The sequence below is a fragment of the Martes martes genome (genome assembly GCF_963455335.1).
Source record: "Martes martes genome assembly, chromosome: 10".
Classification (NCBI taxonomy): Eukaryota; Metazoa; Chordata; class Mammalia; order Carnivora; family Mustelidae; genus Martes; species Martes martes.
The window spans coordinates 110804096-110876184 of record NC_137898.1 but is presented as its reverse complement, the minus strand read 5'-3'; the positions used below and the strand labels follow the sequence as shown (position 1 = coordinate 110876184).

General features: G+C 46.5%; 1 protein-coding gene across 1 annotated transcript; it reads right to left on the bottom strand.

Annotated features, from left to right (window-relative positions):
* Positions 1–21575: 21575 nt before the first annotated feature.
* SLC35F2 (solute carrier family 35 member F2) lies at positions 21576–71435 on the bottom strand. Its single transcript, XM_080816805.1, has 8 exons — positions 71316–71435; positions 37819–37994; positions 34675–34802; positions 30201–30360; positions 28979–29135; positions 28395–28447; positions 26986–27140; positions 21576–22627 (listed from the first exon to the last, which is right to left on the bottom strand). The coding sequence occupies exons 1-8, from the start codon at positions 71414–71416 to the stop codon at positions 22442–22444; spliced, it is 1116 nt and encodes a 371-aa protein (XP_080672931.1). The 5' UTR covers positions 71417–71435; the 3' UTR covers positions 21576–22441.
* Between the last annotated feature and the right edge of the window lie 654 nt (positions 71436–72089).

The window sequence follows — 72089 nt, the reverse complement described above, 5'->3', positions numbered from 1 at the left end:
TGTTACAAGGGAAGGAAACTGTGGAACATTTTTTTAATTATGAAAGCCTCTTCTTTTCTCAGTAGCCTCACCCCAGAGGCATTCCCCACTCAGTGTCTTATCTATTTATATTCTAGGAACCCTGTCTAAATGAAGCTTCCACACCAGGTTTAAATGGTGATGGGGTCTGGAAGTTCTGGATTGTTTCTCTCCAGCCCCCCACCCCCACCCCTAGCCAAATGCCTTGACATGAAACTCCATTATTACTAATTCTTGTATAGAACACTAAGCTTAAAGTCTTGGTGACCATATATTGAACCCGGAAGTAGAACTTGTGATCTGACACAGGTTTGATGATGGGACAGAATATTTGCCATCAGGAGGATCCCAGCAAGTCTCCAGTCCTGTGGGAGACAAAAGGAATCAGGGAGCAGGTTTGATAGGAAGACTGGCAGAACCAAGGATTTTATACCCATTTATACCCAGTCAAGCTATCCTCTGGGTACGCAGAAACACTTCTGGAGAAACGTACTGGGGATAAGTTTCATCCAACCAAGAGAGAACTAAGAAAACTTCAGCAAGAGGTCTGCTGATGAGCGTTTGGTGTATTTTACTGCAGAACTAAGAATAAAACAGGCTTGGGAAACAGGTGGAAGACTGGCGTGTGAACAAAACAAAAACAATGCCGTTAACATAGCAAGAGGAGAAGAGATAAAAGAGAAAGGAGAAAAAAGGTGACTGACTCTGGGGGGAAAAAAAAAAGGTGCCCCTTTAAACTGAAAGGGTATAAAACAGGAACGAGGGGTACCAGAAAAGATTTTAGAACAAAGATAACTATTATACGCACCCACGTTCTTTGCAGCACTGTTTACAGTAACCAAGACATGGAAACCAGCAAAGCGTCCATCAGTGGGTGAACGCGTACGGAAAATGTGGGGTGCATGTACATACATTCCACAGATTGTTACCCAGCCGTAAAACAGAAGGAAATCTTGCTAGCTGCAACAACGGGCATGGACGCTGAGAGCCTTAGGCTAAGCAAAATAATAAGTCAGACATTGAGAGGCAAACACCATGTGAGTTCACTCATACGCGGAACCTGAAACAAACGCACAAATAAACAATTCGAACTCCTAGGTCCCGAGAACAGACTGGTGGTGGCCAGAGACAGGGGGTAGGGGGATGGCAAATGGATGAAGGGGATCAAAAGGGATAAACTCCCAACTGTAAAATAAATAAGTCATGGCACTGTAATATACAGCATGGTGACCGTGGATAAATTCTTATACCAAAGAAAAAAAATTGTAACCGTGTGTGGGGATGCATGTTAACAAGACTTACTGTGATCATTTCTCAATATGTAGGAATATTGAATCATTATTTGTACACCTGAAACTAACATCATGTTACATGTCAATTACTTCTCAATTTAAAAAACAAAGATAACTGTTACAACGAATAATACAAACTTTCCAACTGCCAAAAGAAATGTTTTAAATAGTAAAGAAGCATAGTAAATATAATTTATACGATAGTTTAATAGTTGTAGCATTAAATAAAGGGCAGAGTTGAGGAGTGATTTCCAGGATACCTTCTTAAGTGAAACAAGCATTAAAGAGTATGGAGTAGCGCGCTAGCCTTTGTGTTAAAAGAGGGAGACAAGAGCTGTGCCTGTGGCTCAGTTGGTTGAGCTTCTGACTCTTGATTTCAGCTCAGGGTCCTGAGTTCGAGTCTCAAGTCACTCTCAGAGCTCAGCACAGAGTCTGCCTATCCCTCTCCCTGGGCTCCTCCTCCCACTCTCCCTCAAATAAATAAAATGTTTAAAAAAAAAAAAAAAAGAGGAGACATACATGTACCTATTTATTTTTGCAAAAAGAAACACAAGAAGGATAACCAAAAGAATAATAAAATTGATTCCCTACAGGGAGTGGGGAGAAATGAGGAAATGAGGAGGGTGGGTCGGAAGGGAGCAGTAGTCCTCTGAGTATACTTTTGACTTTGGAAAGCATGTTAATACACTACATATTCAAACAATGAAATTAAATCAGCAAGAATGGGGATACCTAAAGCTGAGTATAAATGGAAACAAATGAATTCAATTGTACTTCCAATGAATGAATGAGAGAGGGAGGGAACAGGACAAACAAATCCTGAACTCCTCTTTCGGTAGATTTGTTTTTCATAATGGTATGGATGGAACTATTCTGAATCCATCCTCTCTCTATTGTAGGATTGAGTAAAGGTGATTATGTTTGAGGAAGCCAGCATTCTCAGTATGAAGAAAGGAGGTACAACTATGCAACGGGCAGAAGAAAGGAAGATTCTTGCAGTCTTGAATTGGCATTAGAAGTATAAACATGAACTCACGATTTCTGAAACACGCCAGCAGCAATGAGCATCCCCAGGGCCCAGATCTTGGTTTACAGTAGAAGTGACCTCATGAAAGATGAGGCAAAGATGATGTTGAAAAGAGGGGTTCATGACATGGGGGAAAAAACAAGAATGTGGATCCACACTTCACACCAAAAATCGAGGTAAATCCCAGATGTGTTAAATAACTACACGTGAAAGGTAAATCCACAAGACAAATAAGAAAAGAAAAAAAAAAGTCAGAAAAAATCTTATCCACTTAGAGAAGGATTTCTTGAACAAGGACCCAGGAACCAACACCAGAAGGAGAGAAGTTGATGAGATCTGACTGCATCAAAATTAAGGATTTCTGTTCAACAAAGCACGCCACACCAAGGGGTAACATGACAGGTTAGAAAATGTTTGCCATGTATAAATCCAACAAGGAATTAACTTCAAGGTTGTCCCCGGAACACCTGAAGACATTTAAGAAAAAGAAAGGACATCCAATTTTCCAAAAGGTAAAAAATATGAATACATAAATAGGATTCCCAAAATAGAAAAAAAAAAAAGTGAGTAGGAAACACCTGCCCTCCTCAAGTCAAGATCTTCCTCTTCTTCCAGCACTGGGTATTATTTCTCTGGTCAGCAAATCTCTACACCGGTTACCGCCTCAGTCTGGAGCGCATTTCCCTGAAATTTCCTTTGAAGGACTCTGTTGGTCAGATCTCCGTTTACGTGCCATGTCATCAGGGAGGTCCTTCCAGCCCAGTTCCCCTAACAGAGCCGCCCCTCATCATTACGTCTTTATTACATCATGTACACGGATTATTTGGTGACATACTCTCCTTTATCTGTGCACTGATTCCCCTCTCTAACCAGATGGCAAGATCTATGGAGGAGGGAGTGTGTCTTGTTCAAACTTGCATGCCTGGTGCTTGGCACAGAGTTGGTATTCACTACATTTTGTGAATAAAGATATTACTGTATGAAAAGAGTCATACCATCGATATTGCTGGCTTAATGAGCTTTCCAGATAAGGGTGTTCAATCCTAATTAAATGACTAATTAATGGAATTTTGCTAAGCGGTGTTAAGCATCACATGAAGAACTGGATGGGACAACCATTTCATAGGCCCCTTCTAAAAATATTCTATGAGTCAAAGGAACACAGTTTCCTTGGATACTTTTGTTTTGACCACACTGCCTCGAGCTCATTCTTTTAGCCAACTGGATTAAGCCAATTGAAACTCAATCCTCTTTAAGACCGTGCACTTTCTAAACACCACCACCCAGAGGGGCCCTGATGTGAATTCCATCAACAGGAGGTGATATTTATGCAGAATATTCCATGAGGCAGAAATATTCTAACCATGAATCTTTGTGCCCCAGGGTCACTGACAGTGGCTTCCTGCTTTAAAGGCCGTGGTGCAACAATGGCCACCTCACAGCGGAAACCCCTACACTCTGCTAAGTAGGTTTTGTGGGAGAAAAGTCAGTGAGGTTTTTTTTTAAAAACAGGTCTCAGAAGGATGCAAAATGGCCCCGTGCCACACCTGCCATTTTAGTTAAGACACAGAGACCTTGATTTAACAAGTTGTTGAATTTATTTCAACAAAATACTTACATGCTTGGAAAATCTGTCATACAGCTTCTCAACATGCCATGCGATTTCTAATGATCCATTTCTGTAACCTTCGCTTGCCCAGCGTAACCCGAGCCTCGTCCCTGAGGATTTGCCGGGATGTCTATTTATGAGGCCTGATTTTGTTTGTTTTGCTTTACCTCGGAAGAAAAGTTATGCAGAATCCTAATACTTAACACAGCGTCATCATCAGTCCAGGTCAAATACCACTCTTCTTATCTCCTGATTCTTTCATTTTATTTCTTTTTATATTTTACTTAATCCCTTTGTTCTTTTCCTACATTCCCAACCCCCAGACTCACTAACTAGAATGCATTTTATAGAATGTTCTTGATCAGGGGGCGCCTGGGTGGCTCAGTGGATTAAAGCCTCTGCCTTCGGCTCGGGTCATGATCTCAGGGTCCTGGGATCGAGTCCCACATCGGGCTCTCTGCTCGGCGGGGAGCCTGCTTCCTCCTCTCTGCTTGCCTCTCTGCCTACTTGTGATCTCTCTGTTAAATAAATAAATAAAATCTTTAAAAAAAAAAAAAAAGAATGTTCTCGATCAGGCATATAGTCTCATGAAACTTATTCTTTTAAAATAATTTTAATCTTTTTCTTACTGTCGCATCAACACCATTTTTAAAGGATTTTGTTTATTTATCATATTTATTTATTTATTCTATAAAGAGCTAGAGTGGGGGTAGGGAGAGAGGGAGAAGCGGACTCCCCACTGAGCAGGGAGCCCGACTCGGGGTTTGATCCCTGGACTCCAGGATCAGGACCTGAGCCGAAGGCAGATGCTTAACTGACTGAGCCACCCAGGCGCCCCAACGCTATTTTTTGTTTTAAGTTTTTATTCATTCATTTGTCAGAGAGACAGAACAAGCAGGGGGAGCAGCAGGCAGAAGGAGAAGCAGATTCCCCGTGGACCCAGGGATTATGACCTGAGCCAAAGGCAGATGCTCAACCAACTGAGCCACCCAGGTCCCCCTCTTCAACACCATTTTTAAGAACTATCTGTTCCTGTATGACTACCTAGTTCAAAACTTCTGTTTCAGCCTGTATCCACTATATTTTAATGATCTATCCTCTTGTGCAAGTTTTATTGCTATTTGTCAAAAGATGCTTTCTCTATCACGTTCAACTTTGTTATTTCTGGCCTAGAGGAAGAGTGTTGATTTTTTTTATTTGACCTTGTATCCAACAGTTTCATCAAATATTCGTATTAGTTCTAATATACTTGCACATTGAATAGGTCGGTTTTAACTCTTCTGTTGAGGAGCAACAATATCTTATTGCCTTCAAGGTCCTTGGACTAAGAACCAGAGTGACATGAGACAGATTAACAGGAGAAAATCAAATTTCATTCTATACATACAAGGAATCCACACACAGACATGGAAAGTCCAAAGTCAGTCAGGCAAAATGAGGTATATGTGTCATTCTGAACCAAGGAAGGGGGTAGGGGTCTGGGACTTCAAGGGAAAGACTGCAATTCACAAGAATATGAAAAAGAGTAAATGTTTGGTAAATGAATAGTTTCTGGGACATCTGGAAACAATGGGACTCAGAGGACTTGGCTCCAACAGGCCTTGCTAGGTTCCTCTCTGTCCACCATATCCAGATCCTAGTACAATGTGCTTCTCAGTGGGAACAGCTCTCTTCCCGGAGCAGGTCCTCTGTCTAAACTCTTTTTAGATAGTTGTGGGGGAAGCAAAGATCTTTTCCTGAATCTGCTGGGTTTTGATTGCTTTTAACTCAAAGTAACCTTCGTGTCAAAGGGACCAAGGCTGGGGTGGCCTGCCCTTGGCCTCTACATGTTCCTTTCAGTCCTTACACTTCTTGTCTCTTTTGTTTGTCTCAGCAGTAGCCAGGACTTCCTTCACCATGGTAAAATGGAGTAGTGAACAGGGGCGCCTGGGTGGCTCAGCTGGCTAAGCACGTGACCCTTGATTTCGGCTCAGGTCATGATCTCAGGGTTGGGAGGTCGAACCCTGCAATGGGGTCCATGCTGGGGAAGGAGCCTGATTAAGTTCCTCTCTGCCTCTCCTCCCTGCTTGCGCGCACATCAAAAAAAGTAATTGTGAACTGTTGGCTCCCAAACTGGCCTTGTACTCAGAGGGCAAGAAGAGACCTCAGAAAGAGACAGGTCCCTCCAAATTGGTAGGTGACCATTTTAATAGGCAAGGATACTTAAAAGACATGCCGACTTGCACATCTGCCTGCCATATCTTACAACTTTATGTAGAAGCCTTAACTGGCTTTGGTCTCCGATACCGTCCAGATGGTCTCCACAACACATCACTCTCTTAAGGCTGTGTCCTTGAACATGGCCCCCACTGTGGGAACGGTGGGCAGAAGCTGCATTCCAAGGACAGGAGAGCCAGGGAGGGGCTCCCAATTTCCCAGGCCTCGCTCTTGGGTCGGCCAGGGGTCACCTTCTCTGCGTTACCTCCTCCAACACGAACAAGGTTACCCATCGCAGTAAAGACTGGAAAGCGTCCAAATGTCCATCAGTAAGGAACTGTTTGGATAAACTGTACAATTCTGCAGAGCGCTCCACAACCATAAAAGTAAATAAGGGAGATCTTTTCTTTTGCTATGGAATAATCTCTGGGATTGCATGAAAAAGCAAGATTCCAAACAGAGTATATAGTGCATTCCCTTTACTTAAGGAAGAGACTAAGATACAGATGACAGAGAGAAAGGGGGAGAATTTTCCCCTAATACTGTTAAATATGACTTAAGAAGACAATTTAGGTGATCCAAACAGACTTCAGATTTTATGAAGTGGGCAATTTCTATCCCCCAAAGGTCTGGCAACCTGCAAAACAGGGCAGAAGACACGATGCTTTCATAGGATAAAAAATGAGTAACAAAGAAGTAACCTGGAGCCCAGAGTTGGCTTGGCCGTTGGGGATTGGTTGGGCTGTGTTTCTGGTCAAGCAGAACATTAGCAAGGACAGGAAAATTCTCCAAGTTTTGTTTTGTTTTTTAAGATTTTATTTATTTATTTGACAGGCAGAAATCACAAATGGGCAGAGAGGCAGGCAGAGAGAAAGGGGGAAGCAGGTTCCCTGCTGAACAGAGAGCCCGATGTGGGGCTCGATCCCAGGACCCTGGGATCATAACCTGAGCCGAAGGCAGAGGCTTTAACCCACTGAGCCACCTAGGCGCCCCTCTCCAAGTTTTTTGTTAGCTGGTGTGGTACCCTCAGACAGAAGCTCTCCATCACAGGCCCAGAAACTTATTTCTGCAGAACTCTCCAGGGCATGGTACAAACGTGGGTACAGTCAGGGCCTCCACTCTTCATCCTTGCAGGAGACGCTCTTGACCTGACATCGCAGCGCAGTCCTTCATTCTGTGTTCCTTCTGCTTGATGGGGTGAGCTGTTGAATCCGGCTTCAATGACTGCATTCTTATACTCAGGACATTTACACGGCTCTTCTTGGCGGCTTTCTGTCCCTACTTCTTATGACCAATATCATCTCCTATGTCTCTGAGGGGTTCTGTTAAGCTTATTTTATTTTAAAGTCTTAGTCCATGTTTCCCACTAATTGTTTTCCTCAATACAGGTCACTTGGTCAGTGTTCTTCCTCTCAAACACACCGGACTCCCGCTACCGTGAGACTGCTGCCTGTGAGCTCATTTTCACCCGTGGTGTGGACCTAGAGTGAGGAGTTGAGGTCCAGACCCTTGCTGGTACCATTCCTGGAGAGTTGGGGGGGGGTTCCCATTTTTTGCATCTTCACCTGTTGACTCTGATTCGATCTCCAAGTTACAGGAGAAGCTACGTAAACTTCTCAGACATCACCCCTGAAAGATCTTTTTTTCTCTCTGCACTGTAACTGTCCACCCCAGATGTGTGGGGGTGTGATACTGGGATCCATAATAAGGAATACGTATCTGGTCCTTGTCCTCCTCCTAGGCACCAAGGTCTTAAGATCTTTGGAATGTCCTAAGCAATAAAGGTGATCGAGAAGCGTCTGTGATGCATACAAGCCTGTCTTAACCACACGGTGTTCATGCTAATGAGATCACTCTTGGCGGTTGGGGGTGGGGAGGGTGGGCAGTGGTGGCAAGGACCAACCTTGTGGTGAGAAGGTTGGAGCTTCAAGTCCCACCCTGATCTCTCGGGAGGGGAGAGGGGCTGGAGGTGGAGTTCAATCACCATTGGTCAATGATTTAATCCCTTGTGCCTACATAATGAAGCCTCCATTTGAAACAAAAGGTGGGGGAGGGAGAGCTGAAAGGGTTCAGAGAACTTTCAGATGCTGGGAGGGTGGTCTTCCTTGAGAGGGTGGGGAGCTCCTCACCCCGTCCCACAAACATTGCCTTATGTACGTCTTCCATCTTGGCTGGTCCTGAGTTACTGCCTTTTATGATAAACCAGTCATCTAGTAAGTACATGGCTTTCTGGACTTCTCTGAGCCCTTACAGCAAATTATGAAACCCGAGGAGGTTGTCCTAGGAACCACTGATTTCCATCTGGACGGTCAGAAGTACGGTGACCACCTAGGGCTTGGGGCTGGATGTCGGAAAGCGAGTGGGGCAGTCTGTGAGACGGAGCTCTTGAACCTGGGGCATGTGATGCTGGTGCAGGTAGATGGTGTCAGAAGGGAAGTGTGAGTGTAGCAGGAGAGAAAAACACTGCATTTTTTTCTTTAGGAAGAAGAGGGAGGCTCGATGATCGGACCATATCCTTGCTATGCTGTTTCCCCACTGGTTCCCTCGCCCCGCACGGGAGCTGCCGTAGCTCTGTTCTACGCTCCAGGACAGCCCTCAGTGACCCACGTGGGCAGCAGACAAGAGCATCACCAAGTTTCCCCCTCGATCCGACCGGAGCCTGGACTTCCTCACCCTTCCCTGAGCTTCCCTTTCCACACCAGACCCTAATCACTTTGCACCTCCCCAGGGCTGACTGGTGGAGTTCTCACGCCTTCTGCTTCAGTACTTCAAATCCAGTGCTTTTCTCTCTGTTCTGCGGGGTGTCTGTGGTTGGATGAGGGGGGCCGGCAGCCTGCTAGTTCATCAGCTCATCTAGAACCAGAAGCAGCCTCTGTTCCTTAGCAGCATTAGAGCAAAGTCAGCTTGCTTGCTTGCTTGCTTCCTTTTTTCATGAAAAGAGCAGAGAGCCCGACACGGGGATCGATCCCAGGACCCTGAGATCACGACCTGAGCTGAAGTCAGACGCTTAACTCCCTGAGCCACCCAGGCTCCCCATCATGTGCTGTTCTTAACACTGAAGTCAGGTTGGCAGGACCATTCATAAATTTGAGTTTGCTTGTTCCAAGGGGGAAAAAATGATCCCAGGCACTTAATTACACCTTCATTACCCTGCCTGGGAGCTCCAGGGGCGCCTGCGTGGCTCAGGACATGGACAGACTATACATTTTATACATTTTAATCCTGTTTTTTTCCCATCACTTAGTGATTTGATCTTGGGTAACTAAACTTCCTACAATCTCTGCCTTTTTTTTTTAATCCCATCTCATGTAGTGACTATGAACTACACACAAAATCATGTATGAAACGTCAGAATAGCGTCAGAAGCAGCATCCTGTCGCCCCGGGCAAATCAGCCTTCATTGCTTCACAAGCTACCCCGAGTTTAGGGGCTTAAAACAACCACAGTTTATCTGGGCCCCGATTTCATGGATCGGGAATTTGGGCTAGGATCAGCTGGGACGTTGTGGGAACAGGCTGTTGTCAGATGGAGCAAAGGCGGTCACAGGGCCGTGTCTGTGTCCCCAACCTGCACTTAAAGCGTTCCTCCTGGAACAAGAGATCAGTCCCTCTCCCCGTCCCTGCTGCCTTCAAAATGCTTCCCATCCCTCCGGGCTCTGCTCAAACACCCCCTTCCCCCAGACTCCCTCGTTCCCTTTAAATGTGTTCCAACACCACCCTTCATCTCTGCGATGGCACCTGTCACACGGCGCCCTGTGTGGATTACACAGTCACTCACCCAGACACAAGGATGAGCTCCTCCGTGCTCCAGGCAGAGGATAAAGGGCTGATGAACGGGACACACAAAACCCCCGGGTTTACTGGACTGCGCTAGAGAAGACAGTTGTGTGCACGCCTGTGTCTGCCAGATTACACCTCCTGGAGGCAGGGATGACATCACACCCGCCTCATCCTTCACAATCCCCAGCCGTAGGAGGCACACAAAAAGCTGTTAATGGGATTGGAATATCTTTCACTGAATTCGATTGAACGTAATGTCATCAAACAAGCGATGCTTCATTTGGGTGAGCTTGCCTTTACATTTTTGGTTAATTTCCTTTCCCAAACCATCTCCTCAAGCTTTCCCTCTCCAGCCTCTGCAATGGAGACAGGTATTTTCTCCGGCTGAAGGCAGCAGGGTCGGCTACCAGGGCAAGTGGGACTGGTAGCTTTTCGTGGGTCCGTGTGAACAAAGTCACCTCTCTTCCCCTCGTGCCACTTCCCGAAATTCATGTCAGTGACTCAGTGCTATAATAGACACATGGGGTTACTGTCAGTGAATGTGGCAGGACTGAGCTCTGACTCTGGAAATACCTTCATGTCTTGAATCACCGAGAATTTTCGTGGGACTAAGCTTGTGAGAGTCTCTGCTATGGAGTGGTTTGAGATGTCGGTGCAGTGCCAAATAAAAGGGTATTAAATGGTAAGACAAATGTAAAGAAATTCATAAAGTACTGATTTTCCCATGACCCCTGTTCTTAAAAATACAAATGATCAAATTCAGAATATTTTTTCTAATGAATGGGTGTGGCTGGCAGGGTCCTAAGCGTATGTATTGTCTACCTATTTAATGCCCCAGAATGGGGCCGGCTGTTACTATTCATGTTAACAAACAAATCCCACTGAGTCCATTTTAAGATCTAACTGGCGTTGGGAAGCTGTTCAGGAAAGTTTCGTGAGCTGTCAGCTGGATAGTTCCCCACCTAGCAAGCAGGGCGGAACTCCCCATTCCAAGGAAGGAGGGTGGGGCAAGGACCTTATTAGCAAAACAAAAGAAAGGATTTTTCCAGGCAAGGTCACCTTCCCTTAGAGGGAAGGGCAGGGGGTCTTATTAGGTGGGTGACCTCATCTTCCTCTGCGGGGATGGAGAGGGACCATGTGAAAGTCCCATCATTGGTGCTGACCAAAAAATTCCTGACTGACAAGGTAAGATTACATTTCTGGAGCACCTGGCTGGCTTGGTCAGTGGGGCTTGCTTGAGACTCAATTTTGGCTTTTTTAAAGATTTTATTTACTTATTTGACAGACAAAGACCACAAGTAGGCAGAGAGGCAGGCAGAGAGACAGGAGGAAGCAGGATCCCTGCTGAGCAGAGAGCCCAATGCAGGGCTCGATCCCTGCACCCTGAGATCATGACCGGAGCTGAAGGCAGAGGCTTTAACCCACTGAGCCACCCAGGCACCCCATTGCTTGAGACTCTTAATCTGAGGGTCATGGGTTTGAGACACACGTTGGGTGTAAATTACTTAAAAAAAAAATCTTAATAACAAAAAACACTACATTTCTGGGGGAGGTTGGAATTGCAATCAGGTTAGGTAGTAAGCCCCATACTCATGATCTGGGCTGGCCTAAGTGACTCCATCTTGGACTTGTGGTTTTCTAATACTTTTTTTTTTTTTTTTTTTTTTGAGAGAGAGAGAGAGAGACGGTGCATACATGCGAATTGGTGGCAGTGGGGGGGGGGGGGACCTTAAGCTGGGCAGCTGGATGTGGAGCCCGAGGCGTGGCTTGATCTCATGATCCTGAGATCATGACCTAAGCCCAAATCAAGAGTCAGATGCTTAACTGGCTGAGCCACCCAGGCGCCCCAGTAACACTCCTATTTAACAAAACCAAGAAGGAGAAATAGGGTAAGGGATTTAACCAAGGTCATAAGGTTGGTTAGCAGCTGAGTTAAAACTCCTGACTTGCACATTGCTTTCTTCCCAATAGAGCACACTGCCCGGATATTGGAGGGTGTGTGCGTGTGTGTTTGTGTTGGGACCAGAAGCAGAAATTATCTAAAAAAAACAAGGAGACTCAAAGAAGACTAGGATTCTGAAGGTCTGGGCGGACACGGTTGATGGGGAGGGCAGGGCTCCAGGGCTCTGGGACTTGGCATCTCAGAGGGAGGCAGCACCCAGGGGGCCCCAGACCAGGCAGGGACCCTGTTCCCAGTTTACTGCCGCCGAAAGATAGATACAAAGATCAGGCTGGCTTTTCAGGGTGGGAAGGCAGCGAGAGTGTCAGTCCATCTGCTGTGTCTGGTATGGGGGCTGGGAAGAGAGTGTGAAAAAAGACGGCAAGTCGTTTCTTCCTTCCACAGGGGGCACATTTTCACTTTCCCAGATGGATGATAAAACAGATCTGAAGGCAGTCTTAGAAAAATCTTGGAGTCATAGGAGCTTCTGCTCCCAGTCCAAGCTGGGGGAATATGGAGCCTCCAAAGTAATACAGTCTTAATCAGATAAACGTCCTCTTACCAGTTATTAATTATCAGAATGTCAATAACAAGATTTGGGGGAACGAAGTCCCAGGGGCCTCCCGTTCTTGGGTGACTCTGGTGTTTCTTCCAAATTTTTCATTGTTTCAACACTGCCACCTAGTGTCTACTTCTGGACTTACCAAGCCTGCCGTGACCTGCTCGAGTATTCAACTCTGAAGAGAGGAAGGTCCATTTTCTCTGGCTTGGAAAGGTATCTGTGACAACTTGTTGAGTGAGGGGGGGAGGTTGTCACAAAGTGGTACGCACTATTGTAGTTCAATGCACGTAGATGTGTGTGTGTGCGTGTGTGCAAACTTGAATCATGCGAGCACATGTATAAAAATCTGGAAAGACATTCTCCAAATTATTGATGCTGATTATCTCTGGTTGGTAGGATTTGGGGGGATTTTTGCTACCTTCTTATTCTTACCTGTATTTCTTTAGTTTTTCATAACAATAATCGACCATTTGTGTAAATAGGGGGAAACAGTTTTTGAAAGGACTAAATGAGCCCCCAAGATGAGAATCACCCTCAAAATACTATTTTCTGAAATTAGATCTATCCAGGAGAAACTTATGAAGCATATACTGTGTACAGTGTGTTCTTCTGATTGTAAGGTACACCAGGAAAGTAAGGTGATGTCCTTCTACCAAACTACTAGCCACCTTTTAAGGAGCATTTACTGTGTGCCAAGCACTGGGCCAAGCTCTTCCCACTGGAGATGCTGAATCAGTCCTGTAGGCACTGCTCCTGGGGTGGGAATACTGAGGCTCAGAGAGGCTAAGTAACTTACCCCAAGTCACAAAGTTATAGGCTGTAACTCCCTTGACTGGATAGAAGATAAGCCAGACTGCAGCCCTGGGGATTCTCCAACCCGCATTTCCTAAGCTACACCAGAGGTGATGTTAAGCAGGGAGTTGGGCAATGTATGGGCTAGAACATCAGGCTGGGACAAATCTCTCTCTCAGGCTAGGAAGACATGAAAGATCTTGTCTCATACCACTGATCTAGCATTGGGATTTTGCTGGGCAGGATGTGAGTGCAAGGAAATGAAGAGTGTAGGTGAGAAGGGAAGAAATCCAAAGGAACCAATCACAGACTCTAGGCAGAATAGGGAGAATATTCCAGAAGGGGGTGAATGAAAGGAACCAAAGAGCAAGAGTTCAGAAGGGCTTGAAAAACTGGTATGCTGGGTGTAGGGATGTAAATTGTGCTCAGAATATAGAATATGGGACTATATCAAGCACTTCCGATAACAATACATAGATTTATCATGAGAGTAACAGAGACAAGTTAAGGCGATAGATTGGCATGAAGGACACGAATACATGTTGAGGTCCAGGTGTGGGCAGTTCATCCACATGGGCATCGATCAAACAAATGATGGAGACATTTGAGTAGGAAGATGGCAGCCAGGGTCAGAGTCCCCAGTGAGAGCCAGTGAGTGACTGGGAGGCAGGAGTTGGCTGACCGTACCAAGAGATAGAGAGATCGAAACTAAATGTGAAACTGGAAGATAATAAAATAAAATGTACAGTTGGAAATAAATTTTATCGCTCTGAGAAAATCACAGACTAATCATTCCATTGGGCCAAAAACTGGAATAATACTGTTGGCAACAAATTTTACTGCTTCTGGCAATATTGCAAATACTTTTTAATTCCCATCAGAGAAATGATTCCTAGTAGATGTTATGCTTCTAAAGAAAAATCATTAGATTTTTTTAAACTTGATAGTTTATTCTTAAATGTAAGTCATCCTAAGTTTAATATAGTAGAACAACTTTGTCCAGGTAACAACTTTGTGGGAGTTTCTTTTTTCTCTTTTTCAGCCAGGAAGGCACCAGAAAACTGCTCTATCCTCAATGACAGCAGCTTCCCTTCAAAAGGGGATAGGATAGCTTAGGTTCATTGAAAATAGTTACTTCCCCAGAATTTAGTGTGGACACATGCGAATCCCTTGGAAAATCTCCTCTAAGAGGGTGAGTTACCTTCATGGCTTTCAAAGGAGTTAAGATTGCCTCCCTCAGGAAGTCTGATGGTCTATAGGTTTTCAGGTAATTCAGGGGAGTGGGAGAGCCCCTCAAGAGAGAATTTCTTACTAATAAGGACCATGAGTTCTAGACTAATTCATTAGTAAAATAAACATGATGTAACTGTGCCCCATTTTATGGAGCAGTTTCTGTGACATTAATAATGACGAGTCACTTTGTGCTTTCTTGACTTTTGGATCTTTGTCCTTCGCAGTCCACAGCAGAAACAGCTGTCTCAAGATGACAAGGGAAGTCGTGAGATGGCAAAACTCAAAAGAGTTGAAGTGTAGTGTGGGGTGGGGGGTGACTGCAGCCGTGGGAGGCAGAGCCAGCACCCCCAGAGGATGATGGGCCCCAACATGGCCGGAAGGGTGGTGTTGCACAGTGCTCAGCGCTAGAGGGCGACCCAGCGGCTCTGTGATCGCAAGACTGGTGGTTTCCTCCAGAAGACATCTCTGCTCAGGCCCAAAGATGCCTTGTGTCCTCCAATTCACCCAAGGGTTTTTCAGGTTGGTTGTTTCTTCTTTGATTTTTTTTTTCAAGTCATAGACAAAGAACTCCATCTCTTACAGGGTTTAACGTCATAATATTAATTATTCTAGCTGGCGTTTCTAATAATTCCCCAGGTAGCAGGCCTATGTCTGGAAAGCAACCAAAACTTGAACTTATTCTCAAGTTCCCAGGGCCTGAAAGGACTCTCTGACAGGCGTGAGTTCCGCTAAGTTCTAGATCAAATGATTGCACCTGAGTGCCACTAATCAGGACGAGACAAAGCATCCATGCTTAAAGCCCACAGTTCTCCTGGTTCTAACAAGACTTCCATGCGTCTAAATGACTATGATTTTATTATGAAAATTAGAACAATGTTTTGCAATTTGATTACCCTTTTTTATTTCCTTCACACATTACTGGTGTTGCTATTTCAACAGTGATAGATAATGAAGGCGTTACTACTTTACCGTAGCGTCACAGTGTGATGGTTAAGAGTCCAGACTCTGGAGTCAGACAGATGCGAGTCTAAATTTCATAAAGTTGCTTAACTTCTTTAGGTATTCCGACAGATAGAGATGCACATAAACACCCCCAAGGCTTCTCCCTGTCCAAGCACATAGTAGAACTGCATTTCCTTTGAATTTGGACAAGGTCAGGTGACTTGCTTTGGCCGATGAAATGTAAGAGAAAGTGCTACCTGCCCCTTCCAGGCAGCCTTTAAGAACCAGGGAGGAATTTTCTGTGATTCCCTCTTTCTGGTAAAGCTGTTCCATTAGCCAGAGCCCCAGAGTGAGGACAACTTGAACCAGATACACAGTGGACTGGAGCATGGCCAAAAATGAAATCTTTGTTGTTTTAAGCCAATAATATATTTGCTGTTGTTTGTTACAGCAGCATAACCTAACTCATCCTGACTAATAAAGCCCAATTTCCTCACTTGTTAAATAGGGGCATGAATAGAATCTGCATCCTTAGAGGCACCAGGTGGCACAGTCGGTTAAGCGTCCGACTCTTGATTTTAGCTCAGTCTTAATCTCAGGGTCATGAACTCAGGCCCCGTGTAGGGCTCCACACCCTACTTAAAAAAAAAAAAAAAAAATAGAATCTACCTCCTTAGAATGTTGTGAAGTTTAAATAAATAATGCAGGTTTTATGAAAACCCACCATGCTGCCAGACACGTACTACGTACTACGTCTAGATCAGTAAGAGGTACAAATAGAAAGGGGCAAAGGATTGCTCAAGATCATCCAGATTTTTAATCATCTTTTCCTCCTAAGCAGTCACTTGGAGAGTCTATCAAAGTGCTAGTTCTCTACTCAGACCTGCAAATTCTGGCTTCCAAACACAGTCACTCTCCCCAGTGTCCAAGTGAATACTGGGGTAATCATAATTTCCTCTTATTCCCTTCTATTTAATTTGCTTGGCATTTCTCAGCAACACTTGTCTAACTACAGGAAATACAACCTACTACTACTGATCTAGGTGCTTCTTTCACCCAACTAGTGCAGCATTTCCTCACCAAATATCTTCTAGAATTCTTTGTCTGGCCCTATTTGCACTGATGCCAAGAATGAGATGACCTGGGAGGAAGACTCATAAGCAGTTCACAGATACCATCCAGCTTCATCCCACACAGTAAATCATCTTTGGGTTTCTTCTATCACAGAATTATTACCTACTTTCCAAAACCAAAAATAATGCTTCTCAACTCCAAGATTGACCAGAACATAGAAATACATGGTCAGCAACGGAAATGCAGTTCTACTGAGTCCCTGTTATTTTTAAGGCTTGATGTTTGGTGCTGTGTTAAATGTTTCAAAGTGTATGTTCATGACCTTTCTCATTCCAGCAATGTTTCAGTTTGCTACAAGTAGGGCAAGATCTGCCCATCTAGATTTTACACTTTCATGAGAAGGGTAAAATTTTCACATGGGTTGGCAATTAGGTAAATTAGCAATATAAGGCAGAAAGTAGACCTCAAATTCAGGGTTTTCGTAGACTCCCCATTTTCTTACATTAGATATTGATTCTACAAACCAACTTTTGAAAGCCCTTCAGTGCCATTCATAGTACCAGAGGCCCCAGGCTCTGACTTTCCCTAGTTTCTTCTTGTCCCATGCATCGCTGTCTTGGGGATCTACTAGAGTATCCTTCCATAACCTAGCCAACCTTCTTCCTAGGAGATAAGCATGCCCTGACTGAACCCCAGGCAATTAGAAAGTGCCCTGCTGGGTATTTACCCTAAAGATACAGATGTAGTGAAAAGAAGGGCCATCTGTATCCCAAGGTTTATAGCAGCAATGGCCACAGTCGCCAAACTGTGGAAAGAGCCAAGATGCCCTTCAATGGACGAATGGATAAAGAAGATATGGTCCATATATACAATGGAATATTACGCCTTCATCAGAAAGGATGAATACCCAACTTTTGTATCAACATGGACGGGACTGGAGGAGACTATGCTGAGTGAAATAAGTCAAGCGGAAAGAGTCAATTATCATATGGTTTCACTTACTTATGGAGCATAAGGAATAACACGGAGGACATGGGGAGATGGAGAGGAGAAGGGAGTTGGGGGAAATCGGAGGGGGAGATGAACCATGAGAGACTGTGGACTCAGAAACAAACTGAGGGTTTTGGAGGGGCGGGGGCTGGGGGCTTGGGTAAGCCTGGTGAAGGGTATTATGGAGGGCACATATTGCATGGAGCACTGGGTGTGGTGCATAAACAATGGATCTTGGAACACTGCATCAAAAACTAATGATGTATTTTATGGTGACTAACATAACACAATAAAAATACACATATATACATATATACATATATAAAATAAATAAATAAATTTCTATCTGGAAAAAAAAAGAAAAGAAAGTGCCCTGCTCTCTGCAAATAAGTCTCCCAGAGTCTCCTGGCCTGACCTGGAGTCTTCCTGCTCTGCTCCGCACAATGAGACAGGGGCATGAACGATGTTCGTGCATCAGGACCTAACAGTCCTGGGGGATGGACACTTCGCTCCCCAGTCGAGCCACATACCCCTGCTCTAGCATGGCTCACACTTTAGTGAGCAGATCAGGAATCAGGCCTTGGCTCTTCCCCTCCTGTCTAATCCTCCGAATGGATAGTAGGGATCAAATAAATGTGTACCAGTTCTGGGCGAGTAAAGGTACCACTTACACTCAACCAACAGATTGGACTAGGGAACCGAGGCTTTACAGGAATGCCTCTAGGTGCGTGTCAAGGGTGGGGGCAGATTCCCCAAAGCAGCTGCAAGCAATCTTACCAACAAAGCAATTTCTGGAGAAAAGAGATGCCGGAGGCAAGGTGGGGACGGGGTTGGTGTTACTGGTGAGGGCGGTGTCGGTGGTGTGTCTGTGCGTGTCCTCACGTGTAAAGTGTGCATACGCACTGAACTAGCAGTCTTTTCACAAAGACCAAGCTGGATGAGGTCTCACATGGGCTCACAAGACCAAAGTCTGAAAAGAAATTTGAAAGAATGAAAAAATGGGAAATACTCGGGCACGAGTGAACAGCATGGTCACCCAGCAGGAAGAGACATCTGTGGTCAAGGAAGGTGGGACTCTGCACGGAGACTCCAGGTGCGTCATATCAGCCTCCCCACTGGGTAAGCCATGGCTAGTAACAGCTGGTCACGGGATGACTATTTGGCACCATCTGAATACTTGATGCGATCAGGTGGAGCCAACAATTGTTCAAATGACTTTTGTATTTTTCCTTGGTATCACTTCTCTTTCCCTTCCAACCTAAATTTTCTCCTCCTCCAAAAGTATCTGCACCTGGAGATTGCTCAAGGGGCCTCTGGGTGGCTCAGTGGGTTGAGCATTGGACTCCTGATTACAGCTTGGGTCGTCATCGGGGGTGGTGGGATGGAGCCCTGCGTTGGGCCCCAGGCTCAGCTCGGACCTGCTTGTCCCTCTCCCTCTGCTTCTTCCCAGCCCCTCTCTCAAATAAATAAAATAAATCTTTAAAAAAATAAATAAAAGATTGTTCTAAGAAGATAATACTGAGACCAAGGAATAAAGTGCATGACAAAAGCATTAAGAGAAGACATTTGAGGACATCAAATCCTACAAGTAAAATTTTGCTGGTCTGAAGCGCCTTTACTCCCCTTGAGATACCATCTCTAGATTGCTGGACGTCTCAAAACGCCTTTCTAAGGCTACTGGAGAACTGCATGTTCAGCATTACCTAATTTCCTCATAAATCTCTTGCCTTTTCATCAGCTAAGTGGCTATCTGCTGAATTTCCCTGATTTATGGATCTCTTTTGAGGGCTGAGGATATGTCCAGATACTAAGTGATTAAATGTGGATGGAAATGGCACGTCCCCATAATAATGATGGAGGAGAGAACCGTGACTAGGCATACAGAGGACCACAGACACACAGGCGGACAGACGCTTAAAAGGGCAGGCTCCGGGGCTGCGGGGAAAACTGCACTAACAAGCTGGGCTCCACACGAGAATCTTCCATCTCCTGTCCCAGGATGCGTGTGCTGACTCAGCAGCCAGGGGATTGTGGGGGGAGGGTGCCTACTGCAGGCTGCTGGCGATGCCAAACGGAATCCTGGCTTCTGTTTTCACCAGGGGCTCCCAACTGTGTGCCCTCCTGGAGATGGTTCAACTTGCCTGAGAACTCCATCCTTCGGCGGCTCCTCGAAGACAATCCCTGCTGAGGGTAGTCATCCTAACACCCTCTTTTAGGGGCGCCTGGGGGGCTCGGCTAGTTAAGCATCTGTTTTCAGCTCAGGTCATGACGTTAGGGTCCTAGGCTCGAGCCTCGTGTGGGGCTCCCTGCTCAGCGGGGAGTCTGCTTCCCCCCCCCCCCGCCTCCTTCTTTCCCTCCTCCCTGCTTGTGCGCTCTCTCTCTCTCAAATGCATAAATAAAATCTTTTTAAAAGGACATGGAGAAGTTATAAAATGCAAGACGGTTTAGGTCACAGGTCTTTGTCATACTTGCTAAAGCGCCACCTGCTGGACACGCCATGGATAACACACACACATTCTCCGCAAGCTGCTGGTCCCAAAAAAGGGGGGAAACGTTCACTGTCAACCAGAGAACATAGTTTCCAAGTCCAAACAGTGAGAATGACTCCAGCCAAGCCCTCCCTTCTTCCAGCATCACCACAGTCCAAATGCGCAATTTATTACCTCAATACAACACGAGGGAACAATCCAGCAGCCCTATTTTACTATTCAGCAGGGTTTTGTTAATGGCATAAATATCTACAAGAAAATACTGAAAAATCAATATTCTTCTAATAGGGTGGGAAAGAATTTACGGGAGGTTATCAACTTAAGAATGTGTTACGTTTCAAAAGCTTGTATGTGAGCCAGATGTTTGAAAATACATTTTCCACGGAAGTGGTGGTACCGAGACGGGGGAACTCTCGGTCTTTACGGACTTGTATAAACCAGGTGCAGGGTTTGTGGTCCGATTATTTAAGTGCTGACTGTCACTCACAGCACGGCTTCTCTGGAACACTGAATTCTAAGTTTTGATTTAGGATGCTCAGGGTTGAACTCCTTTGCCCCTCTCCAGAGGGAGCAGGTGAGGAGAAAAAACACTGGGTTTAGGGAGACGGGTGGAAAGAGCCAAGCAGGGTGAGATTAACACTGCGCACATATAACTGCATAAAACGCCTTACTTTAGGTCAGTCTCCCCTTAAATATTCTGAACTGCAGCCAAAGACAAAGTTCATTTAATAAATGTCCAAGGGGGCACCTGGGTGGCTCAGTCTGCCTTCGGCTCAGGTAGTGATCTCGGGGTGCTGGGGTTGAGCCTTGCATCGAGCTCCCTGTTCGGCTGGGGAGTCTGCTTCTCCCTCTCCCTTCGCCCCTCCCCGCTGCTCCTGCTTGCTCTTTCTCCAGTAAATTGACAAAATCTTTCTAAAAAGTAACTACATGCCCAAGAAGTGAGACAAAAAGAGGTCTAGAAAGATGAATAGAGACCACGGTTGACTTCGAAGAGCTCAGCCGGTGGCGAGGAACGGCAGGTAAACAGCAAGCACTCCATAAGTGCAACAAGGAACATATGAACAAGGGCCCTGGGAACCTAGAGGAGAGGGGGCCCGACAGTCTGAGAAAGGCTTCAGAGCAAGAGATGACGGTTGAGCTCAGACTTGACACGCACGTGGGGTGCCGTCACCTCAGGCTCTTCACGTCACCCCGCGCACACAGGTTTGTTCCTAGGCAGGGTGTGTAAGAAATAACGTGTTCATCCAAATGGAAGTCTTGCCTCAACGGCGAAACACAGCAATCTAACCTTTTCCCATTCATTGGCAGCTGTGAATGGTACACAGCAAAAATCAAACATCAGTTTTAACGGGCTGCAGACAATAAAAACTTATTTCACTCAAAAAACTTAGAGAAAAAAAGGAAAAGAAAAAAATTAAGGTAATTCAGAATTTTAAAAAGTTTCTTCCAGTAAATGATCTGTGGGCTCCCTCTGACTTCCCCTCCATCCCAGCATAACCCCAGGTAGGTCTGCCGCAGCTCACCGAAGACATGATCCTGAGAAGTTGGACAGAAGAAATGTTGACTACATTAAGTCACTGAAAAATCCAGAAGGGGAACTGATTCATCAAAGAAACCACACAACGAATGTATTGCCATGAAATCAAAATCTTTTAATCACATGAACAGTTACCCTCCGTATCTTTATTACATTAAAAAAAAGTTTACATATAGTTTACAGTTTTTGCAAAGGGGCAGCATGGTCGTGGACGATCATAATGATGCTACATATTCACACTTTGAGTTGAAGAAGTATCGTAAAAATTTCACGGCACTTTACAAATCCTCGGTGAGAAGCCGTGCACTGTCCTCTTCAAACAACGGACAGAGGTCCCCAGGTCTACCGCACCACCCCCTTTCCTGCCTGGATGGTACTCACACTGGTATCCCAGTCTCTCTCTAGGGCTACCCCACCCACGTTGCTGCCATATGCAATCAATCACCAGACCCCATGGTGGGCCACAGGGCTTGCGGACAAGGACGACCTCAGCAAGACAACACACCCAGAGGCCTCCAACTGTGGAAGGCTTCTCCCCTCCCGCCCCGGCCTGGACTGAACCCACTCCTGCCAGGACAGCCCGCTTGCAGGCCGCGCCCTGAGGCTGGATCACGCCTGGGTATCGGCCCCACCAGGCTTTCCCACGGGTGCCTCCGAGACCCCAGCGTGGCGCGCACCCTGTCTCCCCGGCACGAACGGGTATCGGTCCTCAAACCTGCAGACACACGATCCTAGCCACCTCAGCTTCTGCTCCATTTTCGGATTTCTAGTTTTGATGCATATTTTCTATTCCTTTGCAAAATCTAACCACTGGCTCCAATCCAATGTCGCAGGGCTCGCCCCCCCAACCAGTAATTTTCCAAGAGTCCCCTCTGCCCCCAGCAGGCTCTGCGGCCTCCCAGCGACGGCCCCCGGTTTCCCGGGAAGCCTCGGATGCCCACACTCAGGGCCTTCCTCTCCAGCTACAAGGCGGCGGAGTGGGTCTCCGGCAGGTTCTCCTCCAACTTCAGCCCCAAGTTGTCGATGCCGATGCTGGTGACGGGCGGCACGTCGCTGTCGGCCGGCTCAGCCGTGCGTGTCGGGGTGGAGCAGTACAGGACGAAGCCCACCATGATGACGGTGAAGGACAGGATGTAGAGCCCGGAGAACTAGGAGGAGAACAGGCGGGGGGCTGTGGTCTCTGGCAAACGCAGGCCGGCTGCTGCCCTGGGCCAACCACGCGTTCTCGTGACCTTTGTTTCTGGAAGCTGCCTAAGGAGACGCCGACACCCCCAAACCCTCGGGTGCACGCACGCGTGAAGACACGGTCTCCGGCATCACCTGCCCCACCAGCCGATCCCTGCATCTCTAGGAAATGGAATTTCTGCCTTTCTCTGTGCTACGCCCAGCTGGACCTCCACCCTGCAACCAGCCCCACTCAGTGCAGACAATCAGAGGTCAGCCTGGACACCAGGAGAGAGCCAGTTTCAGACCCTAAGCCCCGCTTGTAGTGTGGCTATGAAACAGAGAAACACAGGACCCAGGATAAAATGTGGGCGAACAGAGAAAACAAGTTCTCCACAACCCTTCGTGCATGCGAATGCAATAAAATCCAGTTTGTTAAAATTAAATAAATTATCTTCTTTTGGTAGACAAGGGTAACACCATCAGATTTATGGTGGACTGAGCAGGTAAGATTTTTAGAGCTCGAAGGACATCATCTTTTGGAAAAGCCTCAAACCCCAAGAGGTCACTGGTGTGAAGTGCAGTCGGACAAGCCCAGGGCGCAGAGCCTTGTGGGTGAGCCTCCCACCGTCTGGGCTTCCGGAAGGACCAACTGCAGCGAGAGCCCATTCTGACAAACACACCCCAAGGATGGACAGGGTTTCTGGTGACCTTCTCCAACCCGCCCCCCTCTGTTAGGAAAACAAACACCCAGAATAAAATGCAGTGAAGACAAAAACACTAATTCACGGTTTATTATTACTGAAAAATGGCCTTCTGACATACCCCCAAAGTTTGAATAAATAATATTCTGCACTCTGCATATTTGCTCTTATTTGAGTAGAGGATCCACACAAAAGTTCAAGTATTAAGGAAATTAATAACTGTTTTTAACAGCATGAAAGATCAAAGAAGAAGACTGACCAAGGATGATGTAGTAAAAATTAAGGAAACTATGTAGCATAATTAATGTGCAATTAAACGCCTAGGATCATTTTTTTCCCTTGGTACAAGCAAACTCAAATTTATGAGTGGTCCTGCTAACCTGATTTCTTTTTTTTTTTTTTAAGATTTTATTTATTTATTTGACAGAGAGAGAACACAAGTAGGCAGAGAGGCAGGCAGAGAGAGAGAGGAGGAAGCAGGCTCCCTGCCTAGCAGAGAGCCCGACGTGGGACTCGATCCCAGGACCCTGAGATCGTGACCTGAGCTGAAGGCAGAGGCTTAACCCACTGAGCCACCCAGGCGCCCTAACCTGATTTCAAAGTTAAGGACAGAGGATGCTGGGGGTGCTTGGTGGCTCAGTCGGTTAAGCGTCTGACTTCTGCTCAGGTCATGATCTCGGGGTTATGGGATCGAGCTCTGCTTTAGGCTCCCCATTCAGTAGGGAGTCTCCCTCTCCCTCTGCCCTCCCCACCACTTATGTTCTCTCAGATAAATAAATAAAATCTTAAAAAAAAAAAAAAAAAGAATGGAGCATGCGATTTTGTTCAAGCCAACAAATGTTTAATTCACTTAAGATTTCAAAGTATGCCCCCAAAGAGTTCTAACGCCTAAAAAGAGTTCTAATAAGAAGGTGATAAAGAAAAACGATAAGAAAACATAACAGATTGGGAAAGGAGAGAAGAGGGGAGAGAGGAGAAAGAGCCAGATACACTCCAAAAAGTAGCAGGAGGAACTAAATAGGGTTTTGAAATGAGCATTAGGTACAGTCCTGGTCATCTCCAGGCTTCTCTGAGTCACCACTGGCTTCTGCACGTTTATTTTCTAAAGATGCTCAATCACTTCTTAACCTCAAGCCTTTAGGTATCTTTAAGGAATGGAAGAGCCACAGCCCTCCCCAAAGCAGGAAAGTCTCCACCAGATTCAGTGCAAAGAGTCAATGGTAATGACACAAGTCAAGCTTGGCTTGACACCCAAACCTGGCTTTAGTTCTTGGATCCAAACCAAGCGTGGTCCTCACAAGCATGGCCAAACACAGCTGGCATTTAATAAATATTTGTTGGGGAAAAAGAAGATTCAGAGACTATTAGGGAAAATTAAACCTATTTAGATTACCCTTAACTTTCAAAGTCAGTATTATAAAGTCAGTATCTACGCCCTCCTATAAAATGTTTACTGTTACCTATAGGGAAACCTACATAACTTGTTCAAAACATGTCCCGTTTGGTTTGGTGGTTTTAACTGGTTGGATCCTCCTAAGAACCAGGTGATCACATGACGTCGTTTCCCTTAGAAGGGAGAGACTCTGAGGGAATAGGGAAATCTCCTGAATTAGAGGCTCTAACCTTTATCTTCCTTCTTCTCATTCTTTTTTTTCTTTGTTTTTAATTCTACTGTTTGTGTCAGGATCTATACTGGAAGTTCCTTGTGGCCACTCTGGTCAGCAAGTGTTTACTCCAGATCAATTCCAGAAGAGGCAGAATCTGCACCGACGAGTGCAGAAATTTTTAAAACTTTCCAACTGTCGATTTTAAAAATCAGAGCCAAGGTTATTGTAGAAACCACAATTTTAAGAATTGGTTTTATACGGGGCTTATAACTGCCTTTAAAAACTGCTTCTAAAATGCTAGGTATTGCGCACCCGGGTGGCTCAGTAGGTTAAGCATTTGCCTTCAGTTCAGGTCACGATCTCTCGGGGTCCTGCGATCGAATCCCATGTCGGGCTCCCTGCTCCATGGGGAGTTGGCTTCTCCCTCTGTCTCTCTCTACCTCTCATGAATAAATAAATAAAATCTTTAAATAACTTTTTTTAAGTGCTAGGTATCTTCTTTAAGCTCCGAATGGTTTCCCTCCTCTATAATTTACTCTCAAGATCACAGCAGACCCACTCTTTGCCCTACAAGTCTTGAAATGACCTTTCAACAAAAACAATTAAATCTGATCTGGGTTAAGAGACATGCAGGGACAAAGAAACATAAAGCAAAAGAACGGAAAAGGAATTTAACGTTCACGTGCTCTAATTTTGAGAATAATGGTTTAAAGTTATATGGTCAAAAAAATGAAATACCAAAAGCTTTTTCATGTTCAAGTTAAGAGCAGTTAAAGAGCAATATCTACATGAAAGGAGCTTATAAAAGGTAGCGGCAGGTATATTTTAAAAGCTTTTCCTTCTTTAACCTTACTTCCTCCTTCCCACTAGGATAGTATTTTACTTAGAAGAAATTAAACTACTAAAGCTAAATCAATCTATTTGGTTTAAAAAGAAAAACGCACAGGTGAGTGGGGTCCTACTTTACATAGATAATCTATAACCACTAAGCTTAACTGTAGAATAGAAACAACATCACCTCCTGGTGGCAGCCATGTGAAATGCAAGCACAGCACCACAGCTCACTTTTAAGGCTCAATTTTGTAGCCCTTGGCAACTGTTCTCATTAAAAAAATAATAATAGGGGCACCTGGATGGCTTAGTGGGTTAAAGCCTCTGCCTTTGGCTCAGGACATGATCTCAGGGTCCTGTGATGGAGCCCCATGTCTGGCTCTCTGCTCAGTGGGGAGCCTGCTTCCTCCTCTCTCTTTCTCTGCCTGCCTGCCTACCTGTGATCTCTGTTTGTCAAATAAATAAATAAAATATTTAAAATAATAATAATAATAATAATAATAATAAATTTTTCTAAAAAATCTAGGCCTGTCAGGTCACTTCTCTGATTCACTCTGACATTTGTTACTTTTTAATGATGCAACCAAAAAGTTACAAATACTCTTTTGGTCTAAGTTCAGGAATATCTTAACCACCAAGTTTGTAAAGATAACACCGAGTTCCTTTCATATGTAAGACAAATGGTTTATGTTTCTTAAGCAGAAATTTCTGAGAACCCACTGAACGAGGTGCTGTGAGTTCAAGGCCAATTCCTGGGAATAGTGTAAATCAGTGCCAAGCAATTTCTGCCTGGGTATAAAACTCTACAAGGACAAAGAAATGTATTTGCTGTCCCCAAATGAAACTAAAAGTATCAAGCAACAGCCAACATTCTCGGTATTTGTTCAAATAACAGGGATAGCAAGCTCATCGAGAAGCATTTACTGAAGGTATACTCAAGAAAGACAGATTTCCAACGTAGCAGTTCTCAAAGTGCACTCCCAAGACCTTAAAGGTACCCGAGACCCTTTCAGAAGTCTGTAACATCAAAACTCTTATTATGTTATGAACATGATTCTATTTGCGTAGAGTGCAGATCATCCAATGAGATTGTTGCCCCAAAAGATGAGATTTTATTTGTGGATCTAAAACAGTAAAGACACCCACAGCTTCTCTGAAGCCAAGCAAGTGTTTCTATTTGAACACGATCTATTTGCTTACCTTATAGCCAAACAGAAAGAGTCCAAAGAAAAGACTGTAGAGGTCGGCTGTCAGGATGCCCAAGTTCACAGAGGTGGCACTGGTGACTTTAATCACGAGTGGCATGAAGCTGTACAGGCAAAACATAGAGAGGGCAAACGCCACAAACAGCAGGGCTGCGGAAAAAGCAAAGTGCGATAGCTAACATTACAGGAAGAAATCGGAAGGCAAAGACCCTTTTAAGGCTTGGCTGCCATCTACAGTTCCCTGACCCTTCCACAAACTCTCTACAGAGCCACTTGCTAACACTCAGCATCGCAAAGGAGACACAGAAAGCCCTCAGGGGAAAAAAAAAATCATACTAATAACAAGATACGACACCAAGGAAGGACTTCAAAATCGCAACACGGTGTTCGATGGTGAAGTCCGTGGGGACTTGCTCATGGTGTGAATGGTTCAGCAGCTCTCATCACTGGCCCCAACCGCCCACCCCAGAGAGCGTGATGCTATGATAAAAGGTCAATAAAAGCAGAATCACTATCAAGAAAAATCACCATTGTCTTTCGTTTGCTTTTATCTGGTTCATTGGCTGGACATGATTTGTGTCACTGGATTCAGAATAAAGCATTTTTAGTCACCAAAGGCAGCTAGCTGTTAGGCCCATTATCTTGTGCTCATGTCACTAAATTCAGCGCTCTCCGAAAGCACAGTATAACCATCCTCTTCAGGGCACAGCTAGTGACTGTTCGGCTTTGCAACCACTCCTTCAATCCCACCCCCAAACTCAACACACACCCACTCACACTCACTCACATTCACGCACACTCGCTCACACTCTCACAAGCCAAGTTCTTTAACTGAATCAAATTATGTAAGCACAGCCTATGAACTTCATGACATTTCACGGACTATTTCTAACTTCCTTCCACCCATCATTAAATGAGGTTGGAGGAGTCCTTCCTAACCGTTCTGTCACTGTTTGCTACATTATTTGTTTGTGCAGATGCCCAGGATCATCAGCTGAGAGTCGAAATGGAAGGCGCTGGGTGATTACACGCCGTCAGAGTATTGGGGTTAATGTTTCACGAATTACACGGAGCAGACAACCTTCAAACGAGGTTTGAGGACTCGCGATGCAGACCTAATGGAAAGTGAGTGTGACCAAAGGTCGGTCTTGTTCAGAATTCCTGGTAAAGAAAAGCTCTTCCTGGGGGTAAAGATTAAGAATTAACTCCTGTGAAGGCTCATTTACGAGTTCTCCGGGAAAACTTGATGTAAAACCCCGGAGACCTCTGGGGACCACATTACTCGGTGATTTTACAGAAATGGTTCAATATTACTTAAATGAAGTATTTATTTCTCGACGCGTATTTTTGTCACTCAAGAGGAAAGGCTACTGACTCAAAGAGGAAGACCATTTATGTACATACCGATCTTCCAGTCCCACTGAATGCCGGCAATATCCTTATACTCCACAATCAACCTAAGATTAAAACCAGAGGTCAGAGAGAACCAGAGGTCAGAGAGAACCACATAGTCCTTCTCACTAGCTCATAAGCATTTTAGTTACTATACTCCAGCTAAGGCGAGGAATTATGTTGATTTTTTAAATTTTTCTTAGTGTATAAAAATAAGTATCTTTAAGATAAATGGCAACGAATAAAACCAAAGCAGCCCACAAACATGCTCAAGGCCCTTCGAGGCACTTTTCAAATAGCACCCGGCATGAGATTATGTTTTCCATTTGAACAGGGAGTTAGTATTTTCTGTTAATAACTGAAAAATACCCTCTGGACTGGGAATGCCTGTACCACACCATAAACAGAAATCCTAAGCCTCACGCGCACGTAAGAAAACAAGGTGCGATTCTCAATATTTCAAGAATCTTCTAATCGTTAGCTGCTGATTTCACGAGGGAATCTGGGCCAAACCACAATGAATGTCGATAGCTGGAAAGGAATCGTGTACCACAGATGGGCTTGTTTTGTTGTTAAGGGAGACTTTAGACTCTTACAGCTGTACGCCGCTGATCACTGTTCCGAATAAGCCCACCATCCCTAAAAACTCCTGTCTGCTCAGCTTCTTCACAACGTACTCTTCACACACGTTAGAAACAGCATAGAGGGAAGCGCCTAGAAGGACCAAGATGTCACCAATCAGGACGTTACTGCCTACAGGAAGACAAGACACAAAAAGGTACACAGCGTCAAGACAGGGGACCCTTCTCGCCTGGTTCTAGGAGTTGATCTGGTTCCCATCCATTTGAATAAGATTTTACAGAAGGAGAGACCCTGGTTTCTAGAAGTTTAAGGACTCTTACTCCTCTCACTTTCTGGCATAATTCTGCCGTGGTTTTTCATATTCTGACCCCTCGGGAGATGACGCTACCGGAAGATGGATAATGTAAGGCCTTAGGACATGATTCTATGACAAAGAAATTAATGGAATTTAGGGAAGGGAATTAACTAAAAACTACAGGGAAGGAAGCTAGGTAGTCAAGGTCATCTTCTCTCAATCCAAGGACACAGTGAAGTCACTTGTAGACTAGGTAAATTCAGACACCATATTTAGATTTTATAGCATCGTCTGAACTTCGACCCGAAGAAAGTCCAAGCGTTCTCGTTCACGGAGCAACTGGAAAAGAGGTCGGTCACCCAGTGGACAGGAAGCTTCCTTCTGATAAAGAGCCAAGAATCTATAGTCAGATTTCTTTTTCTTTCTTTCTTTTTATTTTATTTTATTTTATTTATTTATTTGACAGAGAAATCACAAGCAGGCAGAGAGGGGAGGGGGGAAGCAGGCTCCCCGACGAGCAGAGAGCCCGATGCGGGACTCGATCCCAGGACCCTGAGATCATGACCTGAGCCAAAGGCAGAGGCTTAACCCACTGAACCACCCAGGCGCCCCTACAGTAGGCTTTCCAGTAACTAATCCAAAGGGATGGGCCAAAAGAGGATTATTGCAAATATTTAAAAAAAAATTTCTCTCTCATGAGACAAAACAAAACGATTTAGTGTGACAAAAAGGAGCAAGGACCATGGGTGGGCAGGAATGCAAAGCATGCTTGGCGGACCGTGTCCCGACAGCAGAAGCCAGTAAATGTGAAAATAAAACTGAAAAGACAGTTTAAGCAAGACATGTCTTCCGTCTTTTCCCGTAGAGCTTTGCAATACGGAAGCGAAAACACAAGCAACACTTTGTTTTCTGTGACCGAAGCAGACGGACCGCAGCCTCACCTGAATTGTCCTCCCTCCCCGCCAGGATGTCTGCACCGACCATCGTCCCCACGCCCAACAGACACACAGCCACAGCGATGAAGTGGGTTGCTCTGTATCTTGCGTAAAGAATAAACCACGAGAGAGCCATCAACACAGGGATCCCGAAGCAGTCCAAGAGCTGCAAGGAAGGACACAAACAGCGTGAGCCTTCTGTCCTCAGCTAAAACATGGGTAACTCATGCTCAGAGCCTTTATTCCTGCCCGTCCGGTATGTCTCGACGGCGATCTACCGGGATTACCCGGGTTTACCTTCCCCTGGATGGACTCATTGTGTCTTCACAGCCCTGTGGACTGAAGCCACGGTCCCCATTTTATACATGAGGAAAACCAAGGCACATCGGGTTAAATGAGGTGCCCCGAATCCCACAGCCGGAAGCGGGAGAACCAGTGGCTGACCCCAGGGATTCTGCCTCGTAGACTGTGTTGTAGCTCTATCCTGCCACTCGTGTTTCTCGTCCAGTCCAGCAGGCAGACCTGCCTTCCCTCACGTGACCAATACTTCCGCACCTCAGGTCGGGGAGGCCTTAGGAGAGGAGCTGGAGTGCAGAGAGCGAGAGAGACACAGCCCAGCCCTCAGGAGCAGACAGAAGGCTAGACAGAAACAGAAGAAATAGTCACACAAGCAGGTATTTAATTGTTGTTGGGTTAAGAGCCACCGAGAGGTACAGGAGACTGTCAGAAAGCCCAAAGACACCATCTCCCTGACAGTGGCCAATCCTATGGTAGCTCAGAGCAAATCGATATTCCTCCATCGCCCAATGATCGCGGGTCCAGAAAAACCCTCTCCAAGCCGAATAATATGGCCAGGCTACAAGGCAGTGCCAAAAATCACAGCAAATTCAAAATCACTTGTAAGATTAAGGGGGAAAAAATGGAGATTTTATTCCCTCCATTCTTGAATTCACAAATCATGTGAAGTGCATTCAAGGATAAAATATATTCCGTATGCTAATAATGTTCCCAAACCTGCTCTACCGTTCCTCCTGTTCTTTTTTTTTTTTTTAACCTTGACTTGGATTCTCTCTGTGTCTCATTTTGGACAAGGCCCTAAATCTCCCACAGCCTCTTCGAGCCCATCCCCGGCGGCTGACTGATTGCCTTTTGTTGCGGTGTTAGTCCTGGAGGCCGGCGTGCTGGGGTGCGGGAACGGGCACCTTGCCTTGTTATGTATTCCAGCTGCAAAGCTGCAATCCCCTAAGTGCTTTACGGAGCCAGCCTGAATAACAAACCATTAAACGATGCAAATGATAACAGCCTGTCCCGGAAGACGCCAGCACAATCCAGCCATAATGACTTAACAAAGTCTAAACGATGTTCCCTAAACAAAAAAAAGTAAAAAAATAAAAATAAAAAAGATGCCTCTCTAAAGTCTCACAGGAGGCTCCCTATCCTTAAATTGTGTCTTAAAATTGAACTTAAGTCTATTCTATTCTGGGGGCGCCTGGGGGGCTCCATCGGTGAAGCCTCGGCCTTCGGCTCAGGTCATGATCTCAGGGTCCTGGGATCCAGCCCCGAGGGGGGCTCCCTGCTCAGCGGGGAGCCTGCTTCTCTCTCTGCCTCTGCCTACCACTCCCTTGTTTGTGCTCTCTCGATCCCTCTCTGTCAAATAAATAAATAAATAAAATCTTAAAAAGAACTGTGCTCTATTTTCAACAATTTGGGGTGGGCCGTGCGTGGCCATCTAAGGGACCTGCGTATGCCGTGCTCCCTGGCCGGTCCTCCTTGGCATCACAATCGGAAATGAAGAGATCAGGTCAGATGATCTCACAGGTTCAAAAGTTCCACGACTTCTCATCTGCTCTCTAGCACACCGGGCCATCTACCTACATGGATTTTCCTTCTTACATACTCTTGGTGATGGCTGTCTTCTCCTTGGTGAGTTCAATCCCAAGAGGCTCCCTATTTAACTTAATCTTTAAAAATTATTGGGGCCCCTGGGTGGCTCAGTTGTTAAGCAGCTGCCTTCAGCTCGGGTCATGATCCCAGGGTCCTGGGATCAAGCCCCACGTCGGGCTCCCTGCTTGGCAGGAAGCCTGCTTCTCTCTCTCCCACTCCCTCTGCTCGTGCTCCCTCTCTCGCTATGCCTCTGTCAAATAAATAAGTTTAAAAAAAAAATTATTGTTCCGCCACAGTCCGCAAGGTATGAAGTCAGACGGCCGGCGGAGGGAGGCACAGATACAAAACTGAGTTAGACTTTGTTAGAAATACTTTATTAGACATGGAGCAGAAAGGACGAAGTGAGACAGAAGGAGGCCTTCGAGAATGGAGGACGGGGGCGTCAAATAGCATTGTGTTCTAGGAAGAGCAGAGCCGCCCAACGGAGGAGAAGCTGGCCGTGGGTGGGGAAGGAACACAGGTGGTGGTAAAGCGGGAGGACACACGGGCAGAAACCTAGCCCGCAGGGTGCCTACAGGCACGCTGTAAGCCTCCCTCCCGTAAACCACTCCGTCCGTGGTCGCCACTCCAGCATCTGCAGAGGAATCCTTAAGGAGGAGGTCCAGAGACCCCCAGAGCCCAACTTCCATCCTTCTACCCAAACTGCAGATTTGCTCAAGTAGAGAATCATCTGGAAGAGTCCCAGGGACAGTCCGAACCACCTCAGCAGGGAGCTGTGGCTGCCGGATGGCCTTTCTGTAACGGACTCCTTGAGAGGACCAGAGCACGTAACTTGTGACAACCAAATGCTTGTTTTTCTAAGAGGCTAGAATGGAAGAAACTGTTTTCAATAATCTAAGGCATGAACCTCAGTCAGAGACCCAACTGTAAGGGTTTTTGCTCAGCTGCGTTTAGACCTTGTACCAAGTCAAAACTGGTCATCATCGGTCATCCAGAGTTCCTGGAAATTATAATCAAGTAATTGTGTACGAGGAGGGTAGATAGGACTAGAAAATGCCATCTTCTGTGTAAGTGTACACTTACTACCCAGAGCTAAAAGCACACGTAACCCTATTTGTGAGGAACTTGATCCTTTAGGTAACTCCTGGTTTTAACAGGGTTTTCTTTTTTAAGATTTTATTTATTTATTTGTCAGAGAGAGAGAGAGATCACAAGCAGGAGGAGCAGCAGAGAGAGAAGCAGGCTCTCCGCTGAGCAGGGAGCCCGATGTGGGGCTCGATCCCAGGACCCTGGGATTATGACCTGAGACGAAGGCAGACGCTTAACTCACTGAGCCACCCAAGCATCCCTACCTCCTGGTTTTAATTTTTATGAATGCTGGGTTTTCCTACATGCCTCCTGCGATATCCGTCTTAACTCTAATTTCCCCAAACCAAAAGGTCTGCTGAAGACAATCTTAGCATGATTAGCATGATGTTACGGAAGAGAAACTATTTAATATGATGCATCCAGATAATGGTAGCATTTAATGTATATTCACATTGGGAAAGTACTGAATTTTCATCAGTCCTCACGTCTTCCAAGAAAAATAAGTCTAATTACACTTTAATTTTTCCAGAGATGAGATAAGGACACCTCTGTTTCATACAGTAAGAAAACGGATGCATCAAAAAATTACAAATTTAGGGGCACCTGGTGGATCAGCCGGTGAAGGGTCTGCCTTCAGCTCAGGTCACGATCTCAGGGTCCCGGGATCGAGTCCCACATTGGGCTCCCTGCTCAGCAGGGAGCCCGCTTCTCCCTCCCCTCCACACCCCAGCTCCTGTTCTCTTTGTCTCTCACTCTCCTTCTCAGATAAATAAATAAAAACCTTAAAAAAAAAACTTACAAATTTATTAATTGTGAAGACTAAACCTGGCATCGGAGTCTCTCACTTTCACTTCCCTTCAGGAAACTTTAGTTGTTCGCAGGGGTGACTCACTGTCATGATACAGCCCAGAGTTCGCTAACATCGAGACAATTGAATCAGTCTTCCTCAACACCTAGCTAAAAAGTACTGCTCTGTGGGAACATTTTTCCTTCCATGCAGCAAGAATAAACCTAAAAAAGGAATAGGGACACCAGTTTTACCTCTGGCTACCCAAGGTGCGGAATCTCTACCCCCAGATATCTACAAGGTTCCTTCCGGCGACTCCAATGGCTCCTTTTGTCTCGAATATCTACTTCCCTAGCAAACATTCAACTTTTCTGCGGCACAAAAGTACATTCCCTTTATATGCCGTCTTCAAGCAAATTTAAACTTGTCAACATCACAGCATCAATTGCCAACTAAATATTTACGCTTATTTTGGTAGCAACTGTTTAATTCCGTAACAGCACTGGCAGTTTGGGAACTGATTAACTTGTATACATTTTCTCTAATTCAGGGAAATTTTACTCATTAGCACCTATGCTCCATGAAGAAACAGACAGCGTCCACTGTGTTTAGGTTTTCTGCAAGGGAACGGCTTTTCCATAAAATTGGGTTAGCACATATGGGTTCGGATTCTTCTCTCGAAGCTAAAAAACCCACAGGGGTCAGAGGAGGGCCCCTCACCTGGACACTGGTGAGAGTGGTGTACTGGTACGCTCTGACGATCAGGTAATTAGCTTCCACGTCTGCTAGCCCGAGCAGGACGTACTTCCACCATTTTCTCTTCAAGATGGGTAAAAGGTTCTCACTACCTGGTTGAAAGAAATCCGGGTTGGTACATGTTCCTTGAAAATGATGTTATGCTTATCGATTTAAAGATTAAAGAGTCGAAGTAAAGGTTTACTATGTCTTTTGAATGTGGCCACTCCTTAAAAAAAAAAAAAACAAAAAAAAAAAGACTTTATTTATTTATTTCACGGAGAGAGACAGAGCGAGAGAGGGAACGCAAGAGAGAGGGAGTGGGAGAGGGAGAAGCAGGCTTCCCACCAAGCAGGGAGCCCGAGGCGGGGCTCCATCCCAGGACCCTGGGATCATGACCTGAGCCAAAGGCAAAGGCTCAACAACTGAGCCACCCAGGTGCCCTGAATGTGGCCACTTCTAATTTCCATTACTCATAACCAAAATGCCTACAATAGCTCGGGAAGTTGTTATATTACGAGACCCAAGCTAAGATGTCTGCCTAGACCAAGGGTTTAAAGAAACCACCAGAGAGAAAGCAAGGAGGAGAAATGGGGTTAAATGTCATTTCCTACTGTAACAGAAATATAATAACCAGGTATGGGTTTGAATTCTGTCATTCCTGACAAGCTACAGATTATCCTAAAAAATCAAATGTTTTCTTAGGAATCCAATGGCTATTTAACATCTGCATGCGGTCATTCTTTTGGAAGAGATGTGCTTTCCAGAGAAAATTAAGTCAGTGGTAAGTTCATAAAAAAGATTCAGTGGCATCACTGAAGAAACACCTTTTACCCCCAAATTCTGCTTATTCGAGTTAATGGCAATTCACTTCTTTGGAGAAGCTAGCAGACAGGAGATATATAATTAGCACCACATATATGAGAAGACTTTATGGTAAAAATAACCTACAAGTGGGAATTATAACCAAATGATTATTATTAAAACCCAATTAGCAGGAACATCTTGAAAACACAAAGTCAGTCTTCTCAAGATGACATGGCAGACAACTACCCACCATCCCAAGGAGGACCTCACAGATGTACTTATGGTTCACACTGACTTCCTAAAGGCTAATACTACAAAGGAGCAAAGTCCAACCTATTGACCATGTACCCATGCATCTAATTTCAACTCCTAAGCTCTTACCAAATTTGGCACTTTCCCCATAAGACATTTTCCCCTCTCCCCCAACCGGTTTCCACTTTCTTTCAAAAATAAGTCACTTAGGGCGCCTGGGTGGCTCAGCTGGTTGGGCGTCTGCCTTCGGCTTGGGTTATGATCCTGGAGTCCTGGGATCGAGGCCCGCATCAGGCTCCCTGCTCAGCAGGGAGTCTGCTTCTCCCCCTGACCTCTTTCCTCCCCCTGCTCCCTCTCATTCTTTCTCTCTCTGAAATAAATAAATAAAATCTTAAAAAAAAAAATAAAAAGTCACTTATCCCAACACTGGAATACCACTGTGCATGTTAAGTTTCCTATGACGTGAGGATTCACCAGCATTGGTGACTTCATCCTGCTCCTTAAAACGATGAGGATGGAAGTACTGCCCCTCCTGATCCGTTGATGGGTTACCCATCGTCTTCACGTTTCTGAGTTCCATCTCATTTCATTTATTTTTAAAAGCCACGCCCTCCTCTCGTGGGAAGGATGTCTGTCATGACTAACAGCCCTCAGTGTGGAGCGGCGGTGAGAGGATGAGCCCAGAGGCAGGCAGGCTGGGTCGGAATACGGCTCCAGTTCCTACCTACGTGACTCATGGCCTACCTACATGGCCCATTACCTAAGTGCTGCACGCCTCAGTTTCCTCACCTGCAAAGCAAGGGTAACAGTAATCCCCATGTGCTTCACTGGGAGCGAGGTAACACATCACCAAAGTGAGTTAAGCAATTAAAATGATGCCTGGCACAAAAGTGTCCACCAGATCTCGCTTTGCCCATTTTCTGTGTCATTAGCTACAAATCGTATTTCTACAATGATTCTACACTTGATCTTAGCCAAAAGGCCGAGAAGCGATTCTCTACAATGATTCTAAAACAACGTCACTCAGGCGTCTGGGTGGCTCATTCAGGCAAGCCTCGGACACTTGGTTTCGGCTCACGTTGTGATCTCAGGGTTGTGAGATCGAGCCCCGCATCGGGCTCCTCGTTCAGCAGGGGGTCTGCTTGAGATTCTCTCCCTCTGCCCCATCCCCAGCTTACAGGCACACTCTCCATCTCTCTCTATAATAAACAATGAAATCTTTTTAAAAAGAATGATAAATTATTTATTTTTTTAAGATTTTATTTATTTATTTGACAGAGAGAGAGACAGTGGGAGAGGGAACACAATCAGGGGGAGCAGCAGAGGGAGAGGGGGAAGCAGACTCCCCACCGAGCAGGGAGCCCGATGCAGGACTCGATCCCAGGACTCGGGGATCATGACCTGAGCCGAAGTCAGACGCTTAACAAATGAGTCACTCAGGGGCCCCAAGAATGATAAATCCTTAAACAACAACAACAACAACAACAACAACAACAACAAAAACCAACCAGCGATAAAGATGTTAATTCCTTGCCAGTTCCTTGTCTTTGTCTCCCTCAGGACACAGACTTCACCTACACGCAACCAGTGTTCCACTTAACTGGAAATATATATTTTGGAGAGTGAGGCTCTTTTTAAGGGCTTTTTAGTATTGTCTCTCAAATATCAACCACGGGAGAAAAAAACAAAACCTAACTCGTAATGGCATTTACAATTTTTTTTTTAAATTTTAGTTTTTTAATTTTTTTTTCAAGTAATTTCTACACCCAATATGGGGCTCAAGAGTCACACGCTAAGTCAGCCAGGCACACCAGCACTTTTTTATATTTTGACAACTTCTACTGGGACAGTTTGGTGCTACCTGTTTTAATCAACAATTTCACTGAATTATACATAAATCTCCATAAATTTTCAGAACATTCAGGGGTGTCATACTTATCTAATAACGTCTATGAAGAACAGTTTCCTGTTCTTGGTTTTTACCTCATTTTATTTTTTTTTAATATCTAGAAGCCAAACCATTTTTACGAAGATAATTCGTTGGAAAGGTCATGCTCACATGTGACCTACCTGACTGAAACGCCAGCGTCACTGTGTAAAAGAGAAACAGCAGGCAGTAGTTGATAAAGCTCTGGAGCATGGGCGTGTTCACTTTGTACTTTTCTGCCAGGAACTGGCTGGTGATGGCTGTCCCGCATATGCACAAGGACAACATCTGACCCAGGGCAATTGTCTTCAAGATATTCCTAGAAAATAAAGGAGAAAATCAGAACAACTCCCAACTAAGTTATTCCACACACACACACACACACACACACAGAGGCTCAACACGAAGAAATATTCTAATTATCCCAGGTGGTTCTTCAGTTCACTTCATTGCTTACTTCACATGCACTAAAACGAGTTTTGTATTTCGAGAGACTCTATCTTTGCTCTTTTACATTTCCGATTTTCCCCCTCATTCCCCGCCTTCACTGACCACACAGAGATCCTTTGGATTACTAAGTGATGTCATCTACCATTTAAAGTGTGTGGGTGGGGCACCTGGGTGGCTCAGTGGGTTAAAGCCTCTGCCTTCGGCTCAGGTCATGATCTCAGGGTCCTGGGATCGAGCCCCGCATCGGGCTCTCTGCTCAGCAGGGACCCTGCTTCCCCCTCTCTCTGCCTGCCTTTCTGCCTACTTGTGATCTCTCTCTGTCAAATAAATAAATAAAATCTTTAAAAAAATAAAATAAAGTGTGTGGGTGATTTTTTTTTTTTTTTAACGTTGACGCTAGTTTTAAATTCTTCCCATGCATGAAGTGTTTACCACTTTCTCAACCTCTCATTCTCCCGGAGACTTGATTTCTTCAACGAGAAGCAATGGCTTTCAAGGTTGCCTGCAGGTTTGAATCATGGAGACTTTTCGAAAGTTTTATTTTGTATTTATTTTAAAAAGAGAGAGAGAGAGCATCGCACACACGCAGGCATGAGTGGGGGGAGGGGCAGAGAGAGACTCACAAGCAGACTCTCCACTGAGTGCAGAGCCTGATGCAGGGCTTGATCCCACGGCCCTGAGAGCCTGACTTGAATGGAAATCAAGAGTCCTACAGTAACCGACTGAGCCACACAGCACCCCTGAATCACGGAGACTGTGAACACCAATGCTCAGATGCGCCTGGATGGATCGACCGCATCGTTGTCTCTGGCAGTGGGTCCCAGGCGTCAGGGTCCCAGGCATCGGGGTCCCAGGCGTGGATGATGCTCCAAGCTTCCCAGGTTATTCCAGTGTGCAGCCAAGACTCTGAATCACGCTAGAGGCTGACACTTTGAATTCACAGAAGAGTAAGACCCAGACTCTGTGTTTTGGCATTTAAAGAAAGAAGCATCTTCACAACCAATGAAACCACGTCACCGTCAGTGGAAAGTAGAGGACGGCGTGAAAGGTGCCACAGCGGCAGAATGTAGAGAACCCAGCAGCCCGCGAAACCTCAGGGGGAAGTACTGAAAATGATCCCTGGGGTTTTTTCTTTCCTTTTTTTTTTTTTTAAGATTTTATTCATTTATTTGAGAGGGCAGGGAGCGTGAGAACGAGCGAGCACAGGGTAGGGAAGGGCAGAGGGAGAGAGAATCTCAAGCAGACTCTGAGCTGAGCGCTGAGCCTGCCACGGGGCTCGATCCCACGACCCTGAGACAATGACCTGCACCAAAACCAAGAGTGGGACGTGCAACCATCTGAGCTGCCTAGGGTTAGGGTTTCTAGAGTAAATGACTGGGCAGATACCAGGAAAAACAGTAAGAGGTTTGTGACAGGAGGACTCTAAGAAGGCCCCCTGGGGCGTCTCTGCTTCCCCGGCAATTTGCCCTGTGTGATCTCCTCTTGAGTGTGGGCAGCACCTGTGACTTGCTTCTAACCACTGGAATACAGTACTAGTAATGGGATGTCATTTCCATGAACACATTCCCGAAGGTTATCACTTCCATCTTGCAAGTCAACTCTACTCTCTCCCCTGCTGGATCCCATGAAACAAGCTTATACAGAAAGACCCACGTGGAAAGGAGCTGAAGGTGCGTTCTGGCCAAACCCCAGCAAGGAACTGGGAACATCAGCCCACCGGTCGGCAAGGAAAGGAAACTCGCTAACATCCACGTGAGCTTAGAAGCAGATCTGTCCCCGCTGGAGGCCGCAGCTGGGTCCCCAGCCCTGGCAGACACCATGCCTGCAGCCTAGTGAGGGGCCCCTAAGCGGAGGGCAGAGCTAGACCTCGCCCTGATGCCTGATCCCCAACACCTGTGTCTTACAAAGGTCACGAAGTCTGCGACAACGTGTTACCCAGTAACAGATAACAAAGTTGAAACTCTGGACTGCAGAAAGTTAGACCACATCTGTTTTCTCTCCACTACATATCCAGGGCCTGGCACTTTGCTGTCCCTCAGTTAAGTATGTGTTGAATGAATGTAAATGGATAAAGAAATTATCATATACGCTCAAATATATGGTACCTCCAAATATAAGACACTTCTCTAGTTTTCCAGTGAAACCCACGAGTCAGAGAAAAACTAGAAATTATGGGAGTGCCGTGATACAGAAGCTAAGAGTGGAAACACTTTTTTTTAAAGGAAGAGATCATCAATATGACAGAATCAAAAACTACAGAGAGAAGGGGCAGCCTTATGGCTAAAGAGACAGAGTTGGACTGGCAAGCTGGAAGTTTCTCATCACTTTCAAAGAAAGCTTTTGGCTAGTGGGAATGCCCAAAGTCAGATTCCGGTGGGTGGGGTGCATAGATTATGAGCCACTGAATGCATCAAGCAGAAATAACTGTTTTTGTTTGTTTGTTTGTTTTAATGATGAAAAGAACAGAAATAAGGAAAGAGTTTGAATAATACACAGCAGGGTTGAAGACAGGTTTATTATTATTTATTATTATTATCATCTCATTAAACATGGAAGTTTAAACATATCTGGGAGATGAGCAGAAGGCAGTGTGAATGAAAACCTGAAGACTGACCAAAAAGAAACTGAAAGGAGATAGTAAAGACAGCTCCTGGAAGGATCAGGAATCAGGACTGAGAACATCGCCAGTTTTGTTCAAAATGTTCCTATAAATCCTTCCAGAGTTGCTCAGAAGCAAAGTAGAAAATACCAAAACTGCAGCAGAAGACAAAGAATATCTGTTCTAAGAGTTTACAATGTATTTTTCCCTCTGGAATGTTTATTTCAGTAATTTGCAACTAACTCAAACAATCCTAGCCCAGGGGCCCAAAACCAAAGGGGAAGCTTGCGGGGTGAGTCAATCCTAAGTGAACATACTGGAAGAGTCTTTGCCATGTGACACGACAAGAAGAGAAAATCCGAGGGGTGCCCCGGTGGCTCGGTCGGTTAAGTGTCTGACTTGATTTCAACTCAGGGCATGATCTCAGGGTAGTGGGATCGAGCCCCACATCCGGCTCCACACTGGGCATGGAGCCTGCTTAAGACTCTGTCCCTCTTCTTCGGCTCCTCTGGCCGTTCACACATGCACTTGCGTGCGCTCTCTCTCTCTCTCTCTCAAATAAAAATAAAAATAACAGAAACAAAAAACCCTTAAGAGACACACTCGGTGCCTCAGAGGTTCAGAGTCTACTGGGGATAAACAGGCACGTAAACTAGGAATTAGGACAAGACAAGGGCTATCATGCGCGGGCTTACAAAACTTCAAGAATTCACCAGACAAGCACAGCAAGGAAAGGCATGCTAAGCAGAAGGAACAGCATATACGAAGGCACAGAGCCCTAAAACAGTAGGGCACATTCAGGGATTTCAAGTGGGTTGGTGTAGCTGCAAAGAAGGTAAAAAGAGGAAAATGGCAGCAGATGAAGGCGGGAGGAGCCCACACAAGCCAGATCCAAAAGGCCTTGGAGGCAACGCTCTAAAGTTGGCATCTTATCTTGCTGGGGGTGAGATCACTGAGATCTTCTGAATAGGAGGGAGTGAAGTGACCAGCACACCAGTGACTGAGCATTCCTGGGTCCCTAAATATGCATAGCACATAGCACCAAAACCTTACCCTTAATGCCTCACATGAAAACCAGTTAAAGAGGAAAGTTGAGAGAGAGCAGAGTCTAGAAGAATACCCGGTTTTCTAGATCAGACAGCTAGAAAGATCACAATATGGTTAGCCAAGACCCCAATGGCAGCAGGAAAAAGGCACATCTGGAAAAGAGAATAACTCCATTTGGACATGCTGGAGTTTGTGTAATTATGAGATGGTCAAGGAAAAGATATCCAGTAGGCAGTTTAGAGCTGGGAAGAAGGACTGGGTTGCAGAAATAAATTTGAGAATTAAAAGCATAGAGATGGCAACTGAAGTTGGAATATAAATAATACTAAGACATATACATTAAAAAAAAGAGATTAAAAAAAAGGAAAGAAAGAAACATTCTGGGAAACAGCAACACTAAGGAGCCAGAGGAAGAAAGGGAATTAGAGATAAGGATGGAGAGGCATGTCCAGAGAAGAGGGAGAGAACAAGGGAGGAAGACCATTCTGGAAGCAGAAGACAGCACTTTAAAGAGAAAGTGCTCCACTATTTGGGCTGTAGCAAATTTCTCCTAACTGCACCACTCTCCGCGGATCCAATCTCTACTCCCTAGCAGGAGTCAATGTTCCGAATGTTAACAGAATGTTAAGGGGATCACCCCCACGCTTCCTGAAATCTCTCAGCAAGGATCCGTTCATCCCTAAATGAAAGCCAAACTTTAAAATGGCCTGCAGGGGGCACCTGGGTGGCTCAGTGGGTTAAGCCTCTGCCTTCAGCTCAGGTCATGGTCTCAGGGTCCTCGGATCGAGCCCCGCAACGGGCTCTCTGCTCAGCGGGGAGCCTGCCTCCCCCTCCCCCTCTGCCTGCCTCTCTGCCTACTTGTGATCTATCTCTCTCTCTCTCTGTCAAATACATAAATTAAAGGTGGCTCAGTGGGTTAAAGCCTCTGCATTCAGCTCGGGTCATGATCCCAGGGTCCTGGAATCAAGCCCCGCATCGGGCTCTCTGCTCAGCGGGGAGCCTGCTTCCTCCTCTCTCTCTCTCTGCCTGCTTCTCGGCCTACTTGTGATCTCTGTCTGTCAAATAAATAAATAAAATATTTAAAAAAAAAAAAATAAAAAAAAATAAAATAAAATGGCCTGCAGGGCACCCCATCCATCTGACCCCAAATTCCCTTTGCCGGTCTCACTGGGGACTACACTCTTGCAGCTTTAATTGTTGCTTTTTTAAACTTCTGTAAGATACTCGACATATAACAAAGTATAATGTATAGCCAACACACATGTATGTATCTACCAAGGAGCCTGGGAACAAAATATTGGCAACATGGACACGTCCCCCTCCTGCTCTCCCCAGTCTCAGCTCTCGGAGGTAACCAGCTGCTCCAGAACTGGGCATCTATCTATGCCATGCATTTCCCTGTATTTTAATATTTATGCAAATATCCCTAAGCAATAAACAGCATTGCTCTGCTTGTTTTAAAATTTTATATAAACAGCCTAACATGTAGGTTCAGTTTTGTTGCAACTTGCTATTTTGATCAACAATGTACAAGCGTCATCCATATCGATAGGCTAGTTCTGGTTCATTCCTTCCTAGTACGTGATCCTATCACTTTCTCCGTTCCCTTCTTGATACTTAGGTTGTATTCTAAGGGGTGTGTGTGTGTGTGTGTGTGTGTGTGCGCTCTTATAAACAACGCCTCCACAAACATGCTTGCATATGTCTCCGGACTTATCTAAGAGTTTTTCTGGTTTTTAGCAAACTGCTGCAGGTGCGTTGCTGATATGCTAATACATAATCTCCTCAGGATGGCGGGCCCTAAGCTCTGGGGACGGCCTGGCAGGGACTACTCAGAGGATCCCGCAAATAGGATGACTTCCTATTTGTTGCACGGAGTTTAAGGGAATCGTTTGCTCTGGAGAAACATCTCAGCGTGGAGCGGCTGCTCTTGAGCTCACAGAAGCAGCTTCCATTTTATTTGTTTTGCTCGACGGCTCTTGAAAGTGTTCTCTTACCGCAGGTTGTTTACTGTGTTGCTGTCAAAAGGCAGGAAGCGCAGGAATCCCTACCCTTCAAGGGGAAGAACCGTATCAGTAACCGGCCAGAGGCAAAGACGTTTTTTTAGGCTCTGGAAGGACATTCCCAGTCAGGTGAGCAAGGAGTTCAGGACTTGCTCCCACAAGGGTAGGAGTTTCTAGGGAGGCTCTGCCCATCACCCGCTGCCGAGGCAGAATGGGTGCCGGGGTTCTGACCTCTTCCTCTTGTGCTCACTGCTTTCTAAAGGAGACACTGATTCTAGATTTTAGGCTAAACAAAAGAAATTCACTAGCTGGTCTGCCTAGAGCGGTAGGAGACGACTGACGTCACGGAGCCAAAGCCAGAAAGTGGGAACGTGTATTCATTCTGTCGCGGTCCCCGGCTCCGCACTGCCTCAGGAGCCACGCGAGGAAGGACACCTCCACGAGGCGACGGTTCCAGCTCTCCTGCACGTTGCCGCTCAGCTGCTATCGCTGCACAGCACCCGTTCTCCACGAACCCCTCCCCGCGACCGGAGGAAGGACGACCACCCTCCTGCTACGGGGGAGGAACCCGAGACTCGGCCACAGCCGTGCAGCCACGAGAAGGCAGAGGAAGTCCGCGCTCCGGCCGTTAAGAGACTGGTCAGGGCTTCGAATCTGCTGATAGAAAAGGACCCAGGGAAACGTCTCCTCTCCTCCCTGGAAGAACAGAACTTTGGTGCTAAGCCCCCCCCCCCCGTTTTTTTTTTTAGTTGAAAAGACTGTGACCCAGAAGAAGGAAGAGTTTTACCCAAGATGACAGAGAAGCCGAGTGGATGCCCAAGTTTTCCGGTCACCAAGTACCTGCTGCACGTGGTCTTGGGATAACAGTGAGATCATCCCTCAATGTTGGTATCTTCTTAATTTCTCTATCTCCTCCTCCTCACTCCCCGCCCCACACCCCTCTCCAGCCTTATTCCCTTCTCCGTCCTGACTTAATAAGACAGGTCATAGCAGAAAACCCGTTCTTCAAAGGACCCCCACCTCGCTGCCCGGAAAGGATCTAGGCGGCTCTCTGTGCTACCAGAACGAGCCCTGCTTCCCTGTCCATCAGCAGGGACCTGGGTGTCCAAACTACAGGGCCCCAGGGAGCTAACCAAGTGGCCCATAACCTAACCAAATTCAGACCATTTTTCACATCCCATAATGGACTCAAGAGCAATGATACATTTGAAATAAGTGAGAATAGAAGTCTGCAAGCACTAAGCCCTGTTCGCAAACTGACAGAATTCCTCTGGTGAGCTCTCATTTGCCATCTAAAATAGCACAATTAAGCAAGCTGTCCTCCAACTATAAAGTATCACCATCCTCTAAAACAACAACAACCCAAAAAAAGTCGCAAATTGAGTAGGGAGATTTAAAGTTACAGGAATGCACTTCTCCTGGCTCCAAATCATAATGACCTCATCTATAATGGAGAAGCAAGAGAGCAAGAGACAGGCAGAGAGGGGGAGAGAGAGACTGGGAGGGGGAGGGAGACTGGGAGGGAGAGAGAGAGAGACTGGGAGGGAGAGAGAGCACTAGGGTGAGAGGGAGAAGCTGAGAACCTGAAGGAGGTGGGCGTTGAACACAAGAAAGAAGAGAAAAAGTATCCAGACTTGTCAAGAGAGATACCAAAGGCCTCAGAACAATTTTTGTTACTATGGCTTCACATGAAAGCATCTGTATTTCACCACAAGGTCCTGGTTCATGGGAGTTCTGACCTGAGCACGGGGACTCTCCAAACCGTAACAAAACCCGTTCCTTTCTAAGGGAACCCGCCAGAAACAACGTGCATCAAACCATGGGGTGTATCCCGTCCCAGTTTTTTCAAACGGAACCTCCACTGCAGTGAACTTCAAAGGCAGGACATGGTTCCAACTCTAAGACACGTTACCCAAGATGGCTTCCTGCTGGGGGAGCCAGGCCCCCGGAAAACAGAGCGGACAGGAGTTGTCAGTCACTCGGGGGTAGGGTGGGAAGGCAGGTGGAAGATAAATGAATGAGGTCACTTCTGACCACATTACTACTCGCGTATATTACATGAATTTAAGAATTGAGGGAGCCCAGGTGGTTCAGTAGGTTAAGCCTCTGCCTTCAGCTCAGGTCATGATCCCAGGGGCCTGGGATCGAGCCCCAAATCCGGCGCTCTGCTCAGCGGGGAGCCTGCTTCTCCTGCTGCCCCTCCCCCTGCTCATGCTTCTCTCTCTCTCTCTAGCTCTCTCTCAAGGAAATAAATAAATAAAAATCTTAAAAAAAAAAAAAAAGAATTTAAGGATGGAAAGAAGAAAACAGTTTTAAAACATTTTATCTCCCCTTCCTTCTCCCAGAAAACTTAAAAGTATGTATCTTAATATCCCTCCCATTCCAAAATACTCGTGCACACACTTGTTAATGGAACTCTATCGTCTATCTTCTCTTATTCGTGTGTTCAGTCGTGTATTTACTGAAGTCTGCTGGGTGCCTAACACATGCCAAGAGAAAGGGATTTAGAATTTAAGAGGCCCATGTATTTGCTGGTCCCGACCCCATTCCACCCAGACCAGATCGGGGGCTCAGGCTTTGCGCCCTGAAAAAATACCACACCCCTCTATTATAACACCTGCCACACTGCTTGGGGTCTCCCCTTCTCCAGCTCTCTACTCCATGAGGACAGGGACATTCATCTCTTCCATGATGAACACAGTGCCTAGTACACGTAAGTGCTTAATGGGACACTGGTCATTTTTAAACATAATAAGGAGCTTTCTGTCTGGTGGAGGAGACGGACCTCACCACACAGAACCACAACAAGATGGAAAGTGTCAGTGTCGAGCTGGGTCTGTGGCCAAGGGGAAGAAAGGACCCAGACTGCCCAGCGAAGGTTCCCAGGATGGGTCAGAAAAGTCAACAATTTCCAGGAAGATTCAGGAATGAAGAAAAAGCTATATGGGTTCTTGCCTACTTCAAACACTAGTTTTACATAAAATATACATGAGACACAAAGATCAGATTGATTCATTTCTTTAGCTCTTCTTAACAGGCAATAAAGTCGACCATCAGTCCTCTGCTTAAGTGTACATTTTTAAAAAAATCATTGGAGGGTTTGGGGAAAAAAAAAAAAAACACACCTGACCTCAGCCCAAACCAGTTGAGTCAGATTCTCAGGACGTGGGCAAGTGGGGTCCCATTATCAGTCTATTTAAATAGCCCCCTGGGTGAGTCTAATTATTATACAATGAGGATGGCAAACCATTGAGTTTTTCTCTTCCTTTTATTTGAAGGGGAAAAAAAAGAGTTCCAAATGAGAGATTAAAATGCACTGCTGGAATGCAAATCACACATTTTTCTTCACTTTATGTCTCAATAAATCTGTGCAGCTGGGTTGCACACTGTCAGCTAAAGGCAGGATTTCATTCTAGGGCTAAGAGGCTTGTACGGAGCCCAGCTTCCTTGGGAGATTTTAAAATCCATCACACCTGTCACCTGTAAATACCTGGTAGAGAACAGTAACTTCCAGCCCCTCTATAAAAATCCTATTACAATGCTGAAAAGAAATACTCATTTAGACCAAGTCCTCAGCCTCAGCATAAAGATCATCCACTGTCTATTACTAGAGCATTTAAAATGATGCTGGCAGCAAGCTAGAAAATAAATAGTCTTTCTTTACATAGTGAGAAGCAGCCTCAATGACAAGTTATCTTCTTTCCATATCTACATTTGTAGGATTCAAAAATTTAGCCATTAGTGCATCATGACCTTCTAATAAACACAAGGAGCTAGCACTTTGGAAGATCCCACAGTCTTGTGTAAAAAGGCATATTCAAGGCCACAGAGACCAAATTTCAAAGATCAGAAAGTGTACTAGGATGTATCATCACCTTAAAACGAAGGCATGTAAGGGAAGGAAATGTGTTTTCTTTTTCCCCCACTAGATTACATCTTACTCAGAGTTGATTCTCTGTAAATGTTTATTAGATTAGTGACTACATGCAATTAGTTCTTGAGATGTGGTAATGTTAGATGAGATCCTGTAACATTAAAATGCAAGGGAGACAAATACTGCTGTTAGACACCGAGAGAGGAACTCAAGCAATGTGATAGCGGCAATAACACGAGCACAGGAATTAGAGAACACTGGGGTCTAGATTTAAATTTGAAAAAAAGAAAGAGAAGAGAAACAGGTGCTGGCAAGTGGAAAACTTGTTTTCCACTTCATGTCTTGTTCCATAAAAGGCTGGTGGAGATTGTACCCCAGATGTGATCTTTAGGGAAGAAGAATTCCTTATGAGCACTGTGGAGAGAACCCTAGACTTTGAATCAGAATGTTTAATCCCACCCCTTATTAGTGTTATGAAGCTCAACCGGTATTTCAAAAGCTGTTTCTTTTTTTACATTTTTTTAAAAGATTTATTTATTTATTTGAGGGAGAGCACGCGCACACAGATGGAGGGCAGGGTCAGAGGGATAGTGAGAGACAGAAAATCCAAGCTGACTCCCCGCTGGGTGCAGAGCCCAAGGCGGGACGCGATCTCACAAACGACGTGATCAGGACCTGAGCCGAAATCAAGAGTCGGACATTCAGCCGACTATGCCGTCCCGGCGACCCGTTTCTTTATTTTAATGGGTGTAAAACCACTTGTTTGGGCTTAAGGGCTAATTAATGTAACCTGTAGAAAAGTACCCACCGCCTTAGGCACTCAGTAAATTTTCTTTCCCTCGTTCCTCTGGCTCACCCAGCCTTTTGGAACCCTTCTGCCCAGAACTGTCCAACAGAAGTTTCTGCAATGATGAAAATGTTCTGTATATGCACCATTCAATAGAGTCGCCTCTGGCCATATGGAGCAAACAAGCACTTGCAACAGGGCTAAAGTAAATGAGGAAATGGGGCGTCTGGGTGGCTCAGTGGGTTAAAGCCTCTGCCTTCGGCTCAGGTCATGGTCCCAGGGTCCTGGGATCGAGCCCCATGTCGGGCTCTCTGCTCGGCGGGGAGCCTGCTTCCTCCTTTCTCTCTGCCTGTCTCTCTGCCTACTTGTGATCTCTATCTGTCGAATAAATAAATAAAATCTTTAAAAAAAAAAAAAAGTAAATGAGGAACTGACTCTTGAATGTTACATAATTTCAATTTAAATTAAAATAGCCATAAATGGCTAGAGTAGTCACAGACCAACACTGTACAGTGGCATTACTGCAGCGACGGAAATGTTTGAGAAGGAGCTATTGAGCATCTGAAATGGGGCTAGGAGTGTGAATGAGGACCTAAAGTTTCTACTGTCGTTCAGTGTAATTCATTTCTATTTAAGTCGCCACGTGTGGCTAGGAGCTATCACACAGAACACCGAAACTCCAGACCAGGGCTTCTCAAATCTTAATGTGATGTGAACACCTGAAGATCTTGTTAAAGTGCACCTTCTGGGGGCGACTGGGTGGCTCAGTGGGTTAAGCCTCTGCCTTCAGCTCCAGTCATGATCCCGAGGTCCTCGCATCGAGTCCCACGTCCAGCTCTCTGCTCAGCACGGAGTCTGCTTCTCCCTCTCCCTTGGGCCCCGCTCCCCACTCATGCTCCTACTCTCCCTCTCTCAAGTAAATAAAATCTTTTTTTAAAAAATTGCACATTGTGATTCAATACATTTGGAGAGAAGCCCGAGATCTGCACTTCACACCACCTCTCGGTGATGCCTGGGTTTCTGGTCCATGGACCACACTTTGAGGAGCAGAGCTCTAGAGAAGTGCTTCCAGGTCTGAGTTCTCTCAATTCTAGAAATCCACGGAACGAATGATGGCAGTCCGGACACGATCTGTGACACTTCAAAAGGCTTAGTGGTACTTCTGACTGTCGCTGGTAACAAAGCAAAATGACATAATCCTTACTGGGGGACATGGCATGGGGAATTTTACTTCTAGCAGTCTCTCACCAAGACCCTCTGGCCAAAATACAAAAGGCCTACGTACAGGCTATTCATTACATGACTATCTATAACAGTAAAGGACTAAAGAAAAAAACCTAAATGCCTACCAATAGGGAACCACCCGAATAAACAGAAAAGAGTATCATGGGCTATAAAAAGCCAGGCAAACATTTCTACCCACTGCTATGAAGTGACGGCCAGGATCTACTTTAAAAAGCAAATGCGGAGCAAAATGAGTATGGAATGCTAACGCTGACCTGTGTTTGTTATTTTTAAGTGTAAAGAGAAAACCAAAACTGTTTTCAAAGTCATCTATAGGTCAGGAAAGAAAAAAGAAAAATTATCCTGATGCACTGGTTTATAGTGGAGGAAAAAGAGATGAATATGTGAGACTGAACGGGGTGAGTTAAAACCCCTTATTGTTCTGAACCCTACTGAAAATTAGAATTAACATATACCGTATTTTATGTATTTTAAAGATACATAATTCCTATCTCTGTCCACTGAAAAGCCAGCCTGAAACAATGACCGACCGACAATCTTGAACATTCTTTGTGCCTAGATACGGCATCTAAATGTGATTTCCCACTAAAAAGAACTAGGGCTCGGGTGCCTGGGTGGCTCAGTGGGTTAAGCCACTGCCTTTGGTTCAGGTCATGATCTCAGGGTCCTGGGATCGAGTCCCGCATCGGGCCCTTGCTCAGCAGGGAGCCTACTTCCCTCTCTCTCTCTCTCTCTCTCTGCCTACCTCTCTGCCTACTTGTGATCTCTCTCTGTCAAATAAATAAATAAAAATCTTTAAAAAAAAAAAAAAAAAAGAACTAGGGCTCCTTGGAGAACCGCTGATTTCAGACTTGGGGTAAGAAACATATAAAATAAGCCTAGACTATCTTGTCACACTGGATGGCAATAAAGTGAGCAAAACACTAGTGGCGTCATGACAGAAAGACATTCTGAACATCAAAAGAACAACCGCAATGGACCGAAATACCTCAAATACGTTTAAATCCATGAATTAATAACCAATGCTTAAAATTTAAAAGAATAATAATAAAACTCATGGAGTGCCTGGGTGGCTCAGTCGGTTAAGCGTCCAACTCTTGGTTTTGGCTCAGGTCCTGATCTCAGGGTCACGAGATCCTGCCCTGCGTTGGGCTCCTCGCTCAGCGGGGATCTGCTGGAGATTCTCTCTTTCCCTCTCCCTCTGTCCCTCCCCCTGCGTGTGCTCTCTCCCTGCCTCTCTCTGTCTCTCTCTATATAAAATAATAAACAAAAAATCTTTAAAAAAACAAAAATAAAACTCAATGGTAACCTTGCAAGGATGCTAGGGAACCAACAACCCATTATTTTGAAAATTCACACATAAAGAGGAAGAAGCAAACATTTACCCTGCCTTTCCAATACAAATGATACCTCAGGGCAATGAGATGATGACAGAAATACATTCCCTAAAGGGTTCGTATCCAAAATATATACAGAACTAGAATAATTCAATATCAAAAAAACCCCCCAAATAATCCAATTAAAAAATGGGCAGAAGACACGAACAGTCATTTCTCCAAAGACGACACGCAGGTGGCCAACAGACACATGAAAAGATCCAAATCAAAACTATAATGAGGGGCTCCTGGGTGGCTCAGTCAGTTAAGCGTCCGACTCTCGGTTTTGGCTTAGGTCGTGATCTCGGGATCTTGAGATGGAGCCCTAAGTCCGGTTCTGTGCTCAGCGGGGAGTCTGCTTCTCCCTCTCCCTCTGCCCTTCCTTGCCCCAGCTCCTGTGCACACACACACACACACACATGTGCTCTCTCTCTCAAATAAATAAAATCTTTTAAAAATAAAAATGAAAATATAAATAAGTTGCATTGCACCTTGACATGGACAGAGTAACAGTGATCTGCTCTGCTGGACAGTATCAACTCCAGAAAAAGGAAACTTGGCAAGTTGTGTGTTTCTCCAGTCCCACACAGGAGCAAGGGTCCCCTGATCTCTTAACAAGTCACTCATAATTGGAAGGCAGGTACCGAGAGTAGAAGTCCGGGTCTCATAAAGGTGGGCGGTGGGTTGGCTAGACATGTGCTTTCTTTTGTCTTTGTTCTACATTCACTAAGCAACTCCAGAGCTCATATTTCCCAAGTACACTTTTCTGTTGGGATGGTCTTCCTAGGAGCAGCTGTCATGTTTGACAGCAACAATTCTCATTATAAATTAATACATTTATTTTCAGGCGTAAAGGTGAGCTTGAGTAGCAAGAATCATCTTATCTAGAGCCTGGTGACCCCCTCAAGTGAACCGACTGTGATGTCCCAGACACAGAAGACTGGAATATTCCAGCAACGTACAAGAATCCAGAGCTTCAGAGGTCCGCTTTCTCATCCACGATGCTAGAAGCATGTTCATGGGGATTTGCCAAAACCACAGTCCCGTACTTAACTAAGTCATGAAGCAAGCTCTCCAAAAAAGGGTGCCATAAATAACACCCATCAAGTTTTCTTGTATTTATGATTATCATGTAGAACTATGGAGCAGGACACTTCTGAAATTAGGACAACATCTTTCCTCTACTATCTTCATCATATGTCCTAGTGAACTTCTTAGATCCGAGGCGGGGGAGTGGGGCTAGCCAACTCTTCACTATTCTGTAACAATACAGCGGAAGCCGAGAGAAGGGCAAGCTTAGTGCCCGTCTAAGTCCAGCAAGGAACCCACCCAACCGCACCCACTCACTTTAACTGTACCTCAGGGTATGTTCACCCAGTCTGAACTTCAACCTCCGGACCTTCCCAACTGCTCATTTCTGGAATTGTTTCTTTCTCTTTTCTTCCCCCAGTGATTTTATTGATTTGAGAGAGAGAGCGTGAGCGGGAGGGAGAGGGAGAGACTCTCAAGTAGACTGCCCACTGGGCATGGAGCCCGACACGGGGCTCCCTCCCATGACCCTGAGGTTCAGGACCTGAACCAAAACCAAGAGTGAGCCACCCAGATGCCCCTGCACTGTTTCGTTCTATTCTGACTCTCTGGGAACAAGAGAAGGCCTACAGCCAAAGGATACTAGTAGAAGGGATAAGAAGTCAATGATTACAATGACTAATGGGTCAAACTGCCTGATTTAACCTTAAAATTAACAGAGAATTTAGGTTGAATTATAGGACATTTTTGGTTATTTTCTTCTTTATCCATTCTGGGCATACCAAATTTTCTAACAAGGAGAAATCTATTTTTCCAAATCTATGTTTTTTTCTTGAAAGAACCGGGAAAGGACCAGAAAGCAAGCATGAAGAGTAACATCGGAAGCATTCCTGACTCCTTGTTCTGAATCCTTGTGCTCATCTGGATTCAGAGCTACCTTCTCTCCTATGACCTGTGACTCTTTGTTCGGGCAACTCGAGGTTCCAGACTGCTGACTTAAAGCTCCCCGGATTTGCCGGTGGGGCACGCATCATTACCGGTATTATTTATTTATCACATTCATGCTAATGGACCCCATCAGAATATCTGACTTTGTTTTCCACAGGGCCTTGCCATTTACAAAAACTTTCCTGCACCTTCTCGTTTTTAAGTTTTGACCCAGCAGAGTGACAGATGAACAAAGGGAAGCTCAGAGAGGCGAAACAGATCACCCAACTGGCGTTGTTCAAAAGTGACAGAATCGGGGACGAAATGCAAACCCCCAGCGCTAAGTAAAGTGCATCTGCTAGCTGACTACATTCCCTCCTACATGGCTCTGTTAAATAACTTCAGGAGGTCTGGCTGGCGAAGTTGGTTAAGTGTCTGCTCTTGGTTTCGGCTCAGGTCATGATCTCAGGGTCCTAGAATTGAGCCCTGTGTTGGGCTCCAGGCTCACTAGGAGTCAGTTTGGGATTCTCTCTCCCCCCTCCCCCGACCCACCCCAACACTTTCATTGGCTTGCTTGTGCTCTTTCTCTCAAATAAACAAATAAATCTAAAAAAAAATTAAATAAAGTAACTTCAGAACAGAGGATTCATCCCCTTTTTTTCCCTCTTTAACCCATTTTTTAAAAGATTTTTATTTATTTATTTGACAGAGAAAAACACAGCAAAAGAGGAAACACAAGCATGGGGAGTCGGAGAGGGAGAGGCAGGCTCCCCACTGAGCAGGGAGCCTGATGTGTGGCTTGATCCCAGGACCCTGGGATCATGACCTGAGCCAAAGGCAGATGCTTAACAACTGAGCCACCTAGGCACTCCTTTCTAACCCATATTTGATGAAAATGGATGAAGCTGCAAAAATGCAGGTCAGGTCATTCAACCGCTCTTCTTTTAATGCCTGGCCTTTTAGCCGATCATTGAATATGACTTCAATAATATATTTTCCTGTACATTATACAGTCCATGATAATTGTAGACTTGGTTATCACAGAACAGGTTCCTATAGAATGAGAATTATTTTACATTTTACTTGGAATTTTGTGGGCAAATATAGCCTAACACACTCCAGTCGATTTAATCAATACCGTCTGCACTAATGAAGGACACAACCTTCCTAATACGTGTCCACTTTAATCATCACAATGTCATCCCACAGCCAAGAAGAGAAAGCTAGCAGTATCAAATCTTCTGGAAAATCAGAGTTTGGCAGAAAGTCAAGTGAACGCTAGTTGAAGGGGTCAGCACTCCCTGCCTCGGTTGGCTACTGAGCCTTCGCGTGCGCGCCCACGCGCGCACACACACACACACACACACACAGGCAGAAAGAAGTATGCAGGGACAGGGAATGGCCACCCGAAGGATGTGAGGGAAACCACACCACCGCCTGCGACACAGCAGCCTGGTCTGACGGAGCTGACCTGACTCAGGGATGCTCAAATCGAGTTTATACCTGTGCGTTTTCAGAGGAGCGGGGTAGTCCTTGCTGTCCCCCTCCCAGACTCCTACCTAGAGAACAGAATGTGTGCGAATTCTCATCTGCTTGGGAGAAATCGTCGAACAGCAGCAACTTCAACAGCCCACAGTGACCTTTTTATTACCATCTTCTTAATGGTATCCCGTTCAATCCAGCAAATATTTTTTACTACCGAGTAGGTCCCTGACACGGCCAGGCTCCGGCGGACAGGGAAGTGACCAGCCCTGCCTTCACACAGCTCATAACACAGCAGCGAAGAAAAACACGGGACAGTCGGACTTATTTCATGTAGCGTAACGTCCTCGAGGTCCATCCGTTTTGTCAAAAACGGCACAAGGGGACCTAACCTAATGTGAGACTCTGCGGGAGGCTTTCCTCACAAGGTGATACTTCATCTGAGACTTGACCAACGAAGACAAGTTGTTCGGGTCAAGAGAAAGGGACAGGAACTGCTGTCCCAGCGGCAGGAACAGCGCGTACTGTCCATTACCCTCCATGCCCGCAGCCCGTCCATGCAGCTCTCGCGCAGGGGACGACCACCGGATCTCTTTCAAACGTGCTGTGCAGCTTAAAACCGAGTCTAGCACATCTCGGTTGATTACTTCAGACACTGTCCAAAGGCGGTGGGTCAGATGAGTGGAGAAAACGTTTCCTTGACATTTTATGAACTATTGTTTACTTTTTCACCAGCATCTAGGGGTCTCAGGGCTCTGTTTTCTTCTCGGAACCACGTTTAGATTCTATCACCAAATGGAGGAGGCAGAATAAGGTTCCTCAAAAGTTCCCATGTGAATTTTTTCCATGTGAACCTGTGAATACATCACCTCCCAAACTGTGATAGGATAAGAAATATATATTTTTTTAATCTTGGCCTCCCCAGAGCTCCTAAAAGTGATAAAAGAGAGAGGAGCATCTTCTGTTCTTCATGACAAGCCCCATTCAAGGACACCCAAGTTTATGTTGATGAGGTGACTTCTGGAAAGCCCCTAAGGAGGAGGGGAGCTGGTCTCCAGGGGAACCCGCCTGGGCTTGGAGGCTTGGAACCTTCACCCCCACCCCAGGGCGGGGAGAGGGGCTGGACGCTGAGCCATGCCCTAACGACCAATGAGCTCATCACCTGTGCCTGTATAATGACACCTTCCCTAAAAATCCTAACTCAAGGGAAGGCTGGGTGGCTCAGTACATTAAGCATCTGGCTCTTGGTCTCAGCTCAGGTCACGATCCCAGGCTCTGAGCTCCTCGCTCAGCCGGGAGTCTGCCTGAGGATTCCCTCCCTCTCCCTCTTCCCCTCCCCCACCACGCGCTCTCTCTAAAATTAATAAATAAATAAATCTTTTTTTTTTTTTTTTAAATCCTAACCAAGGAACTCAGAGACCTTCCAGGTTTGGTGAGCGCACTGAGGTGCCAGGAGGGTGAAGCTCCACGCGCTTTTCCTTCCCCCCTACCTCGCCCTATCTTCTATCTGGCTGTTTCTGAGTTGTACCTTTTCATCATCAACTGGTAATTTAATAAATAAACTGTTTCCCTGAGCTCTGTGAGCTGCTCTAGCAAATCACTGAACCCAAGGCGGAGGTCCTGGGAGCCTCCGATTTGCAGTCGGTCAGTCCGAAGTACAAGGTGCCAACCTGGCATTCTTGACAGGTATCTGAAGTAGGGGGTAGGGAGATGGGGGAGGGCAACCTTGGGGGACCCCTTCACCTATGGGGTCTGTGCTACCTCCAGGTAGTGTCATAACTAAATCATAAGACACCCAATTCTGTCTGGAGAACAGTATCTAGTACTGTTACTGTCATGGTTGTTGTTACCATCGTTGTAGTTACTATTGTAACTACCGCTGTGATTGTTACCAATGTTACTCTTAACAGTGAGAACAGTATCTAACACCCCAAGTGCACCCTATCTACGAACGAGGTCCTGTCCCAACAATTTCAGGATTTCACAGTCCTATTTCATTCAATCCTCCCAACAATCCTAAGAGGTAGGTGCTTTGTTACTGGGATTTATAAAGAAACTGAGGCACAGAGATGTCACACATCGTGCCCAGTATCACACAGCTAGTGAATGGCAGAACCTGGAGAGCAACCCAAGCAGGGTGGGCTCCTCGTCTCTGTCCCACCAGAGTACGCTGCTGGTATCTAGCAGGGACTCAGAAAACCTTTTTCATTATCTTAACAAAAGTGAGGTGGCTTCATAAAAATAACGACAGGGCCAGGGCCATACTAAGTGTTTATCTGTGTTACTCCATTTAAAACTCACAAAACAAGTGCCTGGTGGCTCAGTTGATTAAGCATCGGCCTTCAGCTCAGGTCATGATCTCGGGGTCCTGGGATCAAGTCCCACATCGAGCTCTCTGTTTGTCGGGGAGTCTGCTTCTCCGTCTCTCTTTTCTCCCTCCCTCTCTCAAACACCTTCTGCCTGCTGCTCCCCCTGCTTGTACTCTCTCTCTCTGTCAAATCAATAAATAAAACCCTTTTAATAAATAAATAAATAAATAAAACTCACAAAACCTCTCCTGGGATAGGGATCACGTGTACACACCTGCCCCAGTAAGAAATGTCCCTAAGGTCAGAAAATTACCAAGTCTCTGTTTTTCCCATTCTACACACTGCCTCCCTGATAATAACAAAAATAAATACTGTAATATTGAAGATTCTGACACCATGCAAGGAGATCAAGTGATACAAATTATCCTGCATCTCTAACAGTTGGCACAGTTTAGCACCGCCCATTTGATGGTGTGTTTGATTTTTTTTTTTTAAGATTTTATTTATTTTTTCAACAGAGAGAGATCACAAGTAGGCAGAGAGGCAGAGAGAGAGAGAGGAGGAAGCAGGCTCCCCGCCAAGGAGAGAGCCCGATGCGGGGCTTGATCCCAGGACCCTGGGATCATGACCTGAGCCAAAGGCAGAGGCTTTAACCCCCTGAGCCACCCAGGGGCCCCGGTGTGTTTGATCTTAATAAGTGGTATTCTCATGAAAACAAGAGAGGACATAATATTTATATACAATAGCCTCCCTCTGTCCTGATGTGGGATTGGTTGAAATGAGAAAGCGTGAAACAGGTGGGCCCATCGCCGATTTTCTTTGGTTACCTGTGACAGGACTGTGAATCCTACAGCCTCGACAGATGTGGGGACGGGGGCAGCATTAACTGTGGTCAGTATGTGAGGACTGGCCTCTCACCTCCAGGACCCCCCAACCCCCAGAGGCCTCCATGAGAATTCAGCCAAGGACACCCAAGGGAACCTGCTCCTGAGGCCAGGAACAAGAGCTCCAGGCGGGCAGGTAAGGTGGGTGCAGGGGTGGGGGAAGGGTGGATTCTCAAGGTCGGGCTTAGTCCGGGCCAACCAGTGCCCTGCTGTTTCAAGAGTCTGGATGATGACATTTACGACAGGTGTGCCGCCGTCTCTCCACCCACGCCGGTCTGGCACAGGCACGGAAGGAAACAGGCTAACCCTGTTCTCAGCAAGCAGCCAAGAAGCCACAGACCATCAAACTCTAAATTCCGACGACTGCCTGCTCGCTGAGACTACATCAGAAGTTCTGAAGGGCCATTTTTTTCTAACTGTTGTAAAATCTCAATGAGCCTTCCTGCAGATGATCAAAACAAAACTGTTTGTTTCTGCATGTGGCTTAAACCATCAAAGGCGATCCTTTGGACAAGCAACCAGTGGGCAGTTAAAAGAAGGAAATGAACAGCGGTCAGAGCACAGACAGAAAACCCCCATGTGGCTGTGTTCCGGGCCCCAGCCATGTCCCCGCCCTCTGCGGTTTGGCACATTCTCCTCCTCAAAGTCTGAGGCTGTAAATCCTCTGTTTTACCTACACCAGTGGGGAGCTGCATTTCTCACTAATACATTCATCAAACATCAACCAGGCACTAGAAAAGAGCGATCCGAGTCTGATCTAGAAAGTTCCTGGCACTTGGCCTGGAGGGATGGGGAGGCGGAGGCGGAAGGGAGATTTCCTGTGAGCTTTTCAACCCTCCACAAGGGCTCACACCAGAAAAACCCACTCCCCTCCTTAGTCAGCTGCCCTGCTCCTGATTTAACCCAGCCGACTCTCAAGCTTTTCAAGAGAATGCCTCTATTAGGCAGAGAAGTAAATCACCATTTGTGGGGAACCTGAAGCCAGTCCCAACTTTTTCGACTCTCAGGGGGTATCCTTAAAATCCATGTAAATTGCACTGTGTATAGGGCAAACCATTTATTATAAAAACAACGTGCAAAACATGGTTCTTTTTTTTTTTTTTAAGATTTTATTTACTTATTTAACAGAGAGAGAGACCAAGCAGGGGGAGCTGCAGAGGGAGAGGGAGAAGCAGGTTCCCCGCTAAGCAAGGAGCCTGATGCAGAGCTCGATCCCAGGACCCCAAGATCATGACCTGAGCCGAAGGCCGATGCTTACCCCACTGAGTCACCCAGGCGCCCCTCAACATGGCTCTTCCGCAGGTAATAGGGGCATCTTGCAGAAGTGGAAACAAGAAGGCCTATGAACAGTGCCCCACCTGCACCGGGGATCAGGGATGTGCAGATTAGATACCCTTTACATTCATTTGACTCAAAACTTTAAAAGTCTAATAATACCAAGTGTTAGAAAGGATGTTTGTTCTCATACTCAGCAGGCGGCTTCGTAAACTGGTACAACCGCTTCGGGAAAACAGTTTGGCATTCTATGAAGTTGAAAAGTCACCTGCCCTAGCATCTAGCTGTCCCCACCCCCGCCCACCCCCAGATACTCTGTATGCACGTGTGTGTATAAAAGAAGCGCTGGGCACCTGGGTGGCTCAGGCGGTTGAGCTCAGACTCTTAATTTCGGCTCAGGTTGTGATCTCAGGGTCATGAGCTCGAGCCCCACATCCAGCTCTGCGTTGAGCGTGGAACCTGCTGAAGATTATTTCCCTCTCCCTCTGCCCTTCTTCCCACTCATGCTCTCTTTCTCTCACTCTCTTGAAAAAAAAAAAAAAAGTGCTTATATGTGATCAATAGAAGACATATAGCAGACTGTTCCTGGAAGTCCTGTTCACTATAAGAAAAAACCTGGAAAAAACCCAAATGCCCATTAACTGAATTAATAAAGTGCGGTTTATGCACAGGAAAGAATATTACATAGAGTCCAAGTGAGGGTTCTTGCAGCATTAGGCAACTGCACAGATGAATCTTGGCAGGGTGACCCAGAAGGGGAAATAAATCACGACAGACTGTCTATAGTATGATATCCTTTTAATAAAGTAAAAGAAAAGATAGTAAAAGCATACTTTTTAGAAGTACACAGAGGAACAAAACTGTAAAAAAAAAAAAAAAGAGAGAGAGAGAGAGAGAGAGAGAGGATGAGAGCAAGGGAATGGTGAGGGGGTATTCAGGATGGTGATTCTCTCTGGTTGGGGAAGAAAGTGGGCGGAGGGCCTGACCAGGTAGATGTAAGTTACCATCAGGACTCTAGTTTTAGGGCTTGTGATGGGTTTGCAGAACTTACTGCACTAAAAAAGTCACTTAGCCATTCATGGGCCAACGCTGAACATGTGTCATGAGCCGGGAATTACCACTCCACTTCCACGCAACCGGAGTCCAAAAAAGAAATTAAATCCGGGCCACCTGGCTGGCTCAGTCAGTGGAGCACACGACCCTTGATCTCAGGGTCGTGAGTTCAAGCCCCATGCTGGGGGTAGAGCTTACTTTGAAAAATTAAGTAAAAAATAACTGATGCGGGCGCCTGGGTGGCTCAGTTGGTTAAGCGACTGCCTTCAGCTCAGGTCATGATCCTGGAGTCCCAGGATCGAGTCCCGCATCAGGCTCCCAGCTCCACGGGGAGTCTGCTTCTCTCTCTGACCTTCTCCTCACTCATACTCTCTCTCAAATAAATAAATAAAATATTTTTAAAAATAAAACAAAACAAAAAACTGATGCTCCAGGAAGACACATTAGATTATGTATCCTGTGACTTCACAGATTCTCTGGCAGCCCTAGGGATACACATCGCAAACAGCCTGGGGTGGGGGTAGGGGGGCGGGGGTGGGGGGGGGAGCTGTGTGACGTTAATTGTCCGAGGCCCTTTTTTCTTCCTTTTCAGTTTGCTGCTCAGCTCACAAGAGGCAGGACAGCGCAGTGTTAGGCTCACAGGCCGGACTCGTGGGGTCGGAGGTGAAACCTCGTTGCCCTCCTTCCTACTGTGTAATCGTGTGACTCTTAGAGAAAACACCTGACCCGCCATGCCTCAGCCTCCACGCCTGTCCAATGAGGCTGCCAACGACAGCATCATAATGAGGAAATTACCGTAGGACGACACTGACTTAAGCCTCCCGGAGATCCCAGAATAGGGAGGTTGCTCTAAGTTCACCAACTCAGCTTTACCCTACAAAGACTTTATTTTATATTATTACTTTTTTTTTTTTAACTTGGCTTGATACCACTGTGAAAAGCTTAAGAAATGGTTCTTGTGGACTCTTTTTTTTTTTTTTTTTTAAGATTTTATTTTTGGGGGGCGCCTGGGTGGCTCAGTGGGTTAAAGCCTCTGCCTTCGGCTCGGGTCATGATTCCAGGGTCCTGGGATCAAGCCCCACATAGGGCTCTCTGCTCAGCGGGGAGCCTGCTTCCCCCTCCCCCCCTCCGCCTGCCTACTTGTGATCTCTCTCTCTCTCTCTCTCTCTGTGTCAAATGAATAATAAATAAAATCTTAAAAAAAAAAAAAAAAAAAAAAAAAGATTTTATTTTTGGGCTCTCTGCTCAGCAGGGAGCCTGCTTCCCCCTCTTTCTCCACTTGTGATCTCTCTGTCAAATAAATAAAATCTTAAAAAAAAAAAAGATTTTATTTTTTTAAGTAATCTCTACACCCAACGTGGGGCCTGAACCCACAATCCCGAGATCAAGAGTCACATGCTCCCCTGACTGAGCCAACCAGGCGCCCCTCTTCTAAACCCTTCCAAGCAGGGTCACCCCAGTGCTACTCTGGCTGGCTGGGCATCACACACCATAATACCAGCCTCAGATTCTCAGTAAAGATTTGTTGGACTGAAGAAACTGAATCAGTATGTTCCTTAAGAATGCCATCTTGCAAGAAATGGCTAGAAAGAGGTTTGGGACTTAACTATGATTTTTTCAGAGACTCTCTCTCTGCCTCATTAACACAAGTAGCCAAATTTTTGTGCTGTATCACTTATCTGATGACTTTAATTAACACAGACATCTGTCACCATTTAAAAAAAAAAGACCTCAAATCTATAGACTAAACGTTTTTATCATTTATTAAAATGAAAATTATTTAAATCTGTATTCACGGCCCACTAATACTTTCACCACAAGCAATTCTGTGAAGTCAGGTTATCCGGTTTCTACAGGGTTAGCACGGAAGTCCTCATTTAGCAAGAACACAGACTTCCAGAGATATGTTCAGTAACACAGAAAAAATCACGTGACAACTGTGAAAGAAAAAAAAAAAAGACAAATAATTGACTTCACTGGCCCCTGAACATACTCTTACTACTGTCGCTCAGCAGAGTAATTAAACTTCACGAGGATGATCCTGCATCGTGAAGAAAAGGTGTTAGGAATACACGTTACTAAAAGGTGAATAGTCTCATACATTTGTTTTACAGATACCATAAAGGGGGCGCTTGGGTGGCTCAGTGGGTTAAGCCTCTGCCTTCGGCTCAGGTCATGACCCCAGGGTCCTGGGATAGAGCCCCGCATCGGGCTCTCTGCTCAGCAGGGAGGCTGCTTCCCTGCCTCTCTGCCTACTTGTGATTTCTGTCTGTCAAATAAATAAATAAAATCTTAATAAATAAATAAATGAATATTCCATAAAGACTTCCTTTTTTTTTTTTTAAAAAAGAGAGGGAGAGAGGTGGGGGAAGGGGCAGAGGGAGAGGGAGAGAGACACGTAAGCAAACTCCACGTCCAGCACAGAGCCCAAAGTGGGGTTCAATCTCACAACCCTGAGATCATGACCTGAGCTTACATCGAGAGTCGGACACTTGACCGGCTAAGCACTCAGGTGCCCCTACCACGAAGATATTTAAATAATGTTTTGTTTTGTTCTGGGCAAAATCTTAGGATTCATTGCAAATGGACCCACAAAATAGTGGCATGCCCTAGAAAGCTGTCCAACACAAATCAATAAAATGTGGAAGAACTGCTGCCCAAAATCATGAATTAGTTTACAGAAGTGAGTCATCCATTTCATGCCTAAAGCCACTCAATTGGATTTTTTTTTTATTTATTTATTTGACAGAGAGAGAGAGAGATCACAACTAGGCAGAGAGGCAGGCAGAGAGAGAGAGGGGGAAGCAGGCTCCCTGCCAAGCAGAGAGCCCAATGCGGGGCTCGATCCCAGAACCCTGGGACCACGACCTGAGCCGAAAGCAGAGGCTTTAACCCACCGAGCCACCCAGGCGCCCCCACTCAATTGGATTTTAAGTAAACTTTAATACTCGAAAGAGTGCGTTTTAAGTTACCTGCAAAATTCACCTGTGTAAAAGGATCCATTTTTCTCTGATGATCCTCAATAAATAATACTATAAGGAAGGCTTTATAGCTTTTTAAATAAACTTGCCCAAACTTGCATACACAACAGTTACCCTGGGAGGCAACTCACTTCTTCCCCAGATGCGTCTACCGTCCAGGGCAAACGGCCCGCTTGAACCTCAGCCCTAACGCGGGCATCTGATTGACAGGTCCTGGCGCACACAGGCTAGCACTGTCCCTAGAAATCCAGAGCCACGGCTTCGGGTCAAAGCCAGGCACGACGTCAGCTGTACTGGTATTTCAGACGAACTGCCATCCCCAGCCTTAACGCATTCTCCCAGGCTGGTGATGACGACCCTTATGTCCCGATACGGTCCATGTAATGAGTGAGGAACGAGGGCCTGAAGGATACGGACGAAGGGCCCCGAAGCCAAGACGTGTGTGAAGAGAGGGAAGAAAACTGCCCGACTCGGGGCCATCTACAGGGTCTCTACGCAGCCAGAAGAGGGGGATAAGACAACCCTCCGTGGAGGAAGCTACGGGTGGGAAGGTGTGTGCAGGGAATCACAGGCACATTGCTACCCTCTGAGAGACAGACATTTTGGGAGAGAGATGATGAGCCTGGAGAGGCGTGGGGGCCAGGGCCAGGCGGCCCCTGTCCCCTGTCGTTCATGTCAGGGTTGGCCATCCTAAAAGGACAAATACTGCGTGACGGCACCTCCATGAGGGACCGAGAATAGTCAGTTCATAGAGACAGACAGAAAGCAGGAGGGTGCTTACCAGCGGCTGAGGAGAGAGGGGGACGCGGAGTTAGTATTCGACAGGGACAGGGTTTCTGTATGGGACGAGCAACAAATTCTTGAAGTGGACAGTGGTGATGAGTGTACAACACTGTGAATGTACTTCACATGACTGAATTGTACCCTTAAAAATGGTTACAATGGGTGCCTGGGTGACTCAGTGGGTTAAGCCTCTGCCTTCAGCTCAGGTCATGATCTCAGGGTCCTGGGATCGAGCCCCACATCGGGCTCGCTGCTCAGCGGGGAGTCTGCTTCCTCCTCTCTCTCTCTCTGCCTGCCTCTCTGCCTACTTGTGATCTCTGTCTGTCAAAGAAATAAATAAAACCTTTAAAAAATGTTTACAATGGTAAATTTTATGATCTATATTTTACCACAATGAAAACCACTAAAAATGTAATCATTGTGTTCAGGGGAAGAAGGAGGAGGAGGAGGAGGCACGGGAAGGGGGGATGGGAACCACCCCCATAGCTGGAGCTCTATCCCATCACCAGTTGCTCTCAGACTTTTTAGCTCCAGAACCCTTTCTTCAACCATCTGGCATAAAAACCTAACCATACACCAGGCAGAGCAACAGATCTGATGGGTGCCAGAGACCAGCCCAGGAGCCCACCAGGTCCCATCTCCCAACTTGGCCCACAAGAGCCCCTGAGGAACCTCCAGAGAACCCAAAAGCACCCTGGTTTGCAAACCTGGTGCAGGTCCCCAGAGGAAGCCGAACAGGATGCGGTGGGATTTCTGAAATAGTAAAGCAGGTCTGGGGTTTAAGATCAAAGGAAACCGTCCTGACTGCCTCTCAGCCACGCCTGGGGGCAGGGTACTGACCTGCCACCAACAGGACTAAAAATATTTGTACAGGATTGTTGTAAGACCTGATGGATGAAAGGTAAGTCAGATGCCTGACATGGGTGAATTCTCACTTGATGGCAGCTATGATAGCGTCCAGTGTTCTCTGGCACCACTCTGGCTCCTGTGACGGGAGATGGCTGGGGCAGGAAGTGCGCGGGTGGCCGCTGTGACAAGAGTCCACGTGAGAGACGACAGAGGCCTGCTCTGAAGTCCTGAGCACAGGGACTGAAGGGGGAGGTGGACCATGGAAATAGCCTGGAAGTGCTGTCAGGATGAGGAATTGGGGCACCTGGGGGGCACAGCGGGTTGGGCTTGGTTTGGGCCAGGGTGGTGGGCTCGGGGTCATGAGATCATGAGACCGAGCTCCGTGTCTCCCTAAGCAGAGTGGGCTCGTCCCTCTTCCTCCCCCTCGGCCCCTCCCCATGCTCGCTCGCTCGCTCTCAAATAAATATATAAATCTTTTTTAAAAAAAGAACAAGATGGAACAGCCAATAAAAAAAAAGAAAGAAAGAAATCTTGTCATTTGCAACAATGTAGATGGCACTAGAGGGTATTATGTTAAGCAAAATAAGTCAGTCAGAGAGGGACAATTATTGGATGATCTCTCTGATATAAGGAATTTCAGAAGCAGGGTAGGGGGCCGTGGGGGGGGGGGAATGAAACAAGATGGGACCAGGGAGGGAGACAAACCCTAAGAGACCCTTAATCTCAGGAAACAAACTGAGGGCTGCTGGAGGGGAGGGGGTGGGAGGGATGGGGTGACGGGTGATGGACACTGGGGAGGGTATGTGCAATGGTGAGTGCTGTGAATTGTGTAAGCCTGACGATTCACAGACCTGTTACCACGCCCCCTCCCCCCCAACACACAATATATTATATGTTCATGATTAAAAAAATTTAAAAAGAAAGAGAATAAGGTGGCAATAAGCACTGGAAACCATCATCTCATTCATCTCCCAAACAACTGGAAGAAAGGAGCAGAGATGAGCAGGAATAACTCAAAGGTTGTGTGTGCAGCTGCTCTGAGGGAGGGAGAGGACGACAGTCTGGGGCAGACACCTGCCAGGGGCCCAGTCAGGGCACGCTGGAGTGAAGTCCACCCTCACCTCCGTCCCACGCTGCATGGGGACACTGACCACCTGTCCCTTTACCAACTCCCTGCAGCACCGAGAAGCTAATAAAAAGGTTCAAGCTGTCCAGCCAAAATCACTCCTCCACCCACCCCCTCCAAGCTCTTAGAGCTTGTGGGCCACCACCCAGAGAGATGGCCTCCTCCTTTTCAGAGCAGCTGCCAGGGTTCTAGAACAGCCCGCCAGATGGGCCCAGAACAGCAGCAGTGAGATCAGTGAGCAGTGAAGCTGGTACCCACAGAGGCCCCGTCCTGGGGCTCATCCCCTCTCTCCTCCTTAGTCACCTGGCAGGACGCACCTGAGCCTGGCCACTGGCTCTTCCCTAGCGCAGAAGGAGACATGCAGGAGCACGCTGGTCACCCTGTGGTTTGTGGAGGCTACGAGTTGGAAACTGCATGGGTGGCCAGCCCTGGAGGGCCGTGGGAGCACAGAAGGCTCTGTGAGGGCGCCTGGGTGCCTCAGTGGGCTGAGCACCTGACTCTTGGCTTAGGCTCAGTTGTGATTTCAGGGTCCTGAGATCGAGCCCTGCATGGGGCTCTGCACTCAGCAGGGAGTCTGCTTAGGATTCTCTCCCTCTGCCCCTCCCCCCACTCACCCTCCCCCCCCCCCTCTCTCTCTCAAATAAATAATCTTAAAAGAAAAGAAAAGTGATCTATTATAAAATTCCTATGGGGGGGGCACCTGGGTGGCTCAGTCGGTTAAGCGTCTGCCTTCAGCTCAGGTCATAATCCAGGGTCCAGGGATCGAGCCCAAGGTCAGGCTCCCCTGCTTCTCCCTCTCTGCCTGCTGCTCCCCCTGCTTGTACGCGTGCTCTCATGTTCTCTCTCTCTCTCTGTCAAATAAATAAATAAAATCTTAAAAAAATAATAAAAGATAAAAAATAAAATTCCTGTTGGGAACTAGGGATTCATTCACTCATCTGGTGTTCACCGTGTATCTAAAATAAGGTAGGCACTGTGCTCAGCAGAGTAGACAACAGTGACTAAAAAGTAAGTAGCATTTCTCCCCTCCTGGTGTCGGTAGAGGGGACAGATGTGAATTAAATAATCTCACCAAGGCAAGGGGGAAGGGAGGAGATATGTTGGAGCCGGGTAGGATCTAGAGTTCCTCAGTTCCGCACTTACACAAGCCACAGAAAGCCACTTACATCCTTGCTTACGTGACCCTAAGGAACGGTCCCACTCAGCAGAGCTGCAAGCCACCCAGAGACCTTGCTGTGCCCACAGGGAACCCTCAGGAGACGTCTGTCCCATCAACGGATGAAGGCTCTACAGTTCACCACTAAATGACGCCTTCAAAAACTCCTGGGCCTTCACCTTTGAAAGGAGGAAACTGAGCAGAAAGAGGAGCCCAAGGGCCAGGCCCGTTGCCAGACAATCACAGGTGTGCACAGTGCACAGGTGTCCACCGACCGACGACTAGTGGCCTTGCCTCCTCACGCCCACGCCCTCCTCACACCAAGCTACTTGCAGTTCCTTAAGCAAAACACTCTTCCTCTCCTAGTTCACCTGGAAAACTCTTATTAATGCCTCCAATTCCTGATCAACTTCTCGGCCCCGCTTTCCAACCCTACCTCACCCTGGTGATTTTGATTTCTGCCTTCCTTCGTGCCGTCTGTACCTTGTGCTCACCTCTACTAAACTCAACTCGATCATGAACTCTCTCAAACTAAACCCTATTCATCTCTTGTAGGCCAGAGAGGGGTCTAGAACCTAGAACACCACAGAGGCTCGAGGTGTGGCAAATGAAAGAACAAAGGAACCCATGTCCTACATCGTGCTACAAAAAGAGTAGGGTAGAGTCTGTGCCCTCAAAAGCTTACCATCTTAGATAACAAATAAATGAAAAGATGTAGAAAAACTAATAAGAATTAAAATATTAGAATTCTACGGGTGCCTGGGTGGCTCTTGATTTTGGCTCTGGTCATGACCTCAGGGTTGTGAGATCGAGCCCCAATTAGTGGGGAGTCCACTTGAGAGTGTCTCCCTCTCCCCATTCCGCCTACCCCTTGCTCCCTTGCACATTCTCTCTCTCTCTGTCTCTCTAGAGTAAATAAATATTGGGGCACCTGGGTGGCTCAGGTCATGACCTCAGGGTCCTGGGTTCAAGTCCCACATCAGGCTCCCTGCTCAATGGGGAGTCTCCTTCTCCCTCTGCCCCTCCCCCCTACTCATGTGCGCACTCTCTCTCTCAAATAAAATCTTTAAAAAAATAAAATATTAGAATTCTAAGTTAACATTACACTTAGAGAAAATAAATTACTGTACCCAAAAGTCCCTTCATATATACCATCACACATCCTCACAACATTTAGAAATAAAAGACTTGAAAGAAACACACAAAATACAAATGTAAATACAGTTAGTGGAATGTAAAGGATTCTGATCTTGTTATATGCAACTGCATCTTTAAAATGAATGGGAACTCATTTTTCATCAGTATAAAATACTGAAAATATAACCTAAAAAGGCTTACCATTTCTTCAATGGGAAAAGGATAAATACATGAGATAAAAATTGAAAATACTTGCTAGAGATGCAAACTCGGTAGTCATGGTAAGAAATATGCATTTTTTCATATACGATTACAGTACAGGTGTTAGGACATAAACTGCTAAATGGCATCCAATTAAATAAATCTCAGGTATTCTAGGAAACCCAGAGCCTCCTGTCACAGCCGATGTCATTCGCGCGATAGCAACAAATGGCCGAAGCCCAAGTTACAAGTGAAGCCGTCTCGAAAACATACAGTGCTTCTTACCGTGAATGCCTGGCGCATATTGAGTCCTCGATAAACTTTTATGAGCGAGTGATCTGATAGTCTTATTCAAAGGGAAAAATTATCTACTAGTGAGGCAAGTTTATCAGGAGCTGGGGTTACCTAGAATACATCCTTCTCATAATGAAAACAGGCCCCAAATGTTTCCCCTGTATTTAGCACCCAGTTGCCGAAAGGGCTACTCTTTCCCCTTTTTGTGCCTGTCCCTCTATGTACAAATATCCCTCCACGTACTTCCCATGTGATAATAACACATCCACCCACCTGCCTCCCCCATGGCTCTCTGGATACAGCCAGCGATTCAAACTTAAAACTGGGAGGTGAGTTTTAATACCGAGAGTTTAAAACAATGAGTATAAAGGATACTGGATATCTGGTAAAGTGCATTTTTCTGACTGCTGGGTCAGATAAGGAAAAACTGCAAAGCAGGATCCGAGTGTCTGGACGGTTGCCAGAGGTAGGAATGAAAACCTTAGTGAACAAGAGCTCTGCCAACCAGGCACCTGGGTGGCTCAGTCGGTAAACCAGCCAACTCTTGATTTCAGCTCAAGTCCTGATCTCATGGGTCATGAGATCAAGCCCGGCGTCCAGTTCTGTGCTCAGAGGGAGTCTGCTTGGATATTCTCTCCCTCTGCCCCTTCCCCTGCTCACACCTTGGCTCTATCTCTAAAATAAAAGAAAAATAACAAAATTAAGAAAATAAGTGTTAAGAGGCTTAAAAAAAAAAGAAAAGAAAAATAACAAAATTAAAAAAGAGTTCTGCCAAACAATAAATAAATAAAGCTCCAGCCAAACATCCTTAGAATAAAGACCAATGAAAGGAAGCATGTAGGGAGTGTGGCAGAAGGTAAAGGAAGCCTCAAGAACCCTTGTCATCCCTCATTCATTCATGCATTTATGTGCTAAGGGTTGTCGGAGACAGAAAAAGGAAAAAGTCTTCATTCCTGCTGTGAAGGGCTCCATCCATTAGAAACGTAAAATGGCCACAAACAGCTATCACAGGAGGAAGAAAGTAACAAAGCATAAAGGAGGTACAAAAAAGTGTGTTCAGAGACAGAAGAAATCTCATATTTAGGAAGTTATTAGATACCAGGATTTTTTTTTTTTAAAGATTTTATTTATTTATTTGACAGAGAAAGATCACAAGTAGGCAGAGAGGTAGGCAGAGAGAGAAGGGAAGCAGGCTCCCTGCTAAGCAGAGAGCCTGATGCGGGGCTTGATCCCAGGACCCTGAGATCATGACCTGAGCTGAAGGCAGCGGCTTAACCCACTGAGCCACCCAGGTGCCCCGAGATACCAGGATTTTGAAAAGAGGAGAACATTAGGAGAAACAAAGCAATCACTGCTCATCCTTGTTTTCTGTCTCGCTACACTGCCATCTGCCATACTGTCTGCCCAACCTCAGGGCCTCTGGCACCTCCTGAAACAACACCCAGGAACGGAGGGCTGATGGCTGGCGACCACCAAACTCTACAGAGCAGTACCATGAGCCAGGCGGTGCAGTCAGCCACCTAAGCTTACAATTTCCCCTACTTGGTACAAACTGTTATCTTCTCCAGTTTACAAGTAAGAAAATGGGGCACAGAGAAGTTAAGTGATTTGCCCAAGGTCACCCAGCTCATAAGTGGCACAAACAGGAGCTGAGACCAGGATCTGGGCCCTTAGCCATGAAACCCCTCACTGCCTCCCGGCTGAGAACCTGTGGACATTTATCAGGACATACACAGCTGGAGGACGCAGGCGATTTTGACCGACTTGGCCCTGTAAGCACACTCATGTATTTCCCACAATTCTTATTTGTGCAACAAAAATGTGCACACCATTCCTGACCTGGTTTTGAAAATGAGTCTTCACAATCTTTAATGGGACATTTGCTTTGTTAATCTGGGGGGGGGGGGTGCCTGTTTCATGAGGGGGTCAGTGGCCAGAAGTAGTTAAATCACAGTTTTGACGGGCGCTGGTGGGCACCACCCCTTATGGGTCATCTCAGAATCTTGGGCAAAATGCCCAGCTTTGCTTGTTTCTTCCCCAGAGTGGCTGTAACGACAGTGTCATCCCACGAAGTAGGCAAAACCACCTGATGGTGTCCACATAAACAGGCCAAGCACCGACTGCGCCATACACAAGGTTTTCCTGACCGAGGTCCTAAGTCCTCTGCGTCTGCAGAAGGCAAGCCCCGCGGCGACCACAGAAAGGCCTTCCCCGCGCAGGGTCGCTGCCAATCCCTGAAGCACTTGGCTCTTCCCCGCGGAGCACAGGGCCCTGCACCCCCGGGCCCGGGGAGGGCTGTGTCACCTCGCCCAGGGCCAGGGAGGAGGCAGGCTCCGGACGAGCTCGGGGCGGGACCACAAAACTTCACCCGGATTCCTCATTCGGGTGGACTCACCGCGTCGTGGAGGACCGGGGCCCTGTCTGACCGGCCTGGCAGCGGCAGGAAGGCGGGCGCGGGCTCCCCCACCTGCCGGGCATCCCCGGGGAGCTCGTCCGCTCCCCGTCGCCGGGGGCGAGGGGGAGAAGGGGGCTGGGGGTGCCGCCGAGGACCCACCTGACCGCGCCTGCACGGCCAGTGCCCCCCGAATCGTCTGGAACACATTCCCACGATTTCCAAGAGGGCGCCGCGGCGGCAGAGCGCGCGGCGGCAGAGCGCGCGGCGCCTCACAAAGCCAGGTGAGCCGCCACGTCCCCGGGCACGTGCGGAGCCGCCGGCACCGGCCCGGGAGTCCGCGCGGCCGCCCCCTCCCCGGCCGGCCGCCCCCGCACTCACCAGGTGAAGAGCTGGCCTTTGAGCCCGCGCAGCAGGCCCCCCAGCGCGCCCGGCGCGTACGGCTGCGGGACGCGGGGTCCCGCCGGCGAGGCCGCCTCCATGCAGGCTCGGCGCCCGGAACCCCCCGACGTGCCGGGGCGGGGAGGACGGGGGGCGGCGCCTGGGCGGCCGGCGGGACCCGGCCCCGTGCCCGCGCGCCCGCGCCCGCTCGCTCGCTCGCGTGCCTCCCCGCTCGGGCCTCGGCGGCCGCCCAGCCCTCACCCTCCTCAGGCCTCCGGGGCGGGACCGGACACCCGCGGGCTGCAGCCCGGCCCCTCCCGGGGCGCCGGAGGACACGGGGCGCTGCGCTCCCCCGCCCTGGCACTCGCGCCTCGGGGATGCGGGACACCCCACGTGCGTGTCGGGGTTTTACGGTTCCCTGTTCAGAACCGGCTCACGAGGGGAGGCGAGGCTGCGCCGCGTGCCCCAACCTAAAGAGCCGTGACTTTGCAACCGCCCGAACTTTGCTAACCGGGAAGGGCCGCTGACTCCTCCCCGGCGGGCTGACGCCTCCCCCGCCCGCCGCCCTCCCTCTCTTTGACGAGAGACTCTTCCATCCGAAAGGACTGAAACGCTCCGTTGAGGGCTGTTCTTTTCAATGCAAAACCTGCGGAAACGCCCACGGGGATTTTTGCGGCGCGTCTTCGTGGGGCGCCTCGCTCGTGGGGGTGAGCGCGGCGCGGCCCTCGGGGTGCAGGCTCGGCCGGCAGGTGCCCGCGCCGCGCTCGCCGCCAC

Coding starts and splice junctions, on each gene's coding strand:
- SLC35F2 (XM_080816805.1), bottom strand. CDS start 71,416: ATGGAGGCGGCCTCGCCGGCGGGACCCCGCGTCCCGCAGCCGTACGCG. Junction 29,136..30,200: donor GGGGAGGGAGGACAATTCAG/GTGAGGCTGCGG, acceptor GTCTTCCTGTAG/GCAGTAACGTCCTGATTGGT. Junction 22,628..26,985: donor TCTTTCTGTTTGGCTATAAG/GTAAGCAAATAG, acceptor TTCTCCTCCTAG/TTCTCCGGGCTCTACATCCT.